Genomic DNA, 60230 nt, shown 5'->3' with positions numbered 1-60230 from the left:
ATGGGGGCGATGTTCACGTGTTATAACATGCAATTACACCCAATAACACGGTTGCCCATACCCACCTCTCTAACTAATAACCAACAAATAATGCATGTCTCATTACAGATTTTTTGTACTTTTGCATTTCTCGCTTTTTGTATTTCTGAATATTTTCGTTTAGGCAAGAAAACATTTCAAGTTACATCAAGATGACAAGTTATTCTACATTATTTTGGTGTATATATATATATATATATATATATATATATATATATATATATATATATATATATATATATATATATATATATATATATATATATATATATATATATATAATGAGTTCTATGGAAAACAAATAACTAGGGCAGCATCTACCGGAACCAATAATCAAATGACACGTGTCCATTTCTTTCTTTACAAGTAATGTATTCTAGAAGGTATTGTGGAAGTGATGTGTTGTCATGTTTTCATTGGTTCAAATTGTAGAAGTTATTGTGGAAGTAATGTGTTGTCATGTTTTCATTGGTTCAAAACATGACAACACATCACTTCCACAATACCTTCTACAATACATTACTTGTAAAGAAAGAAATGGACACGTGTCATTTGATTATTGGTTCCGGTAGATGCTGCCCTAGTTATTTGTTTTCCATAGAACTCATTATATATACATATATATATATATATATATATATATATATATATATATATATATATATATATATATATATATATATATATATATATTAAACTCTTGGATTTTGACATAGTGAGATTCAAAAGACGAGTTGAAAGACTCAATTTTCTTGAATAAGGACATGAACTGATGATTCAACAGATTGTTTGGCTAAGAGTATTCAAATATGATAGACAAGGCTCCAAATTGCTCACACATAAATTCAAAGGAGGATTGAAGGTTAGGTCCGATCATACACTTTTTGAAGACATAGCGTATTTATTAACAAAAATGAGAACGAACATGTTATTTCGATAATTTCGCCAGATTAAAATTGCCAAATCAAAAGGTAATATCAAAATTCAGAATTATAAGTTTAACTTAAAACATTGTATTTTGTTCAGAAAATATATCAAAAAATAAAAATAATAGAGAAGTGGGCCGGTGAAGCTCAGTTGGGCCCTAAACTTAGTGGCCTAAATTTCAAGACATCATTGACCCATAATTTTAAAGTCCAAAGTAGCGCCAAAATCCATTTTCTCTAATAACCATCCCATAGTTGTCTAGAAATTGAAGAAGTTGATGTATATGTTTCCATCTTTTTACCATTATATATATATATATATATATATATATATATATATATATATATATATATATATATATATATATATATATATATATATATATATATATATATATATATATATATATATATATATATATCTTAATATACATATTTGGTCAAAGGCTGAAATTTAAGAGGTACAAGACATTATACAATTTGTACAATAAATTTATGCATTAAATTGAGCATCGTGGCTTATCTGTCAACATTTACTCAATTCATTTGTTTTTGACTTGGTAATGAATGAAACAGTCAAAACCTAATTCATAGGAAAATATTATAAACGTGACAAGAAAAATTTGAAATCAAAATTTTGTTAATTTTTCCGATATTTCTACCTATCTATTTATATCAAGCATCTAAAACCCTAATTTATCAAATATAACTATATTCCTGGAAAAAAAAATATGAAACGTGATTAAAGGTTTGTGTTTATATGTGAGTGTGCTTACATACACACACAAACTCACTCTGTATCTCCCTCTTTAATACAACAGAAAAAATTGCAAATTAAACACATAAATTCAGTCTCTTTAATTGTTTTTTTTTCTACAGGACACGAAACAGCCAGCAATACAACAGCCAACAATACATGGTGAGTCAGCCAGTACTACACCACCTAATCAACCAGCGACAATCATCATATCATCTTCTGTTCCTACATAAAAAAACACAAAATACTTTATCAGCTAGCAATCCAACTTATATTTTAAAAAACTTTATCTAATATAATGTAAATAAAGAAACTATATCTAATATAATGTTGTGTGTGTGTGTTTTGTGTTTATAGATCTTGAAGAAAATAGCAATCCAGCTTTATATTCCTGCATAAAATAATAAATTTCAGGTCCGATCAGGTAAATAAAAAAATTTATCTTAATATAACATAATATTGTACAAAACTTTAACCGTACCTAATATAATCTTGTGTGTGTGTGTGTGTTTTGTGTGTTACAGATCCTGAAGAAACTAGCAATCCAGCTTATATTCTTGCATAAAATAATAAATTTCAGGTCCAATCAGGTAAATCAAATATAACATAATATTATACAAAACTTTAACTGTATCTAATATAATGTTGTTTGTGTGTGTGTGTGTTTTGTGTTTACAGATCCTGAAGAAACTAGCAATCCAGCTTATATTCCTGCATAAAATAATAAATTTCAAGTCCAATAAGGTAAATCAAAAAAAAAATCTTAATATAACATAATATTGTACAAAACTTTATCTAATATAATATAAGACAAAAAATATATATTTAATATAATGGTGTGTGTGTGTAATTTTTGTTTATGTTAATATAACATAATTTTTGTTTATGTAATATAATGTAAGTCAAAAAACGGTATATAATACTTTCATTTGCATTTTTGAAACACCATGTATTTTCTATGTACATAATTTTTGTTTTTTTTGCAGGTTAGATCAACACTGTAATGGATGTTAAGGTTGTTGATGCCCAGTTGTGTGATGTGATTGTGTGTGATATTTGTGGAGATGTAGGCTATCAGCATTTACTTGCTATATGTAGTAGATGCAAGGATGGTGCTGAACACACATATTGTATGCAGAACATTATAGATCAAGTACCCAAACATGATTGGTTATGTGAAGAATGCAAATTTAGTGTGGTCATGCATACATAAATTCCAAAATTACCCTTACCATTGGAACAAGAAGATATTATTCATTCAAATGATAAAGTTATGAATGAACAACAGAAATGGTGGATTACTTATGGCCAATGGATGATAGTCGACACCAATGGCTTACTCTTGGGTGAATACAAAAAATTAGATGAAGACCTTTACACCCCAATAATCTAATATAAATTAGAATCATAGATAAGGTTGTTTATTGTGACATCAATATGAAGGTTTAGATTTAAATAATAGCAATTTACTTTGTATTGGTTGATTATTATAACACCCATTTTTTGTTTTAATCGTTGTACTTTCATTTTTATTTATGTAGTTATTTGTCATTTATTATATTCAAGTTCAATTTTTTTAATGATAAAAAACCATTGTGTTGAAAGTACATTACCATAATATTACTTTAAAATACTTGAATTTCAAACTTTAGATAATGGATATTATAAAGATAATATATATAACTAATTATAACATCATAAGTTTTTTCTGTTGGTGGTATTTTAAATATGGATTGCTATTAATTACAAAACTTGAAAATATTAGACCTAATTTACCTAAGAATCCTTGGATTGTTACTCAAACTTCCACATATGACTTTTAAAAGGGTATTTCCTATTTCAAAATATTAGTAACTTGAGAAAAGAATATGATCTAATAAAAAAACATATTTTGAAATATGATGGAAGACTAGAAATACGAAACGTGCAGAAAATAACATTTTCCAAACTAATTGCAAAACTTGAATTTCAAACTTTAGATAATGGATATAGCTATTAATACGATAGTTATAATTTATCTTGACTTTTTCTTACCTTCCAAAACAACATATATATTCAAATATTACTCTGATCCTTTTAATTTATCCAAACTAATTATAATATTTAAAATTTAAAATTTAATCATATTTATCTATCCAAACTATCTATAAAACTTGAAATTCAAACTTTAAATAATGGATATAACTATTATTACGATAGTTATAATTTATGTTGACTTTTTTTTACCCTCAAAAACAACATATTTTCAAATATTACTGTTATCCTTTTTATTTATCCAAACTAAGTATAATATTTAAAATTTAAAATCGGATCATATTTATCTATCCAAACTAATTACAAAACTTGAAAATCAAACTTTATTCACTAAAATATTACTATAACTAACATATTTGTTAATTTTTAGATTAAATACATGAAAAATCAGATATATCAGTTGCGAATGGAATTTATTGAAATGCATTAATATAGTTTAGGCGGGAAAAGTGGATTGGAGGCTGGTGGATTTAATGACATATGACAAACAAGATTAGGATTGGGATTTAAAATTCAAAATTTAAACGATACCTATTTTCTCCCTTAATAACAAACAAAGTTTATCAAGAATACCATTATATATACTAATGCCACCAAATGTCAACCCATTTCTCAGTCAAATTGAATATTCCAACTATCAACAAGTATGTTCATCTATTCTTTATTGTTTTGGGTTTCATTTTAAAGTTATGTTTACTTATATTAATTAATAATGTTAACTTTATTGACAGCCATCATGTAGGCCTTTAAGAATGATGTGGATACAACAACACATGAATCTGGTGAAAAACAACATTATCTCCAAAGAAAGAAAAAACGTGATTTAGCACTTGAATCTTGGAAATGGAATGAAGTTATTGATCTTGTAAGTGTTGATAATCAACATCAGTTGACTGATGAAGTTGATACAACAGATACAGCTGAGTCGGTAAAACCGTTCAAAATCCCCCGACTCACGATCCAGTCCCGAAACAGGTTCTTTAAGCTTCGTCATCTACCGGATGACGAAGATTACGGGTATGTCATGATATTATCATTTGTATTTAAACAATTATTTCATAATTTCATAAAAGTAACTTAGTTTATATATTATATTCTTGAATTTTAATCACTTTAATGCTAAATTGATTATTTCTATTGTTTTTAAATTGTAGGTGTTTATTAATATTATTTTTAAATTACCTTTTGCAGAAATTGGTTGGAGTCACCTGTAGATATGAACCAACCAATACAAGAATCTGATGCGCCACGTCAGGCTGAAGATGATGTAGGTGTGATCCAGCAAAATCCGGTTGGAAATGATGTACATATTCCAACAGGAGCTGTTGTGGCTTGGCCGGATGAAGAATGAGCCTAACAAGAAAGATCGTCAATTTTATTTTATCAATAATTTGAATGACTTTTTGTAGTACATTCAAGTCGTAAATTTGGTATTTTATATTTAGTACTATATGCTTTTAGCTACTAGGATATTGGGATTTTATGTTTTCTCTTATGATTATTATTGAATTTATGGTTTTTGAATCATACTTTTCCATAGTATATTTGTTTATTTCTTATTGTTTCGGTAACCTCGTAAACAGATTCAACAAAACAATATTTCATAATCATAAATAATTTCATAAGAACTCATGAAAATATATCTTTATATTCTTTTTAATACTTGAAGTAATGTTTTAACAATTTGTGTTTTTTGTTAATATATATTTATTTCAAGTTTCATTAGTTTTTTTCGGTAAATATTTCTTTCATGTTTTAATAGTTTTTTTCAATAATTGAAAGAATGCATATTGATTGATTTATATTTAAATGATATTGTAAATTTTATTTGGTAGATTATTTGTTTTACTATTTATACAACTGTATAAGTATCTAATAAACAGAAAGAAGATAACTAAATAACATAAAGATAATAGTTAGACAAAGAAACTAAGATTTATAAACTTAAAAGTTTTAAATCATGAAAACATTCAACTTGTTTGTTAACCTCATCATCGGTAAAAATCCTCATTTTATCTCTTAGGTGTATTAATATTGGTGTTAAAAAGTGAGTATTAGTAAAGCTTAATTGAGACTATTTATAACTCATTTTCCCGCTAAAGCACGATACTATCCCTAAGACTTGAAGTATCTTTTATTATCTGTGAATTTTATTTTAAAAAGTGAACAGAAAATGCATTTCAATAACCTTAGGGTCATATGTGGTAAAAATGAGCTATAAAATAAGATAAGAACAAATCTCGTCATTCCCATTAAAATTTGTTAAAATAATATATTGACTAATCCACGATAAGGTACTAAAAAGTTTAAATAATTTCATTCCTAAATTTTAGTGATAGTATCGTGCTTTAGCGGGAAAATGAGTTATAAATAGTCTCAGTTAAGCTTTAGTAATACTCACTTTTTAACACCAATATTAATACACCTAAGAGATAAAATGAGGATTTTTACCGATGATGAGGTTAACGAACAAGTTGAATGTTTTAAACTCGTGTTGCATGAATGGAATGTTGCAAAACAAAAGAAAAGAGAGTTGGCTTTGGCAAACTGGAAATGGGACGAAGTTATTGATATTTCATTTAAACAACTTCATAAATTTAGTTACCTCTCCATGTAGCTTTTTTCATCTAAGAAATGAAATATCGGACAATCAAGATCTGTCGGCAACCCATGCAGTCTTGATACATCATACAAACACCAAAAATTGTTAAAAAAAAATGTCAATATGTCAACATATATACCAAAATCATGTTCAATAAAAATAATTACACATATATAACTTATCTCAGAACCGTTTAAGGAGCCATCAACAGTAAATAAGACCTATGTGTGAGGAAGAACCGATTTTGAGTTAAAAAAAAAAAACATTTTCTGATGGTTTCTCTTAAGATTTTCCTGAAAAAAAATACAAAAATTGATTAGTTTATGAATGTGATTTAGGCCTTTATTTTTCATTCTATATCATCAAAACAAGGATAATGTAATACGCATTATTTGATGTTAACTAAGATGACACAAACATAGCCCAGGGGCGGAAATATAAATATTTATTAGGTGTAGCACCAAAAAAATTCCCGAACAAAAACATGTAAAGGGCCTGTGGTTTTCATTGTGCCTTTGGAGTCAGGAAGTCTACTCCCTGGCGGTCCTAAGGTTTTCAATGATCTGGAAAAAATGACATAATAATGCCCTTTTATCATACAAATTTATAGGGTATACCTGATTTTATAAAGGAACAATATAACAAACTTTTTTATTTAAGAATTTATAATTCCCACAAACTCAAATTTAGAAACTTCACTTAAAACATGGACTTCTTGAAGCAAACATATTTAAACAAGATATGCTATTAAACAAAAACTAAATATCAAAACATATAACCTGTAATAAATTTTGGAGTCAGGAAATCTACTCCATTCCCCGATTAATTTTTAATCCTATAACGTATAACAATATTCAATAAAACCTTGTAAAATAAGTCCTACCTTTTTAACAAATTCTAAATTACAAAGGACAACAGAACCAAAGAGCATAAAACCTTTATGATCCAAAGTAGGATAGATATGGAAAGGCAAAAAAAAGGCAATAAATTTCCATAAGGATTGAGTCAATAGTCAACAGATTAACAAAAAGAAAGAAATGACTAAAAGGAGGAGAAGGCATCTATGAAGCTTCTCAACAAGCCAATCAAAATAATAAACCATCTCATTTTGGGGTAACCTAAAATTAGACAACAATATTAATTAAAAGGAAACATACCTACAATCAATTAATAGTCAACGGATTAACCAATTTGTTTTACCTTTTTATGTTAATCACCGGTAATAGAACTGAAGATGGAGAAACAACGAGAGTGAAGGCACTGAGGATTGAGTAATCAGTGGATAAATTATTTCATATCTTCATCTCTGTCCCAACTTTCTTCAATTGTTAATGCTTCGTACATTAAATCCTTAAACTGTACAATCTGTGAATGGATATTCAAAACCCACATTGAAATCCAAATAGATAAATTAAGTGATGTTAAGGTATAGAACTAAAAAGTTCAAAATTATGGATTTGATACATACGTTTTATTAAGAATTTATTGCATCGGAGGCGTGAATGTTAGTATTTCTAGGGTTCGTCGATCTATGAAATTAAACCAACTGAACCCTAACCACTTTCGAATACAGATGCAATTATGAATAAACAAGAACTTCCTGCTGATCTCTCCTTCAAATTTCTGAAAATTATACAATAAATCTTTGGGTTAGGGGTTTTCTGTTAGGTATATGGTAGAGATATAGATATACAGGATGAAAATTTAACTAAAAGAAAGATTCAAAACCTGTAAATTAAGAAGCAGACGCGTTTCAGCAACAAGAGAAGCAACAACCAATAAGAACCGACACATCCTCAAGATAACCCTGTTGAGTTTCTCCAATCGTCGTGTAGATCTAGATGAGGGATAGGGGTTGTAGATCAGAAGGATTCGGTGGTCGTGGTGGTCGCTAATGGTTTCTATTGTTGAAGGTTGTACGCGTGGATGCTGCGTTTGGATGTTAAACGGATCATCTAAGGACGACATATCTCTTCTTCAGTTTGTAGGAGGTTATCAATTATGAGAAAGAGTATATGCGTTTGTAAGAGAAAGAGTGGTAGATGAGTGTCGTCTTCTTTAGGGTTAGACAAAGAAAGGAGAGTGTCGGCATCTTTAGGGTTACACAAAGGAAGGAGAGTGTCGTTAGAAAAAGAAAGTCATAACTTTATTTTCCTAAAAATAAAAATCTATTTACTAGATTAAATGTATGAATGTATTTATTCTGAAGAATGTTTAAAATATATACTGAATTGATTTTATTTGGTTTTTAAATACCGATCCAACTTTTCCATAACTCATTTGTATTTTCAAGAAGCGTTTTTTTACTATTTATTTTATTGTCTTCCATATGATAATATATATATATATATATATATATATATATATATATATATATATATATATATATATATATATATATATGATAAAACATGTAAACATTTAAATTTTTATTATTTTCAATAAGTTGATGATTTATTTTGTTAAACAAAATATAAGAAATTGTTGTGTGAAATATAACTTTAATTGAAAAATATTTCAGTGATGGATGATCATATTACTGTTCAAAAATTTTCGACATTGCGAAGCGTTTACATATGGTGGAACATATTAGCTGTTCGGGTTTTATATGTGTGGGACGACGTTGAAAATAACCGAGTCCTGATTTGGTTGATTGATCGTAATGTAAGTATGAATACAATAAAATAAATATGACATTTTTTTTGGCTAATGTTCATTTTATTATTTACATAATTGTTAATATATTACATATACAGAGAGACAAAATGATCGTCATCGTCCCACAATGTTTGAGGCAAACAATTTTGAACATGAATTTGGTTGGACGTGTATTGTCCTTAAATCATTTCCAAGTTGAGCAGTTTTACGAAGATCACCCCATGTATCAAAGTTACAGAATTTTTTTTGGTGATTGGGCAATACTAATAAAAATTAACACAATATTTACTCGATTGGGAAATGATGTCGCCAATTCATTTCCACAATATCCATTATGTTCTTCTATCACAAGCCTCGCAAGAGATTTTAGTCGTCAAAGAATGATGATCGGTACATTTATATATTTAATTATATATATTTTGTTTTTATCAATTGCATACAACAAATTAAAATTATAGTAATTTTAATATGCTTTAGATGTTATTAGAAAAATCGTTTGGGGAAGACGAATCACGTCATTCTATGCATTTGAATTATTTCTCCAAAATGAGATGTAAGTATATTTAAATATATTAACCAATTTTCATTGTTATTATGTGTTTTAACAAAATTTTGTTTAAATGAATAGGGGACATAATATCAAGTTGATGTTCAATCACGTACCGATAAGCTTTATGATACCACTGTATCTTGCAATATTCAATCAATCCATAATTTATGTCTCTAGGGTCAAGTTGGTCCACTTAAATTTGTGTAAGTTAACCGTGGGGAACATTATATATAGTTTCATTCTTTACATGTTATTTATTTTAATATACCTTACTAACTATATATTACATGTCCATACAGACAATATTTTGGTTTCTACTATATTAACTGATGTCACATTGGATCCAAGGACATCGGAAGCTGAGCGAATTAGGATTAGAGATAGAGAGAATAATTAAATTTTCTATAGTTATTTGTTAGCGGATTATGTAGTAGTTATTTGTTTGCGGATTATGTGGTAGTTATGTGTTTGTTGATTTTTAGAAGGTTGTTTGCTTGCGTACTTTTTATATTTATTTTTTGCTGAATTTGTGACATGGATTTTTAGTATTTTATAATGATTTAAAACTTTTAAGTTTATAAATTTTACTTTCTTTGTCTGACTATTTTGTTTATGTTATTTAGTTTTCTTCTTTCTGTTTATTAGATATTTATACAGTTGTATAATAAGTAAAACAAATAATCTACCAAATAAAATTTACAATATCATTTAAATATAAATCAATCAATATGCATTCTTTCAATTATTGAAAAAAACTATTAAAACATGAAAGAAATATTTACCGAAAAAAATTAATGAAACTTGAAATAAATATATATTAACAAAAAACACAAATTGTTAAAACATTACTTCAAGTATTAAAAAAAGCAGTATAATTTAATGTAAGTATCAATCTCACATATAAATAATTAGTTCAACTCAATCGGTATTCAATTAATACGGTTATAAGTATTGTATATAAAAATTATTTTTTATTACAATGTGTTATAAAAAAATAAAATTATATATTATTAATTTCATGTTTTTACAGTTGGCATGGTGATTGTAGATAAGGAAAATAGGCCTAATGAGGCTATCCAACTTGATGTAAATACACAAAAGGGTATGTTTCATATGCGCAACATGATTAATACGTTATCTTTATGCATAATTCATCCAAAAAAATTATTGCAGAAAAAAGAAAATTATATAATAAGACATATTATGAACGACTAAAGGAGAAGAAGAAAATGAGACAAACAACTAATGGAGAAGTAAGTAGTCAAAACATGACACTTATGACAAATGTGTCTACAACACAGAGGACCTTGGCTGATATTACTAATGTAACTCCTACAAGTGTATTGGATTTTGCTCAAAGGAAATCGATTAAGAACAGAAATGCATATCAACGACGCAAGGAACGAAACTCACCGACAACACCTATTGAAATTAGTCATCTGGATCCATATAGCTTTGTTTATAATGGTATCCCTAAAGAACATCGTGTTTTGAAGGTACAACAACCATGTGTTCATTGTGGAGCAAAACGATTTCAGTTTGAATTCCCTACCTTTTGTTGCATGGATAGTAAGACAAAGTTATCACATTCCTCTATTCCTGAAGAATTACTCAACCTCTTCACATCCAGAAACGAATTAGGTAGGACATTTAGACAAATGATACGTTGCTACAACAACAACTTTTCTTTCGCATCAATTGGCGTTAATTATGACAAAACATTGACAAATATGACATCTGGAGTATACACCTTTTGTGTGAATGGAGGAATATATCATAGAATCGATCAGTTGATTCCAAGAGATGGAATACCTCGGTATTTACAGTTGTATTTTTACGACGCTGATTATGAGATGTCACATAGACTCCAAAGGAAGAATATTGATAAAGAAATTGCTGGAAAGTTGATTCGTGTTCTTGCTACAAACCCATATGTGAAGACATTTTGAAGACTTGCTGATCTAGGGCCGCTTGACAATTACAGAGTCACTTTAAATGCATCGGTAGAACTTGATCAAAGGGTATACAACCGACCAACCACATCTGAGGTACCATAATAATTATTTTCTACTAATTATAAAATAAATATACCACGTATGAAATACAACAGTGCATATTACACACCATATTTAATCATGTCGTTTGTATCGTAAAAACCTCAGGTCGCTAGTATTTGGGTTGAAGGTAACGACAACATAGCCGCATATAAATGAAGTATTATCGTTTATGGAAAATCCGAGAAACCGCAAACAATTCAATCTTATTGGGGATGTTATGATCCATTGTGTTATCCTTTATTTTTTTCCTAACGGTGAGTCTGGATGGCATTCAAAAATCCCAAGACATGGATTTTCCATCAATGATATTATTAATGACGATGAAGGCATCGGGGATGATTTAGAAGGTACACATATCATAACTTTTAAAATTTTAGTTAAGTTAACAAACATTACATTTTGTATACAACATTAATTCTTAACTTTTTTCACGACATCAACATTGTGTAGACTCTAATACAAAAAAAGGGCGGAATATTGTATCTATGCGAGAGTACTACTGCTATAAGTTTCAAATTCGGCCAAATTATAATGTAATATTGTTGGGCGGGAGATTGCTACAACAGTTTGTAGTAGATATCTACATCAAGCTTGAGACTTCACGTTTGGATTTTTATAGAAAAAACCAGTCCAAAATAAGAGCAGATTTATACCAAGGTGTAGTGGATTGTGTTAATGCTGGTGAGGTTCGACCGACTATGATAGGGCAACGTGTCGTGTTACCTGCAAGTTTCATCGGAGGCCCTCGTGACATGCGGCGACGATTTCTTGACGCCATGACTTTAGTTCAAGATGACGGGAAGCCTGACATATTTCTTACAATGACATGCAATCCAAATTGGCCAGAAATAAAAAATGAGTTACTACCTTGGCAGACGGCCCAAGATCGACCAGACCTTGTATCAAGAGTTTTCGTGCTAAGTTAGAGGATCTTAAGAAACAACTCCTCAATAAGCATGTACTTGGTGTAGTGGGTTCGTACGTTTATGTCATTGAGTTTCAAAAGCGTGGTTTGCCGCATGCGCATTTCCTCTTGATAATGATGCCTCCATACAAGCTTACTAATGCAGACCATTACGACAAAATAGTATGTGCTGAAATTCCAAACCCAATAAGGTATCCTAAAATGCACGAATTGGTCATCTCACACATGATACATGGTCCTTGCGGTAGCTTAAACTCTGATTGTCCTTGTATGAATAATGAGCAAAAGAAATGTCGTTTTAGATACCCTCGACAATTCAATGAAACAACGTTACAAGGAAAGGACTCATATCCTGTGTACCGAAGAAGAGATAATGGTATAGAGGTGGACATACGAGGCAATAAGATGGATAACAGATGGGTTGTCCCGTATAACCCAAAGTTGTTAATGATGTTTAACTGCCACATGAATGTTGAAGTCTGCTCGAGTATAACCTCTGTGAAATATGTGTTTAAGTATATTTACAAGGGCCATGACAAACAAGTTATCAATATTGATCCGGATGGACAACCAGTCGTTATCAATGAGATAAAACGGTATCAGGATGCACGATATGTCTCACCTCCTGAGGCAATATGGAGGATTTTTAGCTTCCCCCTTTCTCAGATATACCCTTGTGTGATGGCTTTGTAGGCGCATCTCCCAAATCAATAGTTATTTAGGTTCAGTGAGGATGATACACTGACTAGCGTTGTTGAAAAGGAGAGAGATAATAGATCAATGTTGACTGCTTTTTTTCTAAAAAATAAAGAAGATATTCGTGCAAGAGAATATAAATATAGAGATTTTCCTAAAAAGTTTACGTGGGATCCGAAGTCACATCGTTGGAATCATCGAAAACTAGGATTAATGCGAGGTCGTTTGGTTTCTGCTAATCCTGCTGAAGGGGAGCGATACTACCTTCGCCTACTTTTATTGCATATTAGTGGCCCTACGTGTTTTGAAGATCTCTATACGGTCAACAATATAAAATACCCAACATTTCGGAAAGCAGCTTGATATGTGCATATTTAGTGTGTTTTAAGTGTAGTTTATTATTCATATATTAGCTAAATTGTTGCATATTATGGACAAAAGGTACTTAAAAGTGTTAAATTGTGTTTTTCAGTCCAAAGATGAAGCTCGGAAGCGAAAGGAAGCAAGAGAAGCGGTTGAGAGCTCAAGAGTGGAAAGAAGAAAGAAAACAGCCAAAATAAAGCTTCTACTCGTCGAGTTATCTCTTGACTCGACGAGTCCGGTCGCGGATTCAGAGAGATAAGCATTCGGAAGTCAAGACAGTTATCAGGTTACGACTAATGTGAGAGGGACTCGACGAGTCGCCATATGACTCGACGAGTCGGTATGCATATATAAAGATAACTCGTTAATGCGAAAAGAAAAGAATTCTGAGAAGTTTCAGAAGTGTTAAGCTGCGAATAAGAAGCCAGAAGAACCCTAGAAGTCGACCAAAGAAGCTAGAATCCAATTCCGGGAGTAATTAAGGCGTAATTTCATCATTCTACTTAATTCTCTTGTTTTGTCAATATGATTAAGCAACTTGAACTTATTTGTTTGCTGTTATTCACCTTAGTTATGAACTAATTTCTTTATACTTCTGTTTGGGGATACAAAGTTGACAATATGGTTTGATTGATTGGTAGGATTAATTCTAAGTTGGTGATTAATTGTTATTTTAGCTTGCTAAAGAACCTTGTGTATGAATGATAATTTATTTTCTGTTAATAGGAAGATAGTTAATTAGCATGAACATCTATTAATTATCAACCTCATATGATAAGTGACCACTAAATCATATGTCTAGGATTAATGAATATGAAACTAGGATTAATAAGTAAATTGAGTAAATTCATGTGCAAGCTTGTAATATGATTATTGAACAAGAGGTTAATTAAAATAACAATTTAATTAGCTATTGCAAGTCTAACTTAACCCGAATAATTAATCTAGTAAATATAATTAAGTTAAGCAATTGGCCACTGTTTGAATTAGTTTATTTGCTAAGGATTAGGGTAGTGAACACAACTTAATCACTTGAATCGGTAACCAACGAAAGAATTAATCCATTGCACTATTACCTTAAAAGCAACCATAAAGTTAACCGAGTTGAACTAAACAGAAGTTTCTTTCCCATTATTGAACCTAGTTAATTTGTTCTTTTCTAGCCTTGCATTGGTTTTGTTTAATAAGTTTCTAGTCTTGTAAAACTAGAGAAAAACCCTTATTTGCTAAAGTAATTTAGATAGAATTAGTTTTTAATTTAATTTGTCGTTCCCTGTGTTCGATACCCTACTTGCTTGAACTATACCACAATTGATAGGTTCACTGCCTTTTGTGTGTTATTGGATAATTAAAGTAGGATTAAAACTAAGTGAGTTTTACACACATTAAGTTTTTGGCGCCGTTGCCGGGGACGGTTCTAAAATTAGCATTAAATTCTAATTCAATCGACCCTTTGTGTAAGATTCATCTTACGCAAAGTTAATTTCTGTTCAATTTTTTTTTTTTTGTTTAAGTAAAAAAAAAAAAAAAAAAAAAAAAAAAAAAAAAAAACTGATTTTCACGTGAACTCGCCGAGTGCATTCGCCCCGACTCGGCGAGTCTGACGCTGAATCAGATTAAATTTTTGTTCCTTTTTACGCGTTTTGTTTTGTTTTAAGTTGCAGTTAGTTCATGACCCGAGGATCTTCTACACCTCTAATTCCTCCTCTTGAAGATCCGGAAACCGCATTAAGAAGAAACAAAGGCAAAACCGTTGGAGAAACCACCTCTTCAAAGAACTCACCACTCAAAAACTTCAAATCCGTGTTTGGCAAGAAGAGGAGCAGCAAAGCAGGAGCATCCAGTGCGTCGTTGTCAACCGAAGATCCGATCCCGAAAGACACCGAATACGAGACCGAAGAAGAAAGCGAGCACACATCCGATATTGAAGAAGACTTAGCCACCGCAATGGCTAATATTGACGAGATCCCCATGGGGGAGTGGAAGAAAAGGATGCGTGATGACACCGGCCCGGGACTTGTGCAACCCGCAATCCCCGCTACCGCTACGTTCGAACTAAAGGGCCATATTCTCGCTCAACTCAAGGAGATACCATTTTACGGGAGAGATCATGAAGACGCCTATAAGCACTTAGATGAAGTAAATGACGTGGCGGATTACTTCAATGTACCTAATGTGCCCCGCGAGGTCCAGCTACTACGCATGCTTCCTGTCACGTTCAAAGGAGCTGCAAAGGATTGGTTGAAGTCACTCCCTCTCGGATCAGTTACTACATGGGCGAAAATGAAAGAAGAGTTCATAGATCACTTCTGCCCACCTTCCAAAATAGCCAAGCTAAAGAAAGCCATTGCCAACTTCGAGCAACAACCCGGAGAATCTCTTTATGAAGCTTGGGAAAGGTACAAGAGCCTACTTAGAAATTGCCCACACCATGATCTAAATAGCCAACAGGAGGTCTCCATCTTTTATGATGGAGTTAATGTCACCACAAGGCAACTACTCGATTCACAAGGCCCGCTCACCCGAAAGCCACCTCCGGAAATAAAGGAATTGATTGAAGAATTCTCTAAGCACTCTAGAGAATACCACAACCCGAGGAATGAAGTGAGTCGCGGAGCAGTAAATTCGGTAAACGATGGTATGGCGGCGGTGATAGCGAAACTCGATAGCCTAGACCGAAGAATGACGAAAATGGATCAAACGATCCATGCTATTAGAGTTGGATGTGAACATTGTGGCGGTCCTCATCTTACTAAGGAATGTGATCGAGACGAGAATGGAAATAAGAAAGCTCAAGTATGCTACTCTAGCGGCGATAGATATGATGAAGACTGGAGGAAACCGAAGAAGGAGTGGCTCCCATACGAAGAGTACAGAAAGGCTAAGGAAGAAAAATATAAGCAGAGGGAGAGGGGTTATTATCAAAAGGAGGAACCGGTGACGGACAAGAAGACGAACTTAGAAGACATACTTACAAAATTCATAAGCGCGTCCGAGAAAAGGCATAATGATCACGATGTAGCAATGCAAGAAACCAGGAACATGTTGAGGAATCAGCAAGCTTCCATTCTCAACATTGAGAAACAACTGGGCCAACTTGCACATCAAGTAAACGAAAGAAGACCGGGTCAACTTCCGAGCAACACCCAAACCAATCCAAGGAACGAGAACGTGAGCGTTATAACCTCCAGCGGTGAAGAAGAATTGGCAGAAACACTAAGGGTTTCCAAAGGGAAGGCAGAAAAGGAAGAAGAACCAGAACGAGAAGAACTCGATCCGACTCGCCGAGTCACCAAAATGGACTCGACGAGTCCAGTCGGGAAGGATAAAAAAGCAAGTTTTCTGAAGACATACAACCCTCCTTTGCCATACCCATCCAGAGCCATTCCTTCAGAAAAAGTTCAAGCCTATAGAACCTTCATGGAGCATGTTAAAGCCTTACAAGTCAATATGCCATTCGTGGACACAATGCTCCAAACTCCCAAATACTTTAACTTGCTTAAGGGTTTGTTTGCTGCTAGGAAAGATCTTGCTGAAGTCGCGGAGATATTGATGAATGAGCTACCTGAGAAGAAGGGTGATCCGGGTAATATAGTAATCCCGTGCCAATTTGGCAATGATGTTTCCACACGAGCTTTGGCTGATTCAGGGGCAAGCATTAATTTGATGCCCTATTCATTTTTTAAGAAGCTAAATTTACCAGCGCCAAAGCCGGTAAATATGAGAATCCATTTGGCAAATAAAACAATTATTCATCCACAAGGCATATGTGAAAATCTCCTTATCAAAGTAGACAAGTTTATCTTCCCAGTAGACTTTGTGGTGGTGGAGATGAAAGAAGACCCCGAAATACCAATTATTTTGGGCAGAACATTCTTAAACACCGCATGTGCCCTAATTGACATATCCGAGACTACTTTGACATTAAGAGTGGGTGATGAGTCGGTGATGTTTAAAGCTAATCCAGAGATCAAGCAAGAAGAAGAAAAGCGAGAAGAAATCTCATTTATCCAATTAGATGATGAGGTATTGCAAAAAGAGCTTGATATTTTATTAAAAGAAGACCCAAGTAAGTTCACGCTACACTCAGAAGAAGTTTCAGATGCTGACAAAGACTTGGAGGAGCTAGAAAAGCTACTGGAAGGAGCCGACTCAGACAACGATCCAGAATTGATGAAACCCGACCCGACTCGTCGAGTCGTCATAATGGACTCGACGAGTCCAGTCGATCTGGATAGAAACTTGACCAAAACTGATCTGTTTGTGAATAGTCCTTCACATACCCTGGTTTCAGTTACTGTTTATGAAGAACAATTGGCAGAAGAGGAAAAAGGAATGGAGGTGCAACACGCCAATGTGGCATGCATTGATACGATGCCATTTGGAAAAGGGTTAAGCACGGGAAAGAATGCAGGAATAAAGGATAGGGAGGAAGAAGCTGATCACCAATTCACCACTAAACCTAAAGCACGGACCATCATGAAGTATGAAGTTATCAAATTTAAAGAAAAGGAGGTTCAAAAATTGGTGAAAAAGCATAGGTTGAAAAAGAAGAAGAGGAAAAGAGAGGCCCAACCAGCTGAGGATGATACAACGAAAAAGAGAAGAGACGAATTGAAAAGTGCTTACAAGAAAAAGATTCACGCCTACAAGACCAAGTATAAACCACAAAAAGTGAGGCGTACATTCCCGATGCTTGAAGATGACAAAACGTGAATGGGAAGGAGTCTAGCTAATGACTCCTCAAAAAGAAGCGCTTGGCGGGAGGCAACCCGTTCAATAGAGTTTGCTTTCTTTTACTTTTTAGTCTTCTTTTTATTTTTCGTTTTATTTTCCATTCGTTTTTATTCTTAAATCTTCTAAATCATCGGACATGTCTGCTTGAGAGTTGCATAGCTTAAGTGTGGGGTGAAATGATTCATAATAAACAGAAAAATTTTGAAAAATATGCAAATTTTTAAATGACTCGCCGAGTCTGACCACGACTCGACGAGTCCACATGGATTCCAGAAAAGCATTTAACTTCGCGACCAGACTCGGCGAGTCTAACCACAACTCGACGAGTCGGTCTTATTTACAGAAAAAAAAATTAATTTCGAAATTACTTTTACATCTGGTAAATAGGGTTTTAACCCTAAAAATTCAATTTCAACATTACACTCGCCGGGTACCCCCATTCGCAAACACTCTCAAGCATTCAAAGAAATCTTCAAATCTTCTTCAATTTCTCAAGGTTTAAACTCAAAAGGTAACAACTTTCTTCTTGATTTCTAAAGAAAATGAGAGTATAAGGCCATCTATGCCTGCAATTGCATGTAAAAAAACCCGTTTTTGAAAAATAATGAAATTCTAGGGTTTCGATTTTTCATGAATATTGTTGTTTTGAATGCTTAGTTTGACCTTATTACTTAGTAGGAAGTCCTTGAACAAAAACCCTTGACAGAAATTACAAGTTTTAAGGTCCAATTTCATGCGACCCGTCGACTGACTCGTGCAGGTTACGTGACTCGTCGAGTCATGCATGGACTCGACGAGTCCAGTCGATTTACAGAAACCTTCCAGTTTTTAATTATTTTCTGTGTTTCTGGGTTTTGTGTGTTTATTTTGCAGAAATCATGTTCAGAAGAGGACAATCTTCAACTGGTAGCCAAGGGGAGTTTCCATGGTTAAACTTCCCGCAAATCGAATCCCCTTCAACAATGAGGAAGTGGAAGAAGAAGCTCTCCGACATTAAGAAGAAGGAGGTGTATGTACCGAACAGAATTGATTGGGAATGGCTGCAGAGCGTTCGCTATGAAGAAGAACTAGCTCCTTACCTTTTGAAGGAGTTCCAACATGAAGGCAACAGCATGGTGTGTGATGGGTGGAGCCGGGTCTTCCGCATTCAAGAACCGGTTTATTTGGAGCTATGTTTAGAGTTCTTTTCCACGGTATCTTTTACCGGGGGAGTGGATGTGTATCACCCGACGAGCTTTACTTTTTGTCTTGGGGGCGAGTATCGTCAATGCTCGGTGGTGGACCTTGCCTGCCGACTAGGGATCTATGATCAACCCTTAGTGACAACAAACATCTTTCGGGCTTTCTTGGCAAACACTCATATGGCGTTCCCCGATGGAGTCACGAGCACGGGTTGGTGGAACACTATTGGGAATAAAGTTTATATCCCGAAGTCCGCGCAGGAAGGGAGCATCCGATCCCCGACCCACCGCCTCATTCACCGCCTTATTTCCTCCACTATCAACCAAAGGAAAGACGATGACAAGGTCTCCAACCTTGATGTTTTCTACCTTTGGAGCATTATCACACCCGGCGTCTTTTGCAACATTCCATGGTGTATTGCTTCATACCTTTCGGAGGGTGCGGTCAAAGATCGCAAAACATCGCGCATCAATGGAGGCATGTTTGTCACCCGTTTGGCTAATTCATTCGGGTTGATGAACCGTGGTGCCTGGAACCTCATGACTTTGATCCCGACACCCCCATTTAATCCTATTCTTTTCCGCAGGGCCCGAATTATTGAAGACTATGGTGGTGGCCATTATGCCATCCCAAATGATGACCCGGTTGTAGGTCCTGAAGCACCGGGAAGGAGGGTGCGACCGAGAAGGGAAAGGGATATGGAGGATGAGCCGCCGGTGATTCCGGTAGAGAATGAAGATGTACCAATGGATTGGTACAACATAGAGATGAGGCGGATGCAAGATCAATTGGCGCGGGGGCTAAATTTTAGCAATCAATCCCACATACGACTTTTTGACCACTTCCATATTCCACATATTGATGGTGGGAATTATCCATATATTCCATCGTGGGACGAGAGGATTAGTGCACGCCATAGCGGAGCGGGAGGAAGTGGAGCCAATAACGATGATGAGGAGGATGAGGATTAATTTTTTTGTGTTTTTGTGTTTAAACAATTTACATTTTTTCATTTTTATTTTATTTTTGGTGTGTATGCTTTAAAGTATTATTTTGTTTAATAGTTGTTTGCTTTAAGTATTTTCAGGATTGCATTTTGATTGCTTAGGATGAGGTAAATCATGGTTGTTTTTCGTGTGAGAGCGAGTCAAGGAAGCGAGTTTTTAACGTCAAAGTGTCAAGTCCAGTCCTAGGGGGTATGAGCAATTGAGTCCAAATGTGAGGAAGGGTTAAAGAAGTTTTTAGAAGCTAAAACAGTTGCAAAATACCAAGATTTTTCGTTCAGTGGCCTACTCGACGAGTGCACTAAGCAGACTCGCCGAGTCGCCTTGTAATTCTACATATTCTGAGACGGCGCGCTGGTACTCGACGAGTCCATCATCAGACTCGACGAGTCGATCATCTTTTACACCAATGGACTGCTGATTTGATGCTGCTACTGGTCCCACTTGCTCGCTTATTCTTCCATTTCCTTTCTTGAAGATCTTACACTAATTTGGAGCGACCCACATGAGTTTTGACACCCAAGGCATGGATGAGATGTTGCCATGTCTAAAGTTGATTGAAGTTGGAGCTTAACATGGAAGTGATCAGCCTATCGACTGCTATCCCAGGGGAGTTTGTTCCAATTCCCTCTTTATTTTTATTGTTCTTTATCATGCATAATATGCAATGAGGGCATTGCATTACATAAGTGTGGGGTAGGGGGTTGGTTACATAATAGTCAATTTTCAAAAATTTTCAAAAATTTTGCATACCAAAAGTATTATTTAGGATTTAATTAGAAAATTTTGGTAAAAACTAGGATTCCATGTTAGATTGTGTTAATAATTGCATGACAACCCAAATGTTTAGTTGAGCCTATATACGTTCTAGTGCATTTGTGGCTTCCTTATTCTAGTGAAATCATGAGACAAAAACACGACCTTGCTCAGCCTGAGGGATGCAATATGTTTAGCAGCCTAAACCTGAAATGTATCCAGGAAAATTTTTATCATTAGCCAATAAAGGTTGAGATTGAGCGCCCTTGCTTAAGCATGTAGGTTTTGAGTGAAAAAAAAAAGAAAAGAGAGAAAAAATTACAAGAAAAGTTATAAGAATTTTGGAGCATCAAAGTTAAGTATGAAGTTCAAAGATCAAAATTCCAAAAATCCAAAAAGTTGAAGATACCAAAAGCTAGTACAAGTTGGTGAATTCAAAGATATCAAAGATCAAATGTCAAAGAAGTGAAGAATTCTCAAAGAATTCCATAGTGGTATCGGATAAATTGTAATTTTCTAGAATATGTATGCTTGGGTTGCTCGATTAAAAATACCTTGAGGTTAAGAGGTTTTCTGAGGATGGATTCGGAGGGTTGCATAAAATGAGCATAGTTCGGGGTGAGTGGGTGAATGTTTATGAGGATTGTGAGTATTTGGAATATGGGGGGTTCTTTAGGAAAAATTTTAGACACAAATGCATGCGTTGCGGTCTTGGCGTAATGGCTGGGTTGGATTGGAGTTATTATATGTGATTCTAATGTGTTAAAATTCAGTTTTGCTTGAGGGCAAGCAAAAGACAAGTGTGGGGTATTTTGATATGTGCATATTTAGTGTGTTTTAAGTGTAGTTTATTATTCATATATTAGCTAAATTGTTGCATATTATGGACAAAAGGTACTTAAAAGTGTTAAATTGTGTTTTTCAGTCCAAAGATGAAGCTCGGAAGCGAAAGGAAGCAAGAGAAGCGGTTGAGAGCTCAAGAGTGGAAAGAAGAAAGAAAACAGCCAAAATAAAGCTTCTACTCGTCGAGTTATCTCTTGACTCGACGAGTCCGGTCGCGGATTCAGAGAGATAAGCATTCGGAAGTCAAGACAGTTATCAGGTTACGACTAATGTGAGAGGGACTCGACGAGTCGCCATATGACTCGACGAGTCGGTATGCATATATAAAGATAACTCGTTAATGCGAAAAGAAAAGAATTCTGAGAAGTTTCAGAAGTGTTAAGCTGCGAATAAGAAGCCAGAAGAACCCTAGAAGTCGACCAAAGAAGCTAGAATCCAATTCCGGGAGTAATTAAGGCGTAATTTCATCATTCTACTTAATTCTCTTGTTTTGTCAATATGATTAAGCAACTTGAACTTATTTGTTTGCTGTTATTCACCTTAGTTATGAACTAATTTCTTTATACTTCTGTTTGGGGATACAAAGTTGACAATATGGTTTGATTGATTGGTAGGATTAATTCTAAGTTGGTGATTAATTGTTATTTTAGCTTGCTAAAGAACCTTGTGTATGAATGATAATTTATTTTCTGTTAATAGGAAGATAGTTAATTAGCATGAACATCTATTAATTATCAACCTCATATGATAAGTGACCACTAAATCATATGTCTAGGATTAATGAATATGAAACTAGGATTAATAAGTAAATTGAGTAAATTCATGTGCAAGCTTGTAATATGATTATTGAACAAGAGGTTAATTAAAATAACAATTTAATTAGCTATTGCAAGTCTAACTTAACCCGAATAATTAATCTAGTAAATATAATTAAGTTAAGCAATTGGCCACTGTTTGAATTAGTTTATTTGCTAAGGATTAGGGTAGTGAACACAACTTAATCACTTGAATCGGTAACCAACGAAAGAATTAATCCATTGCACTATTACCTTAAAAGCAACCATAAAGTTAACCGAGTTGAACTAAACAGAAGTTTCTTTCCCATTATTGAACCTAGTTAATTTGTTCTTTTCTAGCCTTGCATTGGTTTTGTTTAATAAGTTTCTAGTCTTGTAAAACTAGAGAAAAACCCTTATTTGCTAAAGTAATTTAGATAGAATTAGTTTTTAATTTAATTTGCCGTTCCCTGTGTTCGATACCCTACTTGCTTGAACTATACCACAATTGATAGGTTCACTGCCTTTTGTGTGTTATTGGATAATTAAAGTGGGATTAAAACTAAGTGAGTTTTACACACATTACAGCTCTTGAAAGAGGCTTAATAGAGTCCAATGATGGTTTGTCTCAATGTCTTACAGAGGCATCTTTGTTTCAGTTTCCCAATGCTCTTAGAAGGTTGTTTGCAACAATATTGAGTTTTTGTGAGCCAGGAGATGTTCGTAAGTTATGGCATGAGCACTACAATGGACTTTGAGAAGATTATAGACGACAATACGGCAGTGTTGAGAGAGTCCAAAATATGGTCCTCACTGAAATCATGGTATTCCTACAATTTATGGGTGACCGCATTGATGATTTTGATCTTCCAAAAATAAATCAAAATGTCAATTTAGAATTTGGAGTTTTTCGTGAGGTACAATAAGAATGCTCTATTGTTTTAGAACATGAACATTTACAAGCCCGAGATTCTCTCAATCCCGAACAAAAGTTTACATATGATGAGATCATGCGGCATGTCCATAATGATATTCCAGGAGTGTTTTTCATAGACGGTCCTTGTGGAACAGGAAAAACATTTTTGTACAAAGCTTTACTTGCTAATATTCGTTCGTGTGGTCATATTGCACTCGCGACTGCTTCATCTGGTGTTGCGGCTAATAACATGCCCGGGGGAAGAACAGCTCACTCTCGCTTTAAGATTCCTATCAATCTTGAAAATAACTCAGTCTGTAAGATTTCAAGACAAAGTGGTACTGCACAACTACTTCGGACTGCAAAAGTAATCATTTGGGACGAAGCGTCGATGGCTAAAAGACATGCATTGGAGGCGGTTGACCGTACAATGAAAGATATCACTGAGGTGATGCTCCCATTTGGTGGAAAGATAATGGTTTTGGGAGGTGATTTCAGACAAGTGTTGCCGGTCGTCAAACGTGGAACACAAGCACAGACTGTGGATTCTAGCATACGGATGTCACCTCTTTGGTCTTTGATTACCAAGTTGCGGTTAACTATAAATATGAGAGCACTAACCGATCCATGGTTCTCAGACTTTCTATTACGTGTCGGTGATGGAGTTAAAGAAACGGTGCACGGAAACTTTATTCGCATCCCTGATGATATGGTAATTCCCTTCACTAAAAAAGAAAAGTCATTGCATGCTTTGATTGATGCAATCTTTCCATCCTTTGAAATTAACAGATCTGAACCAGATTATACAATTTCGCGTGCAATATTATCCACAAGAAATGATAGTGTCGATGAGATTAATGATTATTTGATCGGCCGATTCCATGGAGAAGAGCGAATTTACTATAGTTTTGATGAAGCCGTGGACGATATAAATAACTTCTATCCTGTGGAATTCTTGAACACGCTCAGTGTTAGTGGTTTGCCCCCTCATTACTTAAGACTGAAAGTTGGATGCCCGATAATACTGTTACGGAATCTCGACCCGTCAAATGGATTATGTAACGGCACCCGATTGATATGTAAAAGTTTTCAGCACAATGTCATTGATGCCGAAATAGCTGTTGGTCAACATGCTGGAAAGAGGGTATTTTTGCCAAGGATTCCTCTAAGTCCTTCTGAAGATGACATGTTCCCGTTCAAGCTGAAGAGAAAGCAATTTCCAATTCGATTATGTTTTGCAATGACAATAAATAAAGCTCAGGGGCAAACAATTCCAAATGTAGGAATTTATCTTCCAGAATCGGTTTTCTCGCATGGCCAACTTTATGTGGCATTATCCAGAGGGATATCACGTGCCACTACAAAAGTATTGGTGAAACCCGATGAACAATTCAATGGCAGTGAAGTCTATACGTCAAATGTCGTGTATAAAGAAGTGTTGCATGATAAATAATGACTAGCCAATCATGTGTTCATATTCATTTTTAAAGAATCACAACTTTTCATTTTTAATTATTTTTGATTTCGTTTCTAGTAGCATGACTCTTATTGATAATTGTTTATGTGTAGCAAACTATTTGTGCAAAAACACTAATCCTATATACGAACTAATGTCTAAAATAAAGAAAAATCGCACCGAATCCAAATAAGTCATTCCTTTTATTTACTAAAACCAACATAAATTTGGAGTAAGCCGGTCAAAAACTTGACGTGAACAAAGTCATGGTGTTAAAATATGAAAGATACAACAGTTATTTATAATGAATCCCCCGCATCACTTTGTTTTTGGAAACGATGTTGGTTTCTTCTTGCTACCAAATATGATGTCATTTATTACCTATAGCGCGCACACACACAAATATATAATAACTAAGGAATCATTAGACCTTGTTTATATAAACTATAAACAAATTTTAAAAATTAGGTGGCTCCTAAGATCCACCTAAGTTCTAATTGACTCACCACTATATAATAACTAAGGATTCATTAGACCTTGATATATATAATCTATAATCATCTTTTCTATATTAATGTATAAGCATCTCCACAAAAATAACCTAGCAAATCGTATTTTAAAAGGAACTATGACGTTATTGTCATCCTTTCACCGTCACATGAAAATCATGACCATCAAACTAAAGGCATTGAGATATTAATGGAGCACATAACTTACCTTCAAAGATGCTGATCCATAGCAAGATCGCAGTATCACACTGTCACTACATAAAGTTCTTTGTGTCTTTCAAAGATGCTGACTCATAGCAAGATCGAGATTACTAAGATACATATGGAACCTCAATTGGTTGTAAGAACATATGATCTCTTCCTTGTATTGTAATGAAATCTTTTTTTTTTCTTTTTTGCGTAAATTACACTTTTGGTCCCTACGGTTTACATGGATTCGCACTTTTGGTCCAACCATGGAAAAATGGGCAAGACATATCCCTATAGTTTCCTAATCTTGCAGTTTTGGTCCTTAATCCATATAAATAGACTATATTGCTCTTTCTAATTTCTTTTTATATTTTCTTTTACTCACTTATAAATTTTTATATCATAAAAAATAAAAAATATACACCAACCACCCACCTCCCCTCACCCTCTACCCCAACCTCACTGTCCCTCTCCCCTTCTTCTTCCTTCCTCGTTTTTGTTTCACCCCGTTCAAGAGTGTTGCTCTATCCCACATTTATTCTTCATATTTATTTCTTCATTCTTCTTCCTAATTGACATAAAATCATAATATTGGTAAATGTTTGAAATTGGTCGTTGTGGAGCATATGAGCATTTGGTTGCTGTAGGAAGCAACGAAGTCACCAAGATGGGGTGGGGGGCGGGGACCACGATGAAGAGTAGGATGACGACGATGGAGAACATGTCTGATACAGTGTCGAGGATATGATACTTTCTAAGTTTGGACGATGTGAGTTTGAGTTGATGATCCAATTGTCATAATTGGTATGTTACTAGGGTTAGAAATAGAAATTGGCGAGAGATGACATGTCTACAGTTCGTCGTAGGGAGAGAGGCTGAGACACTAAAAGAGGAGACAGAGGATCTATGAAATCATAAGGCGATGAATCAAAAGGAGCAGGAGGACTAAATCACCAGCCATGATCACTGCCATTGGATCTCCTTTTGCTCATATGGAGTAGATGAACTGGAATAAATGTGCTACGATTTTCTCATGGAGGTGTCGATCGGTGAAGGTAAGAGATGAAGCAACGGTGAAGACTAAAGCTCCGAGGATGTTTCCGATGGTGAATAAGAGAGATGGACTTGATCGGTTGTGGTGGGGGTAAGGAGGGAGTGAGGGTGAGGTTGAGGGTGGACGGGTGTGGTGTATATTTATTATTTTTATTTTTGTTATCAAAATTTATAATTGAGTAAAGAAATTAGGAAATGCAATATAGTTTATTTATATGGATCAAGGACCAAAACTGGAAGATTGGGAAACCACAAGGACATGTCTTATCCATTTTTTAAAGGTTGAACAAAAAATGTGAATTCATGTAAACCACAGGGACTTAAACTGTAATTTATTTATTTATTTATTTTTTAAAACAGTATGTTAATATGTAGTATTCAGTTTTATAGCTTGATTTCTGTATCTTGACATTATAAATATGTATTTGAAAGCTTGACCATATGTTTATTTACAAGTTAAGTTTGATAAACTTGGCGACTTTATGAATTCTTAATTGTATGAACAAGTTTAAATTTTTTATTTTGTTTTTGAAAAAGTATTTGGATTGACGTAGAGATTAATGGGCTTAAAAAGCTCATGGGCCTACAAATTTATAGCCCAATGTAGTTTATGCTAAAATGTAAAATCCAATATCTGCCGGCAACCGCAACTAACACAACAACTGTTGTCTAGACGGTCGATCGGAATAATCCGCCATGGAGAAACCATCGCGGCCGCCACCACCACCGTCAACATCGCTCCTCCGCCACCTAGTCAACTTTGATACAGCTGTTTCCCTCACTCTCTACAACCTCACTCAACCCATCCTGCCTCGTCCCTTCCTCAAACTTCTTGAAATCTCCGGCGACGGCCGTCTCTTCTTCCCTATCCTCCTTTCCCTCCTTCTCTCTCCTCTCCGATCCGCTTCTCCTCTACTACTGACCTTACTTGTTAACCTACTTATCGGATCTCTGCTCGATCTTATTCTTATAGGTCTCATCAAACATATCGTTCGCCGGCCCCGCCCTGTCTATAACAAACACATGTTCCTCACCTTCGCCGTTGACCACTGGTCTTTCCCCAGCGGCCACGCTTCTAGAGTTTGCTTCACCGCTTCCTTGTTTTATCTTTCCTCTGATTTAATCCCAAGTATTTTCCTTCAATTGAAGTCTGGCATGTTAGGATTGGATGAATTTGAGAGTGTTAAGCGTTTAAACGTGCTTGTAATAGCCTGGGCTACTGCTACGTCGGTTTCTAGGGTTTTGCTTGGACGGCATTTCGTGTTTGATGTTGCTGCGGGAGCTGGATTGGGTGTTCTTAATGCGTCATTCGTCTTTCACTTCCTGAATTGTGAGTTTTTTAGCTCGATCCTTTCCAGGAAATTGTAGTGGTAAATCTAATTTCTGTTCAGTTTTTATGGTGTACAATTCATATGAGAATTCATTGGAATCGTATTGGCTACATTTTCATCACACAATTGTAGAGATCTCATTGTTGTATAGTATTTGTAGTTAGAACTAATTTGAATTGGTTGAGTGATTTGTTGAATCTTTCATGATGATAATAACATCTTCAGGTTCTGTTGATCTTGCTATCTCTTATACTGATGATAAATTTACAAATTCACCAGCTCAATGTGTATGTTTGGAAACTGCATTCTTAGAAAAACTCTTCCTCAGATTAAGCTAAACCATCTTCATTCTTTCAAAGATTTGCTTATTGCATTCAGGAATTGATGCAGTAGATGGTGTATGATCTTTAATGAGGAATCAAAGTGGAATCTTACACATCAGTAATAATGAAATTATCTATCAGTAAATACTTTGAGCAGCTATTGATCAATTTTCAACTCAATCTAGACATATTTCTATAATAAACCATTATACCACTAACCAACTGCAGACAAGTACTTGAATATATTTCAATTATAAATTAGCAATCATTTGCAGTATGGGTTCTCAAGGCCTATCATTGTAGTCTTACTTAGTGGATGCCATTCTGCATTATTTGATCTTCCCATGATGTTGATATGAATGCACCATGTAGAATTGTTAGCCTTTTGAGCTGTAAATGATTGAGTTATAGAATATGGCCCAATTACATGTTGATGTGTCACACATTTTTTACTAAATTATTATTTTCTCTTTAGAAATTTATATCTAGACATTGATTGTTAGCAACTACTTTAAGTAACTAGAAATCTGTTTACTGATTATGATTTGCCAATAAACAGTTAACTATTTGACAATTGTAGCTATTTACTTTAAATATGCTGCTCTTGAGTTGAATTTCTGTACCCTTTTGGGAATTATAAGATGTTTATTTATTAATTTATTTATTTAGATATCACTCTTTTATCAGTATAGGCTTTATAATAGCATGTATTTAGGTACTTTGTCTATAAAATTCTATGTAGTGAAAAAAGTAAATTTTATTATATATGATTGCCACTTATAGGAGTTGATATGATGGGGCTTTTCTTATCATCTATTATCTTTTGCACATTCATTCTCTTTTTATTAATTTATTTTATGCAATAATGCTATTTTTATTTCAGTTATGCCACTCTATGCCATTAATGTGACTCATATTACCACACTCCATTCATTCAGATTCAATATACATGTTTATTTTCAGAAGTAAATATGCAAAACCTTATTTATTATATATATATATATATATATATATATATATATATATATATATATATATATATATATATATACACCATTAAACATGCAAATTTCTTTTATGTTGTTACATAATACTATAGTTATTTGTAAATCTTAGAAAGTTTCATAATTCAAATTTTTTACCATTGTGCCCTACATACAATGAATAAAGCTTCTTTAATCTACATGTCCCACATAAATAGGATTCCCTTAACCTCTCTACCTATTTTCACTGATTTTTTTTTATTTAATTTTCTGCACATTTTTAACATGGTAATATGGGGTAAGGGCATTAAAGACATTTCTAACTTTTTAAGTCTTATTATCAGTGAGAAGTTTTTTTTAAAGAAATGAAGTCTTTACTTGTGTTTTTATAACTGACTTTTCTTGTTGTGGCTCTTAATGTGAAAAGGGTAATTTCGGAAATATGATGAAATTGGTGTCATTTGCATCCAAGAGATGGGTAGGGGTCTTTTTTAAAGTGGAGTACTGAATACTGATTTTGGTCAAACTTGGTCAGAATCTTGAAATGGGAATACATTCATTCACTAGTCAAATTTGATCAAATCTTGAAATGTGAATGAATCATTATGAGTCTCATTTCTTATACTTTATTGGGTTGCAGCAAAAGAGGACCACATCTGGAAATTTTGACCAAATATATATATGTATATATTTAAAAAAAAAATATATATAAATTTTTTAGAAGAAAATGAATCTACTTTTTCTGTGTGATTTTAATAACTCAATGTTGATTCATGATTGATGGTAGATATAACATGGGCAGAGGGATTCAGAGGTTAATTTAGACTGACAGTTTTGAAAGAGATGTGCAGGAAATTTATTTAAAAAAAAATAAAAATAAAAATTCATTTGTGGGCCCCACTTCAGTACAAATTAGATGCAGAGAAAAAGGTTAAAATTTAAAGCTCAGGTGCTTGTATATCTGCTTTATTTATTCTGTAAGGCTCTTTTATTTTATTTTATTTAATTCATTAATCATTACTTGAGGTATTTTTGGAAACATATAGCGGAAAAACAAAGCTTATTTTTGAGCTCTCTCATCAGACTTTCAGACTTTATTTTCCTGACCTATCACAAAAAAAAAAGATATTTTTTTTAATGTTTTTTTTTTTATTTTTTTTTTATTTTTTAACTTTATGAGATTTTGCCTTCGGAAAAAATACCCAAATTTATTACTTGGTTCTCTACTAAAATTTGTTTTGGGAAAATTGTAGGGGTTTTTTTTTTGGTAAAAAAAGACTTTTGATTTAAACTCGAAAACATAAAAGTTTTACTTTTTTTTTTAATAATTTTTTTTCCGTTTGTATTTATTTATTTTAAACATGTTTTTGTTAAGCAAGCAAAAATTGACCAAACTTGCTAACCCGGTATAAAATGTTGAAATGATTAGACGGGTCAACCCATTTAACTTGATATATGATATATAATTGAAAATAACATTTTTTTTAGTTTTTACTAGATCTTGTTTTAGAACATAAATAAAATAAAATGATTTTTCTTCTTTTCGAATATTTATTTAATTTAAAAAATGAAAACAGAAATCAACATACACGAACCAACCGTAATATTCTTGTTTCTCGAATCTTGAATTAGCTCGATTCTTAATCACGAAAAAAAGATAGATGATTTTCTTTTATTTTTCACTTTTACCCTTTGCTTTTATTAAACAAACAAAAAAAAGTTTCTAAAATATTCTTTATAGTACAAAAAACAAGACTTGATCATTGTTACAAAAATGTCCCCAATGTGCAGTAAATAATTGTACCTAAGATCACTAGAACAATCCCATGACCCGATCCAATGCAATCCAATGGCCACAATTAAAAGTTTCCATGCACTTTCTCTGTCCATGCGCATGTTCTTCAAAAAATAGTCCTATGCTGTCTCTTATTTCATTTATTTATACTATTTTTTTTTGTTGTAAAATTCCATGTTTATTTCTGATACAACGATCACATCTCCACATTCACCATGAAAACACATAAGCATGTTGTAGGTCCATTTCCTTTTTATCGTTTCCCCCCACATTTCACATAATTGGAATCCAAGATTTGTAAAGTTTATTATTCCGAAAATGAAACAAGAATATTATTTGGACAAAATGAATTGGTTTAGAATTAGGAGGTTAGGATCACAATGTGGTTTATTGTATTAGTTAATTGTAAAAGGGTCCATAGTGTCGTTAAGAAATTGATGTTTTTATGTATATTTTGAGACTAAATGTCGGGTGCATAGTGGTTGTGTTGTGACATGAATGATAATTGATAAGCCAAAGGTTGAAAGGAACCGAGGTGTAGGGTAATTAGATTGTCCTTTCCTTAGTTGGTTATGGCCTATGGGGTCAAATTGTTGGTCCCCTAAACTAATGCTAAGTTGTCAAGGGGTGTATGGTTTGTAGAATATTTACAAATGAATGAAATCTGTCAAAAGAATACATGAATTGGAATATGAAAGAATCGTGATTGTCGTATGTCTCGTTGGTAAAAAATAAAATGTGATTCAGTAACGGATGTGTCTGTGTACATACGTGCATAATGAGGGTATTTAGGGTATTTAGGTATGATAATTAAAAGGAATAATTCTATTTAATTCAATAAGGGAACACTTATATTGAACTTGTCCAAAGCTCATCATGTACAAGTAAATCGCGGGTAATATTTTGGTATGCCTACATTTGAATTTTGGACATCTTGTTATTTTTTAAGTGTAATTTTTAACTTAAATCTTATTGAGTCATAATTAGTTTCTTTTTGCTTATTTTGGAATTATTTTGTTCACAATTTCACAATTAAATTGATATTTGGATGTAATCATTATGATGACCTCATCGACCTCAAATAGTTGATTTTTTTGTTTGATTCTTAAAAACTGATGATTTCTTTTGTAGATCATGAATAATCTATTTGCTTTTTTCTATATGTAATGGGTTTGTTTTAAAGAATATTTAAATATCCTACTATCTTTTTTCTATTCATCCTTTTACCCTCCTCCTCCTCTCCTACTCCCACACACACACATAAAAAAAACAATATATATATATATATATATATATATATATATATATATATATATATATATATATATATATATATATATATATATATATATATATAATGTTTAAGCTTCAGAATATTCTACACAACATAATTTTTTTCCAAGATAAATGACATATTCAATTTTATACTTCAAACTAGGCGAATGTCCGCGCGTTGCGCAGAAACACCTATATAGTTGAAGTATTTACAAATATATAATTTTTTAAATATAACAATAACGTTGTTGTTAAATTTGATATAATAATTTGTATATACTAAATTGATATAATATATTGATTATTTTGAATTATATGATAATATATACATTTATTATAACTTCATAATCTCAATTATTTGAATGACTTCTACTCGCGAGTTACACATAAATAAAATTAAATACAATATATGATTTGATGTTATATATAGTTGTTTTTATTGTTAATTAATTTTCTAAAATTTATTTGCTTAATGTTTAAATTTCTATCATTATAATTATTTAAAACATCAAACATTGTTTTTTTATTTTAAAGCTAACAATATAATCATTTATATAAAGTTGTTTTTAACTATTGTTATTGTAAGTTATTTTAAGCTACTTATTTGGAAACTTTTAACGATTATAAAAATATATTTAAGAAATATTTTTGTTAAATTGAAATTACAATTTAGTTTTTGCTTTTATCACTACAATTTATCACTTTTAACTATTTACAAAATATTCTTTTGTTTTTTTAAATGGAACTGAAATTTATATTTTAGTTGACATTGTAATGCGCAGAAACACGTATATAGTTGAAGTCTTTACAAATATATATATATATATATATATATATATATATATATATATATATATATATATATATATATATATATATATTTTAAATATAACACTAACGATGTTGTTAAATTTGATATAATAATTCATATATTAATTTGATATAATATATTGATTATTTTGAATTATATGATAATATATAAATCTATTATAACGTCATAATCTCAATCATTTGCATGACTTCTACTCGCGAGTTACACATCAATAAAATTAAATATCAAATATGGTTTAATATTATTTATAGTTGTTATTTTTAACTAATTTTAAAATTTTTTTGCTTAATGTTTTGATTTCTATCATTATAATTATTTAAAACATCAAACAATATTTTTTGATTTTAAAGGTAATAATATAATCATTTATATAGAGTTATTTTTAACTATTGTTATTATAAGTTATTTTAAGTTACTTATTTGAAAATTTTTAACGATTATATAAATATATTTAGGAAATATTTTAGTTAAACTGATATTACAATTTAGTTTTTGTATTTATCACTATAATTTATCACTTTTAACTATTTACAAAATATTATTTGGTTTTTTTAGTGGAACTGATATTTATATTTAAGTTGACACTGTAATGTTATATTTAAATTAACAATTTAAGTATTTTGTCAAAACTGTTCAAAAATTATAGTTTTAAACTGATAATGGTTTACATGCAACAACATTTTAAATATAATAAATGAAGTATAATATGTTAAAATTTAAAGACATAACTTTATAAATAGAAGTAAAGATATTATTTTAAAATTGAAATTTAGTCTATTTATAATTATACTTTAGGTTTGATATTTATTTAACCTTATTAACCAACTTACAATCATTATTAGAAATACACTACAATTTATCACTTTTAACTATTTATAAAATAATATTTGGGTTGTTTAAGTTAAATAAAATTTATATTTAAGTTGAGTCTATAATGTTATATTTTAATTAATAGTTTAAGTATTTTATACAAATTATTCAAAAAATTATACCTTAAAATGATAATTGTTTACATCCAACAATTTATTAAAACTAATAAATTAAGTATAATATGTTAAAACTTAAAAAACATAATTTTATAAGTAGAATTAAAGATATTATTTTAATATTCAAATTTAGTTTATATATGAATACACTTTAGATTTGATATTTATTTAACCTAATTACCAAATTATAATTATTATTATAAGGAAATTGAAAAGTCATGGGAGTTTCAAATGAATGTGGTGAAATGAAAAAATAATGGGGGTTTCAAATGCATGAGATTCAAGAAAAAATGCTAGCTTTATAAGTATACTTCAAATACATCTTTCTTTTTGCTACAATCTTGTCTTGTTGTATAAAATTAATTCTCGATATCACTTAATTTCATTAAAATTTACATGAAATGACATAACTATGACAATATGAACACATTTCAAATTTATAACTTATAATGTTTAAAATCAGGAGAGTCTTAGAAAAATCCACCATTTTATCTTTTAATGCTAAAAAAATTATCATGTTATATCTTTGTCCCCATGGTGTGAATTGTGAGCTTAGTGGCTGAAGAGCAAAATTCCGCACAAGAGGTCCATATTTTAAAACCTGACACACTTGAAATATTGCTAGTGTTTAATGATTGACCTGACATGTGGATTTTGAGGCGGATTTACATGGTAGACTTATATAGTACGGTTTATCATTTTCATTTTAAGACCATTTTAGTTACATTTTTGTTCAATAAAACCATTTTATGGTATGATCTTGCCTAAGTTAATGCTTCATGATCATTTTTGCCTGGGTCTATTAAATAAATTTTAAAATCACTCTCAATTACATTGGTCTAATAGACATTTGAATGAATACATATTGTTGTATTATGGTTTTAATGAAAGTAAGTTGCCATAAAATGGTAACAAAACATTAATTTTGGCAAAATCAATCATATCATATGGATAAAAATATAACATAATAGCTTTTTTAAACATCAAGATAATACGTTATGTTTTTCTTGTGGTTTTAAAATCTAATAAAATTAAAACATAAATATAATAATAACTTAATTCACATTATATATTTAGTAATTTTTATAGAAACTAGTATTTAAGTTACCTCGCACATTGTGATGGAGAACTTGTTTGTAATTCATAAAATCAAAAACTATAAAAAAAATTATGTAAGGGATCAAAACATTTAAGTCCATTTGACAAAATTTTAGAAATGGTACTTATGTTTTGATTTTGTCCTCAAAGCAATCTTTATGAAACTTTTTTTTTCATGAATGATCTCATTGGACAAAATTTTGCACTTCAATGATCCTTATAATAGATGATCATTACATGAATCTCTTAGTTGAGAAAATTTTGGATAAGGAACGTTTTTGACATTTTAGGAAATTTGGCTTGAGGACCTTTTGTGAAATTAAAAAAAAAGTCTAACTCTTGTATTAATTACCATAAATCAAATAAAAATGCAAAATACCAAAACACAGAAAATATAATATTTATATAAATAAAAAAATTAAAACTTACTAATTTTAATCGGAGTTCAAATATTTTACCTAATATATAAAAAAAATTTGTTGTACAAATTTTATCTAAAATATTTAAACTACAATACATTATTAAATATTTTTTGTTTTATTTTTTATCTAAAAAATATTGGATGTATAAAAACATTATTTTATCTATTTTTAATTTTTATATGATATTATTTTTGAAATTTATCTTATTTTTTCTTATATAAATATATATTTATTTTTATAGATTATTATTTCAAATTTATTTTTTTATTCATCTATTTAAAACAATATGTTTTAACTATAATTTTATTTTAATCGAAGAAAGATTTGTCAAAATTCTTTAAAATTTAATAGACAAATATAAAACATAAATAAAAATATCCGTTTGAAAATTCTAGAGTTTGCTTCACTCTTCCCAATTGTATCTTTCATCCGATTTAATTCCAAACATTTTGATATCTTAAAATTGTTTGAATTTGAGAGTGTTAAGAGCTTCAATTTGATGGTGTTGTAGCTTAGGCAACTATTAGTCCTTCTTCTAGGTTTTGCTTCGACGACATTTCGTGTTTGATGTTGCTGCGATCGCTGGATTGGGTGTTCTTAATGCGTCATTCATCTTTCACATTCTGAATTGTGAGTTTCTTCTTTTTACTTTAGTTGCGATAATTGTCATCGCTATTTTTGTTTCGTACGATGTACAATTTATATAAAAAAAATCATTGTTTCGAATCGTATTTGCTACAAATTTATATATCAAAGATGTCGCCATCTTATTGTTGTATAGTTTTCGTAGTTAGAATTTTTTGAGTGATTTGTCGAATCTTCTATCTTACAGATATACAAATCCACTAGCATGCTTTTTCTTATTGAATCTGCTATGGATTTTACATATCTTCTGAATTTCGAATTCAATGAAACATCTTAATGTGCGATTGTAAAGAAATGCCTCTGTAGTCTCTATGCATACATTGATTCAATGTTCATTATTGTTGATATGCTATTGAATTTGGGAACACATTCTATCAAAATGAGGTGTGAACCTTTTTTCTGGATGAATCTTGAGTTGATGTGTGGGGTGCTTATATGTTTTCCCTTAGGGTTTCTTTTACCTTTGTGTCCTACATAAATAAATCCATGTATATATATAATATACAAACCTTCTTTAATCTAGATGTCCCACATAATATAGGGTGCTACTAAATACTAATATCTCTACCTATTTTGCCTGTAAATTTACAGAAAATAAAAACTTATGTGGTCCATAACCTAATCAAATTTCTGGTGATAATAAGTCTTGTATAATTTGTATATTTGAATTATGAAATGGTCCCAAAACATTTAGCTGTCATTTAATAAATGGTACTGGAAAAGTTTCGTACATTTTTTTTTTTTTTTTTTTGACTTTGATCTTTATATTCATCATTTTGTTGTTAATTGATATAACATGGTATTAAGGGCATTAAAGACATTTGTAACCTTACATTATTATGACTTTTTAACTTTTTAGGTCTTGTCACGAACAGGATTTGAAGGAAAAAAATAAATGAAGTCTTTATTTTGTGATCTATAAAATAAACTTCCTTTTTAACAGGTTGTTATTGTATCACTGCAAATGCCTTAAATTACATTGATGGTTTGTGCAGACAAAAGGTACTGGTTTTTCTTCTTTTTCAGTTCATTGCAGAGCAATTATTTGCACACACTCACTGAATGCTGATGTTTTTGAAAAGGGTAAATTTGGAAATATCAAAAATTATTATGAATTTGCTTTCATTGCATCAATGCATACATTGTATTATGTGTTGATGTTTCTGAAAAAAGGTCAATTATGGAAATATGAGAAATTTATATGGATTTGCTGTCATTGCACTGATGCACAGAGTTTATGTTGTTGATGTTTTTGAAAAGGGTAATTTTGGAAATATGAGAAATTATTATGAAATTGCTGTCATTGCACCAATGTACACACTGTATGTTAATGTTTTTGAAAAGGGTAATTTTGGAAATATAGGAAAATGTTATGAAGTTGTTGTCATTGCACGAATGCACACACTGTATGTAGCTGTTGTTGATATTTTTGAAAAGGGCAATTATGGAAATATGAGAAGTTATCATGAAAGTGTTGTCATTGCACCGATGCACACATTGTTGAAAGGGTAATTTGGAAATATAGGAAATTATTTATGAAGTTGCTGTCATTGCACGAATGCAGACACTGTATTATTGTATGGTGATGTTTTTGAAAAAGGGCAATTTTGGAAATATGAAATTAGGTTATGAAATTGATGTCATTGCACCCCCAAGATATGGGTAGGGGTCTGTTTCAAATTTAACTGCTGATTTTTAATGCTCCAAAAAAGAAAAAGTTTTGGTCAAATTTTTATTGAGAATCTTGAAATGTGAAGAAAATGAATCCTACTTTTTCTGTGTGATTTTAATAACTTGATGTTGATTCATGATTGGTAGTAAGATAACATGGGCAGAAAGATTCAGAGCATGAATTTGAAATTAAATTTAAAAAAAAAATGGAGAGATGAATATGACATGTCAGCATGAGAAAATCTGTGTCCATGTAGGGAGAGGGGCCCACTTCATACATTGATGCAGAGAAAAGTTTCAGCTCAGGTGCTTGTAGACCTGCTTTATTCTGTATTATATAAGGCTCATTTTTAGTTTTATTTTATTTATTTATTAATCATTAGTTCTTGGGGCATTTTTGGAAATACATAGGGGAAAAACAAAGCTTATTTTTGAGCTCTCTGATCAGGCTTCCCAATCACAAAAAAAAAGATTTTATTATTATTATTATTATTATGTACAAAAAATGATTTTGTTTTGTTTTTGCCAATTTACAATAAATCATTATATATTTGGTACTTTTTTTTGTTCTAACCATTAATATATATATTTTTTAATTAACCCAAACGTAATTTTAGATATTTTTTCAAATTAACCTTGATATATTAGGTTTATTCTATGATTTTTATAATTATCCATTTGGCTTTTTTTAAATTTGGTTAAAATGGTTAATCTAGAAAGTTTAGGCTGCTGGGTGTGGACATCATGTTATTACATGTTACCACCCAAAAGGTGTCACATCATCATCTTAGTCATAAATAGGTGTTATAACATCAAAGGTGGAAATGGGCAACACCAAATAACATGTAATAACACAACTTATTTTCTATTTTATTTTTAATTTTTTTTAACGTTTTTACTTTCTATATTTTCGAATTTCTTTATTTTTTTTATTTATGTCATAATATAATTATAATATAAATTAAATCTTAAATTAAAAATAACATTTAAAAAATAACGATAAAAAATTACATTTTCGATCTAAATTACAACTAAGGATAAAAACCAAAAATCAAAAAAAAAAGACGAAACAAGTTACATTTTCGATCTAAATTACTCAACTTCACTGTCATCATAGATATGATCTGTCAAGTCTTCTCGAAGTTGTTCGTGTTTACGTCGATCTAAATTACTCAACTTTACTGCCATCTGTAGGTGAATACTCCGCAATGTTGCTTCCTTTATCTTCAATCACCATGTTATGCATAATGATACATGCATACATAATATCTCGTAGTGTGTCCCAACTCATATGGTCGTGCTGCATGTTCAACTATGTGCCATTTTGTTTTCAGAGCTCCAAAAGCACGTTTCACGTCTTTATGTGCTTCTTCTTGTCTTCTCTTGAAAAATTTATCTCTTGGTTCTATCGGGTGTCGAAACACCTTCACAAACGTGGAATATGCTGGATATATTCCATCCGTGAGGTAATACCCGAACTTATACTCATGGCCATTTACTGTGAAAGGAGCATCCGGTGTCTTTCCTGTTAAAAGGTCCTGAAATATTGGTGACTGATCAAGAATGTTTACGTCATTGTTCGAACCCGCAACTCCAAAAAAACATGCAAAATCCATAAGTCTTGTGATGCAACCGCCTCTAATACTAACGAAGGCGATCCAAGATGATCACTTGTGTATTGACCTTTCCATGCCACAGGACAATTTCTCCATATCCAATTTGTGCAATCAATGCTTCCCAGCATTCCTGGAAAACCATGTCGTTCTTCATGCGCCGCATATAGTTGTTGTATGTCATTCAATGAAGGTTTGCGCAGGTATTTGTCAGCGAAGGTTTTGATAACATCTCTCGCCAATCTATACAAACTTTCTCGTGCAGTTCGCTCTGACATTCTTATATAGTCGGCAATAGAATCGGGCGATTCCCCTAAAGTCATAAGCTTGATTGCAGCAACACATTTTTGCAACCCTGTAAAACTTCGTTTGCCTCTAGCATCGTACCGCAGTTTGAAATATTCATACCTAAACATATAATAAAATTTCCAAACAACTTTTTAATAATCTTTTTAATAATCTAAAAAACATATAATAAAATTTTCAAACTACTTTTTAATAATCTAAAAAACATATAATAAAATTTTTAAACATTTTTGTAATAATTTAAAGAACGTATAATAAATTTTTAAAGCAATTATTTAATAATCCAAACAACATATATTAAAATAGAAAATAACTGTAAATATGTTACCTTGTTTCTATTGCATTGGCTATTCATTGAAATACATTTTTTCGTAAACGAAATCTTCTTTTGAAATCGTTTGTTTGGTAGACACAATTATCCATAAAATAATCGTGTACTAAATGTCTATGCCCCTCTTCACGACCTGTGTTCAACGCCGAACGTCTGGTCAGTAGTGGAGCTGGCTCTTGCGATATCATGTTGGTAATATATTGATACATCATACCCACAAACATATCATCATCGTCGATATCATGATTGTATGGATGAAACAGATCAAAAGGTTCTATTTTTTAATAATGTAATAGAAAAAAATGAAATTGAAAGGATCTTATATATATTGAAAGGATTTGTTTGGTTTGGAAAATAAAATGAAGATAAATGTGGTGTATTTATATTAATAGATTTTTTTATATGTTTGTGACCGTTTGCAAACGGTCGGATTTTTAAACCTTGCACCAGTTGGATTAGCCGTTTCTTTCCGCCACCACCATAAGACTACCCACATTCATGACAATATTCAACTTAACCTTTAATTAAAATAATAATTTCTCTTTCATCATAATTGATATATAGCCAATTGAGAGAAGCAATTCAGGACAACTTTGGCCCTTCATATCAACCGGGTTGGTCGTCATCTTTATTTTTTATATTATTTTAATTGATTTTTTTTAGTGAACAACTAGTTGCAAAAGACTACCGATAGGAGTAGTCTAACGTACGCTAACATAACACCTAATAACGCCAGGTGGGTGTGGTGTTTAGCGTGTTATAACGCCGTTATATGGCCTCCACGTCGGATTAACACGAATACGCGTTGCCCATGCCTACCTGTCTTAATGGTTTGGTCGGAAAAAATAAAATATAAGTGGCTAATCCATACTTTTCTAAATATATAGGCTTTTCTATAGTTTTTTTAGAATGAGTTAGTAGTTTCCAAATTAATCATGATGTACTAGGTTTATTCTATAATTTTTCTAATTATCTATTTGGATTTTTTATATTAGGTTAAAATGGTTAACCTGGAAAAAATAAAAGACAAGACAAGTGTTTAATCCAAATTTTTTCTAAAATATTGATTTTTCTATTTTTTTTAGAACGACGAGTTAGTATTTTCCAAATTAACCTTGATATATTAGGTTTATTCTATAATTTTTCTAATTATCCATTTGGATTTTTAAAATTAGGTTAAAATAGTTAATCTAGAAAGTTCAATGGTTTTATTGGAAAAAATAAAATATAAGCGATTAATCCATATTTTAAGATTTTCGTTAGAATGAATTAGTATATGTCTGAGATTGAACTCATGACCTCATTGTTAGAAACATCTTATTAGACACTTTGTTAGTCAAATAGATTAAATTTAACTTGCCTGTAGGTTTGCTTTTTTGTTGTTTCCCTAATAGTCTAGTGCATTCACTTTTAAGTCCCTCTCCAAACTCATTTTACAATGAATAACCAAGTGTGATAAAGAGCAAGCGAAAACCAACCATTGCTTTTATCTTGACAGAGATTATCTTTAATAATGATAACCCGTAAAAAAGTAATAATCAAATTTGACAAATACTAATATTATCTGTTGATTAATTATTTAAAAAAGTTTGAGGGTATGAAAAAAGAAAAAAGAGAATACTTTTAGCAGTTGATATATATATATATATATATATATATATATATATATATATATATATATATATATATATATATATATATATATATATATATATATATATATATATATATATATATATATATATATATATATATGAGGTTTTTTTATTAAACTTATTGATATTAGAAAATGAAAAGCAAAACAACAAATACTAATCAAGGTACATTTTTTAGGGGTGACAAAAGTTGACATGACATAAATATACGATACAATACGAAATTTGGACGAAATTCAATTTCAAATTCATGTTTGTGTCGTGTATAAGAAACATATTAGTATGTCGTGTTTGTGTTTGTGTTCAAAAACCATATATATTTAATAGCATCCTATGTTATTTTATTTTATTCTTGTCATGTTATTTGTATTTGGATTAACGTTTTAACAAGAATTTATTGACATTATAGAAATGGTTATTTTTTGGTATTCTTGTCGTGCTATCGAGTTTTCCATGTTTTTTATTGGATAATGTTCATGTTAACAAAAAAAACACGCTATAGTATCGTGTTCGGGTTAAGAAAAAAATAAATTTTTTTTTGTGGTAAACAAAAATACGTGACGACTGTCCATTTTGTCACCCATGACATTTTTACTCCATAAGTTTGAAATTGAAATAATGGTAATATTTGTGCTTCAAATCTTGAATTTACTTGATTATTCGTTGATAATATCATTTTCATTTTCATTTTTTACCCTTTATTTTTATGTATTAAAAAAGAACAAGACTTATCATTTTGATGTGATGAAAGATAATCAACAAAAACAAATGACATAATTAAATAACTAAGATAAGCCTAATTAATCATTAGGCTAAAGGGTATGATGATGTCTTTGTCCACCAAAATTTGATGTCACATAAGCTTTTGTAATTCTTACAATTTTCTTTCTACAAGTGTGGTGTGGTGCCATCTTTACATATCATAACTTTTTAGCGGCAATAGTAAACGATAATAATGTGCAGATAAAAATTGACATTCGTAAAAAAAACTAATCAAGGAATGGTGTTTGCTACTGACAAACTAATCGACGTCAACATTTCATCGCCAAAAATCCTATAACACCATGTAGACTTATACTCAATTAATATGTTTGGTTATTCCGGATGATAGATACAAGTGGTTCGAAACATGTTCTCTGTTATGTATACATAAAATAGAAAAGTAAATAAAATAAAATGAGAAATTAAATATCCTCATATTTTTGTTCCTACATATCCTCCTACCCAACGAAATAGTGACATGTGTAACATTTAATACTCATTTAATGAGATTTTATGATATTTTAGGATACCAATATATCATTTAAATGAATAGGAGGATTGGTAGGATCAAAAGGTAGGAGAATATTTAATTTCCCAAATAAAATTGATAATAACAAAAAAAGTTAGTCTTAGAAAAATAAACTTTTAAAAAATAAAGTATATCACAAAGTAAATTACGTATAAGCATACTTGTTAAATACATGCTAATTATATTTTAAAAAAGTATAAAAAGAGTTATATATCATTTAAAAAATGTTCACAAAATAAAAATAAATAAATACCATCTAATCATAAAATAAAATTATAGTAAGAATATGTTTTTAGTTATTTTAGAACAAAATAACAATTCAATTTAAGTTTCAAATTTTTTTCATACATTTATGACATGAAAAAATAATAAAGAATCTCTCTCTCTCTCTCTCTCTCTCTCTCTCTATATATATATATATATATATATATATATATATATATATATATATATATATATATATATATATATATATATATATATATATATATATATATATATGGGTAAAGTGAATATACCTAACAACGTTATATAAGCTTAAGTACCTAACTCCATAATACAACATCGATTTGTATCATATTTACATTGTAATTGCCTAAGGTTCTTAAACTTCAACCCCATAACTTGATTACTTTCAAAATCTTTGGACTTTCGTCAATATCTTTCTTTTACATCATGTCTTTCTATCGAATATCACCTGATGAGCTTCATATCCTACCGCTACAAATGAAAGGATGTAGGAGAAATATAATGATGAATTTCCAAATTTTTTTGAAGTAAATCAAGTTTAGGAATGAAGTTTAAGAACCTTGGATGATTGCAATGAAAATTTAATGCAAAATGACATAGTTTGATGAGGTTCGGTACCTAAGCTTATATAAGGTTGTTAGGTATATTCACTTTACCCTATATATATATATATATATATATATATATATATATATATATATATATATATATATATATATACACACTAATAAAAGAATAGTCCTTTTGCCACGTGTCACTATATTAGACATCTTAATTAATATGATGCCACTTGTCAATCTATTAGTTATCCCTTTTAAATTTATTAGACCTCCTAATTAATGTGATGTTATTTGTCAATGTATTTATTCTCCATTTTCAATTTTATATTATTGTTTTCATTAATTCACAAATAAAAAATGTCTAATATATATTAAAAATTAATTTTATATATTTATTTGAATTAACGATTATAATTTCACATAACTAATAAAAATATCTCGTAATTAATAATTTATTTAAAATAATTAATTAATAATTTTGAAGTTTTATTATAAAAAATTAATTAATTTTATACCCGTGGTCTCCACGGGTTATAAACTAGTATATATATATATATATATATATATATATATATATATATATATATATATATATATATATATATATATGTAGGTAGGTTCAAATGTTTCTCACATCTATTGTGTGCTAGAATGCACCAATAAGAATTTAGTAAACATTAAATGTATATTAAATGATATCCATACTTATAATTCTTTTTTATAGAAACTAATTAAATTTATCATTAATGTCAATACTAATATTCTTTCAGAATGAGTTCATATATAGAATAATAAGAGTGTATTCTAGCATAACGAGAGTAAATTCTACTAGAATACACCCTTATTTTTCATATTCCGTACAACTTTATTGTATTTTAAGTGAGTTAGTCCTGAAAGAATGTTATTGCTAACATAAAAACCTTGACACGAAATTATTCTGAAAGAATGTTATTGCTGACATTAATGACGAATTTAATTAGTTTCCATAAAAAGAAAATTATAATTATGGATATCATTTAATATACATACAATTATGGAAATATTTAATATCTATTTTTATTTAATTAAATAATAGTTAAATTTTACTAAATTCCTATTGGTGCATTTTAGCACACAATAAATGTAAGAAACAATTTAACCTAGCCCTATATATATATATATATATATATATATATATATATATATATATATATATATATATATATATATATATATATATAGGGTTAGGTTATTTTGTTTTCACTGTCTATTGTGTGCATGTATGATTGATTCTGGACCAATCATTTTAGTTATTTTAAGAAAGTAATTAATGTATATTATATGTTGAAGATATAATGGATATTAATTACATCTTCAGCATTTAATATGCATTAATTACTTTCTTAAAATAACTAAAATGATTGGTCCAGAATTAATCATACATGCACACAATAGATAGTGAAAACATTTGAACCTAAGTCTCTCTCTCTCTCTCTCTCTTATATATATATATATATATATATATATATATATATATATATATATATATATATATATATATATATATATATATATATAACACTACTCCCTCCCTTAGGCCATGAGTTATGGATGTATTCTAACGCGTAAAAATCCTATGTGGAGGAGATATTTACTAGTGAACACTGCTCCTAATGGGTGAGGTGGTGGTGAGGATTGAAAGTGGTCATGGGTTCTCACATCGAATCAAAAACATTTCTCTGTATCTCTCTATTCTGTTAATCTCTTTATCTCTCTTGTTTACTAGTAAACACCACGTTCAAACAATAGTAAATGTATTGTGAAAATATATGATAGATAATTTCACCCATAAATAAGATGTGAACATATCTCATAGCCTTAGATTAGATTGCAAGAATTGGTGGAACTCATTGCCATGATTATTGCTTGTAATATAGGCGTCCCTTTATTTTTCTACTTTACTTTATTTTTGTATATGACACCAATGAAATTGTGTAATAGTCTGCCACATTTCTATTTTTTTATTTAATTTTGATAATTTTTTAAAAAACCGTTAAATATGTTAAAAAAGATAACGATAAATTAAAATTCAAAACAAAGCAATACCAACGGAAAAAAAAGATCACAATAGAAATAAAATAAAGTTATTCAATCCAAAATTTTGTTGTTGGAATTGTCCCTGAGGTCTTTGAATTTTAGGAATCTCAGCATTTTTGGAAATGTTACCCCTGACATAGGCTTTGTTATTTGATGATATCGTAAATAAGTTTTCTTTTGGGTTTCGAATAAATGTAGCAAAACTAAGATAAGTTGGATTGCTTGGCTTCATAACTCTCCTTTAGCTATTATTTTTATGTAATTGTTTTCTTTTCTAATTTCTTGTTAGTTTTAATATATTTTAGCCTTTCTAGATAAAAAAATATAATTAAATTTATAAATATGTTCCTCCAAGTTATTGCCAAACTCGTAATGTTTTTGAGTCATGTATCTCCATTCTTCTTGTCACATATAGTGGGGGTACCACCTCTATTGGCATAATTGGGAAAGCGTTTTCGTTTTCGTAATATTGTCGTATCATTTTACCCTTGTATTTAAAGTCATATTGTATAATATGATGCATATACACATTATGGCTGTAAGTTTTACCACCTTGCTCAGTCGTTCCAGATGGTGTAGTCTTAAGAGCTCCAAATGCCCATTTTATATATTTTCTAGTTCTTTCTTGAGCTATTTTAAACTTTTATTGTTTACCATCACCGTGTCAATGATTATACAAAAACAACAAACAAAATAAATTCCATCAACAAGATAATACTCGTACTTGTATACATTCTGTTTACTTTAGAAGAACAGTCAGGTGTAGTCCTGTTACAAATGTTGTCGACTATTGTTGATATGTTTAGAACATTGAGGTTATTGTTTGAAGTTTGAACCATGAACATCGAAGTAGGCATGCCAAATCTAAAGATTTTTTGATGCTATTTCTTCAAGTATTAATGTCGGGTGTCCTTTATAACCCAACTATATTGACCATAATATGCATTATGGCAATTACCCCATAACCAATGGAGGCAATTCAAACTTTCTAGCATTCAAAGAAAGTCATATATGTCTATATGATGAGCATACAACCGTTGAACATCATTGAAGTAGTGCTTACACAAATATCTTGGACCATACAACATAATGATATATTTGTAAAAGTCCTTAAGACTTTCCTGTGCGGTCCATTCAAACATTTGGAAATACTCATCCTATGAATTAGATATGCACCATATGCTAATTAATGAGTTATGACCACATGTTTCTGTATTGGAGTAATGCTTTTGCAGTTCTTGCATCATAAAATTGTCTAAAATACTCACTCTTTTGTCAAATCGTCGATTATATGTTTAATGTCCTAAATTTCTTAATATAATTTTCGAATTTAAATAAAGGTAAACACCAATTTTCATAAGTTATAATCAAGATAAAACCATTTGTTCATAAACATAATCTAAAACAAGAGTTGTAAATAAAACATCACAAAATCATCAAAATGCTGATGTATGTGTGTACAGTCGCACCTTCACCTCCCCACGATCCAAATAAGTACATGAAAACATTTATTCCATATCTGTAAGCACAAAGCCTAGTGAGTTCCCCAAAATACCACATATATCACATAATATGGGCCTCAACCTGAATGATGGGCCCCATCCTGAATAACCGGCCCTACCCAACAATCATACAGGAGTCATAGAGACAACAAGCATATCATGACACCCCGTGTCCTATATAGTATAATAAGAAGACTTGCCTCGCAGAAATTTGAAAATCACATCTATGCTTAAATAATGTAAAAGGCTGGTTATATGAACCATCTAATCATTGAATAAATGACAAACCTCAGTTTATGATCTAAAACCCTAAAGTTTAACCCGATGTCAAACTTATCCAAAAAGTCAAAAAGTCCAACTTCTGGTCAGAAGGCGCCCTGCGCCCACTGCAGGACAAAATAGTCGGGATTTAGCTCCAAAAACAATTGCATTTCATATTTTCATAAAGTCGTGTCACACCTTAAGAAGACGCGCCGTGTATCGGCTACTTCCAAAGGGTAAATCCGACTTAATCCATTAAGTAAAGACTCCACTTCTCAGATCTGATTTTTAACAATGTATTAATGGATAAATTTTTCCAACTTTATCCATTAAGACACTCCCAACATGCAGGATCTAAACTTTAATACTAAAAAATGACCTAAAGGACCATATAACTTGCATAACTTAATAGGAAGGTAAAAGGTCCTAACTTTCCTAGCTTAAAAGGTCCAAGGAACATTCCAAAGTGCATAAAAGGTGTTAAGAGTTCTCTCAACTCCAAGAACACAAGCAAAATGGACCAAAAAGTGCATAAAGCAAGAAGTAATAAGATCTCATGAACCAAATATCATCTTATAAGTTTTTAGTCACAAAGGTTCAGAAATAATGCAACTTTGTTGGATCTAAACTTGAATCTTCCTTCCATGCAACAAGAGAAACTTCTTGATCTTCAAGCTTCACTAAAAAAAATGAAGAAATAAGCTTTACAAATGGTCCAAAAGCTAAAAAAGAAGAGAGATGAGACTAGGGTTTGTCAAGGAAAGTTCTAAGGGTATTGGAGGCTGAGATGATGAAACCCTAGTGGTTACTGGCCTTTAAATAGTCTCAAAGCCCTAATAAAACTGTTTAGCCCAATGGGTTGGACATGTCGCGTATTTTAAAGGTCGCTTCGTGTCCTCTCCGATAAGTTCCAGATTTTTTAGATTTTCAACAAATACGATTAATGGCTTTCTACTTCGCCTCATCCTTCTACTTTCTTTTGGATTATAAAACCCCCACCTTAAGGATGGAAAAACATATTCGGAACTCGGATGTTACAATACGTAGAAATAAAGGTTTGTGCATTCAGAACCGTTGACGAAGATTATACCCTTGATAAACCAAATCATCATTTGTAACACTCGAATCAAGGTATGAAATTGTTTCCGATTGTGATGGTTTCTTTTTGGCCACGGTGTGGTGAAGCCTCACCACGACGTGGCGATAAGCTTTTGGGTCGTGGGAGTTTAATGAACCACCACGACATGGTGATTTTTTTCCATGACGTCGTTGTTGGAGAAAACCCTAAAGTTTAGGGGTTGGGCCCTATTTAAACTCCTTAACCTCTTATAGCCTATCTGTGAGAGTGTTTAGCCTTAAAGTGTGTGTGTGTTTTGTGCTTGTGAAGGAAGAAGGTGGTGGAAGATCATATTGGGAGTCCAAAGCAACGTGGGTTCAGGAGTTTATCTTCCTCAAGCATCTTAAGGAGGTATAAAGTCTTCATCTTGATGAGTTAGTTATTAGATCTATGGATTTGTCCACTTTTCTCTTTCCCTTGTTGCTTTGGAAAGTTTAATCTCATAAAGCTTGCAACTTTTTGAATCTCTAGGCCATTTGGATCATTTGGCTCTTTGGTTCTGATTTAGATTGAGTTTTGAGGCCATGCATGGAATCTTGGCCTTTTTGCCCTATTTTGGCCTAATAAGAGTTCAAGACATGCATTGGTCATGCATGTACGAAAAGCACCGATCTTTATGATGTGTTTGGTGTTGGAGACTCTTTTGGAGCTTTTGGACAAGTAACCTTATGGATTGAGTGATTAATTCTTAAGTCATGTAGTGTTTTGGACCTTAAAGTTGAGATCTATACACTTTGGCAGGTTCTATTAGATAAAGTTGGAAACGTTATCCATCTAGACCCTATTATGGACCAGATCTGAGTTGGAGGCGCTGTAGATTCGAAGGAATTGGTTGAATGCGTTAAGCTGTTGAGAACCCTGTTACCACGACGTGGCAAGGCCATCATGATGTGGTGGCGAGAATGGTCGCAACTATTTTGTCGTTTTCGACATCACGACATGGTAAAGGGCTACCATGACGTGAAAGTCAGTTGAGTTGGCTCTTCTTGACTTTTTGACCGTTTGACCTAGTTTGACCCATGGGGAGTATTTTGGGTATTCGGGATTATGTTTGAGAATTGGTCTTTTTGATGGTTAGGCGTCAGTTAGAGCTGAGATTCGGAGTCGGAACCTCAACAACTATTGTTCAGATTCTGAGGCGAGTTTCCTCACCGTGTTTAGCAGGTCGAAGGCACCAATGCCGGCCCATGGTTTATTAAGTTAGGATGCTACATGTTTGCATGAGTCTTGCATGTGTATGCGTTGGTATGTATACCGAGCGAGGTTTGATGTCGGGCGAGGCCCGATGACTATATTGTATGCTATTATCTTTGTGATTATCGCATGTGTTAGTAGGATTATATGTTTATATGTGTATCGGACGGGGCCTGATGATTGACAGATCTGTAAGCCGAGCGAGACTCGATGCCGGGCAGGACCCGAGGCCGGGTGGGACTTGATGTCGGACGGGGCCCGATGAAGGGCATGGGCCCATTATGTGTTTGATATGTATGGTATGTGGTTTTTCGGGGAACTCACTAAGCTTTGTGCTTACGGTTTTTATGGTTATGGTTTCAGGTACTTCCGGCTCGAAAGGGGAGAGCTCGACTTGATCGTAGAACATCCACATATGTTTCTGTATCATGACGCTTTTAGGATTGTACTCTGATAACTATTTTCTTATAAAGTACTTTTGAATATTTAGATAACAGATATTGAATGTTGACTTAAAGATACTTAATGTTTTGGTTGAATTGAAATGAAATTTTAATCTCATAATTTTGGGTTGTTACAAGTTGGTATCAGAGCCTTAGTTTGAGGGATTCGGACATACTCTTGGGTGTGTCTGAACTCAAACTGAGGATTTGGTAAAAATTTTCAAAAAGGAAATGTTTTTAAAGAAAATGATTTTATAAAAACAAAAAGGGGGGGGGGGGGTAAGATGCGTGCAATCAGCTGAGCTCAAGTATGTGATTCCCAGAATACCCGTACATGTCTATTATATTATATGTTGTGAGAATTGCATGATAGGAAAAGGCTTGGGATACTTTCAGGAATTGCATGATAGATTGGTCTGATATGTGATGCCTTGTAGCCTAGGGAGCATTAGATGCTATGCTGGATTGGGAATATGTATTGGTATTAGTAATTACTAATTGTATGCTTTAATAATTGTATACGGTTAGGATCATATAGACCTAGAATGATTGATTTAGCCTTATTTCCTGTTCCTCTTTTGGTTGTGGTCCTAGGGTAGAGTCTTTTATTCAACAATTTATTTGATCCTATACTGTGTATAATTTGCATGCATAAGGCAACCAACAGTAAGAGTGGAAGTTACTAGCATGGGTAGTAGTATGTGAGTTTGAATGTTATTTTGTTATTCTATGGATTGGAGTGTTACTGCATGAATGTTGCTTGCTTTTTGCTTTTTGGAGCTCTTAATTGATGTGAGCTAGCCATTAAGTGAATATATTAAGTCACATGTGACAAAGGTTGAATAATATCAGAGTGATGGATTTGACCCTATTGCGCAACTCTCGTTTGTGTCTAACCATTGTAAGGATGAGTCTTTTACTCAAAGGATTATCTAAGCTTTGTTGCATGTTGTTGTATTCATGAGGTGGTTAACTGACATTATGGTGAGTTCTTCAACAGCTGATGGCAGGGTGAGGTCGAGAACCTTGGAAAGCCTAGGAAGTGCTTCAGTGGGTTTAGTTGTGCTGTTCAACGAGCATTTGGAGTATCAGTTGCGAAGGTGACTTAGAGGATTCAGGATGATTCTTAAGGAAAATATGGATATATGTGGAAGGTAGTATTGGGCCCGTACTACTAAAAGCACATGATCCATATTCGAATCAGGGGCAGTCTTAGAGAATCTAGGAAGCCTATGGGATGAGGATTCTTGGATATGTTTGGATAATTTGCATGGTTGTTTTTAAGAATGGTAATGAGATATTTTTGGTTGGTTGGAAAGACCATAGGTTGGGCCAATGGCTGTTGTGGAAGTGTTATAAGTCTATGATTCAAGTCGTAACATTCATTAGGATGAGTTAGACCATCACATGAGTGTTGTTAGACTAAGGGAGGATGAAATTGCTCACATGGGTTAAGTTGGGTTGTTATTGTTGGTTGGCTGCTCCTGGTTAGGCATAAGGGTTGTTAGAGCTGTGACGGTGTTCTGAGCTTGTAAAAATCTCAGTTAGGTGAGACCCGTGGGTGAGGCCCATTTGGTTATGTTAGGTTGGGTGAAACCAATAGGCGAGGCCTATAGGGTTATGATAGATTGAGTGAGATCCGTGGGCGAGGCCCCGTTGGTTATGATAGTGTGGGTGAGACCCGTGGGCAAGTCCCTATTCATTAGATTAACTTGGGTGGGCAGAGTATTCATACATTCGAAGATATACTCAGGGCATGAAGTGTTAGTCGTAGTCTACGGACTGGTGTTGGAGAAATGAATATATTATTGTGACCAACAATCTTAAGTGTTCTAGCAGATTAGATGGTACCACGGTGTATCATGAAACAGTAAGTGCGTGACCATAAGGGTGGGACCCGGTAGTAACCGCCTTAGTTGAGGTGTTAGATCACACTTAGAGTGGGGGAAACTTTGTGATCAACATATTGGATCTATGAGGTGAATAGGCTAGCATAGCCTTTATCAGTTAGACTCTTGGGCGGAGTCTCATTGTACGATCATGCGTGAGATTGTTAGTCTCAGTGGAAGGGTTCAACATCAATGAATGGTTAGTGATTCTGTTTTCCAGTTATCAGCAATAAAACTCAGGGCCATAAAGGTTTTGTTTGGTTTAGGTTGTGAATTGGAGTCTTTATGGATGTGGGATTAGCTGATCTTGTCTGTTGAGAAGTCAGACAATGTTTAGTGTTTTCAGTTTTTGGGCAGAGCAGTTGGGTTTTCTTTCGTTGGCTGAGAACAAAATGATAGGGTTCATTTCTTCGTTACGATGAGTGAATTCTGATAAGAATGGGCTTTGATAACAGTAATGGAATAAAGTCGACTAATGTGGCAGTGGAGGTAGTAAGGAATGGTTTCGAGGACGAAATCTAATTTAAGTGGGAGAGAGTTGTAACACCTTGTTTTAGGTTGTTTCTTAATTTGGGATTGTGGAACGAAATTCGGTCAATAAAAGGCTTTGGGCTTTGAGAATGTAAAGTTGGACCTTATTAAAGGTTGATAACATTGGTTGTGAGGTCTAAGCCCTTGATTTGTAAGCTGGACCCAAAGGGTAGAAAGAAAAAAGTTATAGATCGGGCTTCTTGCGTGAATTATGGTTTTAGTTTGATTGGGTGATAAGACAAAAGTAACTACATAGGATTGTGAGGATCTTTAATACCTTCCCGTGCATATAAAGAACGTCGAAAACGGAGTTGAAACGAAGAGGTTATGGTTGTTTGAAGTCGAGCTGGAAAATGGAGTTTGGCACTATGCAAGGCGTACTCTAGGTACACAGGGCATAGTGGATGAAGGTGGGACACATTTTTAGTGGGCTATGCAGGGCATAACCTATGTTACGTAGGGCGTAACTGAGTAGAGTAAAAACCCTAATTTCAGGGTTTTGACCCCTATTTAAGTACTCTAACCCCTTGAGGTCCTTCTTATCATCAACATTCACCCTCTTGAGCATACAACTCGAAACCTTGGCCATCTTGTGAAGATATTGAAGCATTTGAGTGTTCCTTGTGTGTTTTGAGAAGAAGGAGGTCATTGAAGGTGTTTTTGGGGAGTACGAAGCTTATAGATCCACACTCTACTCTTCTTTAACATCCTCCAGGAGGTATAAAGCTTGAACCTTGATGATTCATTAGATAGATCTAGCTTGTTATGGGTTTTATGAGCTTTTTGTCCCTTGATCTTAGGTCTAGTGAGTATGATCTCCTCCAGACCTCATGAGTGGCATTTTCTAGCATATTTAAGCTTGTAGAGTGATAAAAATGGGAGCTTGGTCACTCCCATCCTTCCATGCATGAGTATTTGGGCATTAAGGGTGTGATTTGGACTTGAGATTTGGTATTTTTCTCTTTTAATCCATGAAAAGGCATAAAGTTAGAAACTTTAATACTCTAGACGTTTATTAGGACCAGATCCGAGCAATAGATGGTTGGTATTTATGGATTAAGAGCTAAAAATGGAAATGGATTAATAGTGTAGTATGTAGGGCATACTTTCAGTATGCATAGCATACCACTACGCATGTCGTAGATTGGGAACGTCGGGCATATGTCAACTAGCATTGACAATTGACTTTTTGACCAATTTGACCCTAGGTCAACTCAGAGGGGTTGAGGACTTGGAAGGACAAAATGGTCTTTTTCCAAAATGGGGATTAAAAGTGGCTTTTGGACTTGTTAAGTCGGGTATTATCTTAATTTCTAATTAGGGTTGATTTATGGATATGTTTAGTGGGAGGGACTTTAGCACCAACAGCTCGTGAAGGAGATCTATCCGTTTACGGATCGAGGCGAGTCTCTTCACTATACTTGTGGGTCGAAGCGAGTCTCTTCACCAATGTTGGCCCACTATATTATGTTATGTAGGATGCTAGCTGTCTTTGTGACTCTTGCTTTATGTGTTAGGCTGGGCCCATTGGTATGTATGTAGGGTAGGGCCCAATTGCATGTTGGGATGCGCCCATTGATATGTTGGATATGGCCCATTGTGATGCTAGGCTAGGCCCATTGGTATGGAGGTTTGGGCCCATTATTATGGGTTGGGCGCAATGTGCAGGCTAGGCGCAATCTATGTATGTTATGTTCTATTTTGGGGAACTCACTAAGCTTTGTGCTTACGGTTTGTGGTTTAACATTTTTTAGGTACTTCTAGTTCCAAAGGGAAGAACCCGACTTGACTGAACAACATCCCCCAAAGATATTCTGCATTGGCTATTTGTGATTTTTATTCTGATGTTTTGAGAATATTGTTACTTTGATTATCTTCTGGAACAAATGAATGAAAGGTTTGGTTTATTGAAAATGAAATTTTTTACTTGGTATTTTTAGGATATTACATTTTTTTTAAAAACATTTAAAATTAGGACACACAAAAATGTGTGGCATCTTTCTTTATGATGGGGGATTCAATGATACGCATTGCGTGTCGTAAATGTGTATCGTAAGTGCGCGCCGTAAGGTTACGATATGAAAATACTTGTTGTCTTCCTTTATGACAAGGGCTTTTTTTGACACATATTTACATGTCATCAGTACCCTTTTATAACATGCAATGCGTGTTATTATTCTAGTAATGCCAACACTGTAACGCCCGTAGATCCGAGCTAGTCAAGTTAGAGGCAATAAGCGTCGAAAACGACTATTTGACAAAAGATTATTTAGAATAAATAATTTGAACCAAGTTGTAGTATATGTCACAAGGTTTCCGTACATATAAAGAACACCGAAATCCAAGTTATAACGAAGAAGTTATGACCCGTCGAAGTTTCGCGACGGAACCGGCACGACACCGGGAAGCGTAAATAGTGAATTTACGATAGAGCGAGTTTTAGCCTTAGCGATATAAACGAAAATTGTAGAGTATGTTAAACTAAGAACATCGATAAAAAGAACGCCCAAATCTGACTTCGTATGAAGAAGTTATAATTTTTCGAAGTTTCGGATTAGCGGTGTACAACCCGAAATTCGAATATTAGATCGAGTGATTTTTAGCCGACACGACCTAAACGAGAATCGAAGATCTCGTTAAGAGTAGTGTAACGAGAAAAAGATGGGCGAAAACGGACGTCGGATGAAGAAGTTATGAGGATTTAACGGACCAATCTTGTCCCGACATGTTAATAATATAAAATTTAAAATCGAGTCAAAATTAGCCGACAAAGTCTAAACGAAAGTTGTAGAGTACGTTCCCACCTTCGCGTGGATATAAACGAATTTTTAAAGTTGAGTGTGAAAATTGCGAAATCTGATAAGAGATGGATGACGTGGCCTCATCGCAGCCGTCCATCGCCGATCGCAGAGCGCCCTTCGGATCACGCCACGTCGCCTCGCTTCGCCTTACGCCCCGCGTCGTAGTTCGGTACGCCCAGCGTACCCTCGGTCCTTATCCTCTTCCGAAGTGCGAGACAGCTGGACGTAGCTGGACCCTATCCGAAGTTACGCCCCGCGTAGCCAAGAATTACGCCTAGCGTAGTCCGAGGCATCGCAGGGTATAAAAAGGGGGCGAGGGTCTCTGCATTTTCACACCATTTCTCATTATCTCTCTAGTTTCTTTCTCTCTCTAAGGGTTTTAACCCTTCCCTATGCCTAGGTGATCCCCTAGCACCCTAAGGAAGCCCCGAGGCTCCCGGAGTCCCGAGAAAAAGGGGTCTTTCGGTTTCGGAAACGCTGCTCCGAGCAAAGCCCGATTTTCGTTAAAATCCGCTGTAAGTGAGCTACGCTTACGCAATTTTTAATATAGCTTCCAAATAATTATAGTAATGTTATTAGGTCCTTAAAATAATTATTTGGGCTATTATTATGAGTTATATTGAGTGTTATCTAACGCTTATATAATAATAATAATAGTCAGACTATTAATTTGTCGCGGTTATCGTTAGACTAAACCCTAGTGGTGTTGATACTAGGTTTTATCGAAGGATATTGTTTTGAGAGTATCAAAGCGCTGTCCGAGTGCTGAGTCACCACCTTTCAGGTGAGTGCATGGTCCCTTTCATCTTACACATAGATATGAAGTATTCTATATAAATTATGTGTTATGTGTGCGTATTGTCTGAGTACTTGCTGTCTATGCTAGTTGAACGATTTTATACACGTTTTAAAGGATTTAAACCGTATATGTATTTTATATCTACAAAAATGTTGGGGTAAAACATGGGTAGATGTAATAGATGGAATATAAGTTGGACGATGAGTTGAGAGGTGTTATAGACCATGAGGTGAGGGTGAGAGGTGAACGATGTGAGAAGCCTTTTCCCAAACGATGGCCCCGTCATTCAGCAGAGTATGGATGACAACTACGGACTATTCTAGACAGTCCAGTAGAGCACTAGCAGGCTCGCAACCTGTAAGTGTTGTGAACGATGTGTTCACTCGGTGTACTCTAAATCTTGGTGATCATGCAGACTTGGTGCCAAAACCCTAGCGACTATGCAGACTTAGTGCCTGTTGTATAAATTCTGGCGACTATGCAGACTTAGTGCCTAAACCCCGGTGATGATGGACTTCGTGCCGATTCCTTAGGATGATCCTTATGAATGTATGAACGAGGAATGGTTGATTCTTAGGGTAGATCCTTAAGAATAAAGAAGATAATGAGGATGCGTAATTGGGTTAACTGTTTGATGATTAAACATAATAATTATATTATTGTGGGTTGAAAACCCTATGTACTCACCAGGTTTCCCAACCTGACCCACTCAGTTTATTTATATCACAGGTGTTGATACGAAGTCACATTACACTGAGAGATTAAAGAGATGTAGATCACTAGTGTAAATAAATGTAAGTTCCGTTTATGCTTATGTTTATGTATTGACGATGACATCCCAAACGTTTTAAAATGAATAAAATACGTTTCTTCGAAAATGTTTTGATAACGTATTTATTGTATTTTTCTGGGAGCAAATTCCGCAACATTTTTATGAAAAGAAGTACTCTGATTTTTATAAAGCATAAACAAAATCGGTTTTTTCTGGCCGTGAAAATGGGGATGCCACAGTTGTTATCAGAGCATTAGTTTAAGCGAATTAGGAATATGGATTTATTTCTAGACTTAAACTTAGAATGCTAAGCGATGATTGTGAGGTGTGAGCACTAGATTATTTTAGGAATTATGCCTAAATTGCTTTTATATGCTAAATGATTTGTTATGCTATAGCTTGATCGGATCTATGGTCTGTTGCCGACCGGATCTGGAAACCTTATGTGTTTAGGATTCTAAACGTACGAATACGATATTAGAACTAGCATATAAATGTTTTGGAGGGATAATGATAATTTAAACGTCAATCCTAAATAAAGATCTAGATTCCCCTTATTCGGTGTATAGATCAAGATGGCAAGGACCCGTAGCGGAAACGTAAACGCAAATGGAAATAGGAACCAACCCCCTCAACCCCTAGTGGTTCAGCAAATACCTGTTGTAGAAGAAGTTGCACCTGAGCCAGTCACCATGGCTGGAGTTCAAGCCATGATTCGGGCTATACTAGCTTAACAAAGGGAAGAAATGAGACAGATGTTCCACGAAAATAGGGACGAACCTACTATACATGTTGAGCCGACCGAGCCAATTCCCAAACAATCTGAGGAAGGGAACTACAGCCGCCAAGTGAGTCAAGTGGGGACTCAAGGTGAACGAAGGGATGGCCCGGAGAGGAGAAACGACAAGGATGGGCGAATGTACAAGAATTTCTTGGGTGCGAAACCACCAAGTCTCTTAGGAAGCCCAAAGCCTGTTGAGATTATGGATTGGATCTCTGAGATGGAGATTGTGTTTGAGAGCTGCAGTTGTAGCGAGAAACAGAAGACTGTCTTCGCAGTAAGACATCTGAAAACTGGAGTGTTGAGCTGGTGGAAGCTATTGGCAGATACGATGCCACGAGGAGAAGCCCTAAGGATGTCATGGGAGGAGTTCTTGGAACAGTTGAAAATGGAGTACTGCTCAGAGATAGATCTGATAGACCTAAACAACGAGTTTCAAAACCTGAAGAAAAGGAAGATGAGTGTTGATGAGTATGCCACCGCATTCACCGAGAGGATGAAGCTATTCCCCTACTTGGTGCCTACTAAACTCTCAAAGATTTATAGGTTTGCTAATGGACTACCCACAGACTTCGGCCCAATGGTCAAAATGGCAACTACCTTGAAAACAGCTGTTAGAGCAGCTAAGAATGTAGAGACCCAAATAAGAGAAAGGGGTCTAGAAAAAGACAAGGCAAGAGAAAAAAGGAAGCATGAAGGATCTTCAAAATCCAACAAAGAAAGGAAATTCTCAAAAACTGAAGAAGGAGGAGGAGGTGAATCCAAGTGGTGCGAGAAGTGTAAAAAGAAGCACTTCGGGAAATATAGCGAGGAGGTAACTTGCTACAAATGTGGAAAGACAGTGCATTACGCCAGCAAGTGTACGTCCAACAAGAAGGTATGCTATGGATGTAACAAAGAAGGGTATATCTCTAGGGACTGCCCAAAGAAAAATGAGGCAGCAAGGCGAAACACGCCACCAAGGCCAAGGTCATTCCACATGATCCTCGACGAAGCAGAAAACCATGCGAGGAATCAAGGATGAGGACTCATATCCGAAGATCAAGTTATGCAGTAGCCATAGTATCGTATTATGTAGCCTATTAGAGGCATAGTCTAGGGTGAACTTGAACACCTATGTAATAGTTTCAAGAAATAATAAAACCTATGTTTTTTTATCTGATGTGTTAAACTATTATGTGATTTTCTTGTATGGTGACTTGAGGACTGCAAGATAATACTTGGGACGAGTATGAGTAGGTGTGAAAGGTAGTAGATGCATATACTACCGGAAGCACAAGACTCACGCTTAGATCAGGAAAAGTCACAAGGTTACCAAGAAGCTAGTAATTGATATCGTTTTATTCAAGTATGTCGTTACCATCGTTTCAGTAATGACTAAAAAGATTGTTGATATTCCGACCCGAGTGGTCATATCGAATTGAGTCCGACTACGATAAGTATGTTACGTGGTTCAGAGAACCAAGTTCGATGTAGCACCCGACTTAAGCCAGAAGAATTAATCAAAGCGATCTGTAGAAGTATCGCGACGGTTGCTAGAAATGCTACCTTTTAATATGTGATTAGAACATGAAGGAAGGTATAGTCTGTTCCATAATTTGACTCTAAACGACCCGAGTCCAAGCAATGCATCGCACGATGATAGGTCATTAGAATATGACACATCGTTC

At 32.9% G+C, this 60230-nt stretch overlaps 3 protein-coding genes and 2 long non-coding RNA genes across 6 annotated transcripts; 4 read left to right on the top strand and 1 right to left on the bottom strand.

The window, feature by feature from the left end:
- Nucleotides 1-1660: 1660 nt before the first annotated feature.
- Nucleotides 1661-8499, bottom strand: LOC111886891 (uncharacterized). Of its 2 annotated transcripts, XR_002848590.3 has the most exons (7): nt 8087-8499; nt 7827-7981; nt 7559-7723; nt 6362-6651; nt 4939-5109; nt 2204-2433; nt 1954-2113 (listed from the first exon to the last, which is right to left on the bottom strand). It is a non-coding gene; the product is annotated as an uncharacterized LOC111886891 (long non-coding RNA). The 2 variants fall into 2 exon arrangements; XR_002848589.3 differs by lacking the exons at nt 1954-2113; nt 2204-2433 and adding an exon at nt 1661-1947 and having other exon boundaries at nt 8087-8494.
- A 4166-nt stretch (nt 8500-12665) lies between these two features.
- On the top strand, nt 12666-13241 carry LOC111886894 (uncharacterized). Its single transcript, XM_023883135.1, has one exon. The coding sequence runs from the start codon at nt 12666-12668 to the stop codon at nt 13239-13241; it is 576 nt and encodes a 191-aa protein (XP_023738903.1).
- Nucleotides 13242-23915: 10674 nt separating this feature from the next.
- Nucleotides 23916-25274, top strand: LOC111886895 (ATP-dependent DNA helicase PIF1-like). The gene has a single exon (XM_023883136.1). The coding sequence runs from the start codon at nt 23916-23918 to the stop codon at nt 25272-25274; it is 1359 nt and encodes a 452-aa protein (XP_023738904.1).
- Nucleotides 25275-27652: 2378 nt separating this feature from the next.
- Nucleotides 27653-28594, top strand: LOC111886936 (probable lipid phosphate phosphatase beta). Its single transcript, XM_023883176.3, has one exon. It carries the CDS (start codon nt 27725-27727, stop codon nt 28394-28396), a length of 672 nt encoding a protein of 223 aa, XP_023738944.1. The 5' UTR covers nt 27653-27724; the 3' UTR covers nt 28397-28594.
- A 7886-nt stretch (nt 28595-36480) lies between these two features.
- LOC122194776 (uncharacterized) lies at nt 36481-38352 on the top strand. Its single transcript, XR_006184613.1, has 2 exons — nt 36481-36703; nt 37578-38352. It is a non-coding gene; the product is annotated as an uncharacterized LOC122194776 (long non-coding RNA).
- The last annotated feature ends 21878 nt before the right edge of the window (nt 38353-60230 follow it).

This window comes from Lactuca sativa, chromosome 6, assembly GCF_002870075.4.
Source record: "Lactuca sativa cultivar Salinas chromosome 6, Lsat_Salinas_v11, whole genome shotgun sequence".
NCBI classification, from domain to species: domain Eukaryota; kingdom Viridiplantae; phylum Streptophyta; class Magnoliopsida; order Asterales; family Asteraceae; genus Lactuca; species Lactuca sativa.
Note: the sequence above shows the minus strand (reverse complement) of the source record. Positions and strands in the feature narration are given on the sequence as shown.

Coding starts and splice junctions, on each gene's coding strand:
- LOC111886894 (XM_023883135.1), top strand. CDS start 12,666: ATGCCTCCATACAAGCTTACTAATGCAGACCATTACGACAAAATAGTA.
- LOC111886895 (XM_023883136.1), top strand. CDS start 23,916: ATGCGGCATGTCCATAATGATATTCCAGGAGTGTTTTTCATAGACGGT.
- LOC111886936 (XM_023883176.3), top strand. CDS start 27,725: ATGGAGAAACCATCGCGGCCGCCACCACCACCGTCAACATCGCTCCTC.